We start from the raw sequence: 72,089 nt of genomic DNA, 5'->3' as shown, positions 1-72,089 counted from the left end.
AGGGACACTTAGAGTTGTTTGCTACTGCTGTCACCACCAAGTTTGGACATGAAGAACACCTGGCTGGGTCAGAGACGCACACACTCACACTACCAAGCTTTTCCTCACTGACAGAGAACTAACTGATGTGGCAATTTATATTCCTCTTTCTTCATTTTGGAAGGGGAATCCCAGGATATCTCCTGGATAACTGGGATGCTAGAGGCATTAGGTTCTGGTATATTTTCTAGAGTTTACCTCCTACCTTGCCATATATATCCTTTACCAAGATATATAGAGTACCAACCACGTCCTGCTTTTCAGTCCTATCATGAAGAAGTCATCAATATAGCATAGCAACATGGTGCCATATGGTACTGTGAGGCCAAAAACATCCCTGAAAACTAAAAAGTGGCACAGAATCTGCAAACTAATGTATCCTAGAGACAGGCTAGTAAAGGGATCTTTCTTACCAGGTCAGATGAAGCAAATGAGTCTGATTGGTTAGAATAAGGAAAAAAAAATTAACTGTATCAATAACTGCATAGCAGACATGTTTTAGAGCATCGTTACCAATTCTGGAAGAGCAGTAGTATTTAGGGTCACCACATTACTACGTTTGTGAACATCCATTGTTATTCTCCAAGATCCATTCATATTCTGCAAGTTCTGAATTGAGAAATTAAAAGGGAAAGTAATAGGAAACAACGTCCCAGTATTTTGTATTTGCTTGGTATAGTATCTGCAGTTCCTTGAGGACCATATTATTGCTTCTGATTTGCAAGCTGCATTGGTAACGGCAGAGAGATCCTTACCTCTTGACTCTCCGTTTCATAATAGACCATAATCCACTGGATCAGACACAATGTTAGCATTCTGCCAATCACTATAGATATGTATTCTACCAAACCAGAGGCAGGATAATAGAAGTGTGGCTAAGGCTCTAAGAAACTATAATGCAAGGGAAACTCAGTATGGGGCCAAGTCAGTGGAATTACAGGGTGAGAGAAATTTTAAGAATCATAAGGGTTTAAACATTTCAAGAGAATAGACCAATAGTTTAACCAGTTGCAGATTTCAACAGGTCAGCCAGCAAGAGACATCTCAAACAAGCCCAGTGAAGACCTAGAGGTCAGCGTAAGGACTAACAGGTGAAACTACCACACGTCGTGGCCATGAAGACAAAGAGTTCCTATATCCAGACACTATTTTGGAGAAAAGGATGAATAGCCCAGAGAGGAAGTTTGAAGTATGAATTTAGCTGAATATTTTTCTAAAATAGAATATGATCATCTTAAAAAGATTTGTTGAGATGAATAGAGCCTTTAATTGGCAAGTTTAAGTGTCCCCTCCCCTTTCTACCATTAAGAAAGATTTGAGAGCAAAATTCAATCAGTTCCAGAAAATAAAGAATGTTTGCTCTTTTTTTTACACATTAGTATATTGTGTAACGTTGACTGCACTACCCATTATGTATCAATCAGTGCTAAATTATAGTTCCAGTTGTATCACTCCCCTTTGCTGCTAAACAATCCCAACAGATCATTCCAGAGTTATTGCCACAATTTATTTCATTCCCTCTACATTCAACCAAAACTGGCCAATGGTCCCTTCCCTTACACACAACTTAAGCTTTTCTGTCTTTGTGTAAACCAGAAACAAGAAGCCTTCAACAAGACTGCTTAAGGAAGGGAAAGAGAAGTAGAACCTGGTGGGTCTAGAGCTAATGGACAAACAAAGCTGCCATATTAGCTCCATTGCAAGGAAGTATGCCTACCATGCATGCATGTATGTGTCCATGGAAGTTTGGCCACCCATGCAGGATATGCCAGCACCACTACTCACAGGCCCTGGGCCTGGCAGTTGGGCTGCAGTGGGTGAGCCCCTTGGCAGAAATGCATTCAGAAATCAAGTGGGAGGTGATATAGTTTGGATGTCCCCTCTAAATGTTGAGGGGAGCCCCCAGTGTTGGAGGCGGGCCTGGTAGGAGGTGTTTGGGTCATGGGGACAGATCCCTCGTGGCTTGGTGCTGTCCTCACTGTAGTAAGCGAGTTTTCACAAGATTCAGTCATTTAAACGTGTGGCACCTATCCCCCATCTTGCTTCTGCTTTTGCCATGTGAAATGCTGCTCTTACTTCGCCTTCTGCCATGAGTAAAAGCTTCCTGAGGCCTCCCCAGAAGCAGATGCTGGCACCATGCTTCCTGTATAGCCTGCAGACACATGAACCAATTAAATATATTTTCTTATAAATTACCCAGTCTCCAGTACTTTTTTTTTTTTTTTTGAGACAGGGTCTTACTTTGTCACCCAGACTGGAGTGCAGTAGTGCAAACACAGCTTACTGCAGCCTTGACCTCCTGTGCTCAAGCGTTCCTCATGCCTCAATCTCCATAAGTAGCTGGACCTACAGGCATGCACCACCACGCCCAGCTAATTTTTGCATTTTTTGCAGATACAGGGTTTCACCATGCTGCCTAGGCTGGTCTCTAACTCCTGAGCTCAAGCAATCTGCCTGCCTTGGCCTCCCAAAGTGCTAGTAAGTTATTGTATTTTTTTTAAGACGGAGTCTTGCTCTGTCGCCCAAGCTGGAGTGCAGTGGCCGGATCTCAGCTCACTGCAAGCTCTGTCTCCCAGGTTCACGCCATTCTCCTGCCTCAGCCTTCCGAGTAGCTGGGACTATAGGCGCCTGCCACCTCGCCCGGCTAGTTTTTTGTATTTTTTAGTAGAGACGGGGTTTCACCGTGTTAGCCACGATGGTCTCGATCTCCTGACCTCATGATCTGCCCGTCTTGGCCTTTTTTTTTTTTTTTTTTTTGAGACAGAGTCTTGCTCTGTTGCCCTGGCTGGAGTGCAGTGGCGCTATTTTGGCTCACTGCAACGTCTACCTCCTGGGTTCAAGCAATTCTCATGCCTCAGCCTCCTGAGTAGCTGGGATTACAGGCCTGCACCACCCCGCCTGGCTAATTTTTGTATTTTTAGTAGAGACGGGGTTTCCCCATGTTGGCCGGGCTGGTCTCAAACTCCTGACCTCAGGTGATCTGCCCACCTTGGCCTCCCAAAGTGCGGGGATTACAAGCGTAAGCCACTGCACCCGACTAGTATTGCTTTACAGCAATGCAAGAACAGCCTAACACAAGAGGAAACACAGGAGTCCCAGGGACCCATCCCATTTATCACAGAGCCCAGACAGTAACTAAGTATTTGGGGAGCACAGTCATACCCTTAGAAAAGAGGCTAGCCCCTATCCAGGGCTCAGGAGTTCTATGTGGAGCTTAGATCCAAGAGTAACTATGCACTGTAAAGAAATTGGTCTCTGCCTACTAAGTAATTGACTTCAGGTGACAAGAATTTTTCAGACCACACCTGTTGATGAGGCCAGGGCTACCAAGGCCAAGCAGAGCTAGGAAAATAAAAAATGACACCATTATTTGATGCATAGCTCACTTGTGCTTGGTAAATCCTCCCTTACTTGCATGTTACTCTTTTATGTCCTCTCTTTTTACCCCACATTGTTTTCTTTAAGAGCACCTGACCCCCACCCCCCCGCACTCTGGAATAGATAGGGTCCTCGATGCTTGTTTTTCAGCCTTGGTTATCTTTGCATCCTCAGAAGGATCTAACAATCTAACTTGCTCAGAGTGGTACTTAGCTATTTATTGAACTGCATTTTTATGGTATCAAGTCAAAGTACAAGGACTTACTTTCTAGAACCATATGCAATTGCTCTGATATAAAGTACTATTGTAAAGGTTACCCAATTTGACATGAATATAACAGCTTGAACCAGCTTGCAAAGTGTTTTATACATGGAGTGGTGTTGCAATTGCTAAGGCAGCTGCATTCTTTCTAGAGAATAGCAAAGATTCTTTGAAGCATTCAAAAACATATAGTCATTGTGGATGTTAGTGCTGCCCTTGAAATTACAAAGGATCTTTTGATAAGAGTTCTAAGCTACAAGTGCTTCCATGGATGCTTGAGGATAATGAGCACAGATTCACACTCCTGCACTTACAGTTGACTCATCTCTTTTGTGACTCTTCTTGGTGAACAAAGACAAATAAAAGTAGGCATGAAGTGAACATATACTGAGTCATGTGGGGAACATTTTTGCTTTGTTTTCAAAGAAATGTTTTAGCATGCTGAGTTCCAATACAGGGAATTCTGGGAGTCAAATGGATGCAGAAAGTATGCATGGAAGTATTCAGCACAAATGTGAGTCAAAGAATCTAACAAAACTTATATTACACTTTTGTTTTCAGTCAAAGAGAATCAAATTATAACTTTGTAAATTTCCAGGGCTTTTCAAAATAAACAGCCTTTAAGAAAAAAGTGTTGAATAACCGTCAAGGCCAAATCTTGTTTCAACAAAAAACATTTTAATAGCAAGCAAGTAAAGCAGAGTGACAGTTTCTAAGTTTCTGCTGATCATTATTTATCTAAACTGCTCACAACAGCATCAAGACTGTGGGATCTGGGCTTTGATCCGCATGCCAGTCTCACCTCAATCCCTTTCCTTCTGCCATATCAACAACCTTTCAATTTCTTGACTTTGCTGTGCTTTTTTATACCTTGGGTCTTTGCACATAGTGTTCTCTTTGCTCTAGAAAACTCTCCACTTCCCCACCCTACACACTCCTTACACAACTAGCTCCTTCCAATCGTTTAGATCTAAACCTAAATGTGATTCTGTAAGAGAGATCTTCCTAAAATTTGGATTCAGAACAATCCCAACATCAGCAGGCTTTTTATGGAAGTTGACAAGCTAACAGTAAAATGTATATGGAGATGCAAAAGACAAAAACAAACAAACAATAAAAATGTATATGGAGATGCAAAGGACCAAGAATACCTAAGAGAATCTTGAAGATGTACAAAGCTCTAATAATAAAAATAAGAGAGTGATCTATTAAAATACAATGAAATAAGAACTTCATTTCTTTCAATGATACCATTAAAATTGTGGTAAAGTAAGCCATAAATATGTACAGGTATGTGTGTGTATAGTCTTGTGTCCAGAATTTATAGTGTTTCTGCAAATCTGTAAGAAAAAGAAAGAGGCTGGGCATGGTGGCTCACACCTGTAATCCCAGCACTTTGGGAGGCCAAGGCGGGTGGATCACAAGGTCAGGAGATTGAGACCACCCTGGCTAATACAGTGAAACCCTGTCTCTACTAAAAATACAAAACAATTAGCCAGGCGTGGTGGCGGGAGCCTGTAGTCCCACCTACTCCGGAGGTGGAGGCAGGAGAATGGCATGAACCCAGGAGGTAGAGCTTGCAGTGAGCCAAGATCGTGCCACTGCACTCTAGCTTGGGTGACAGAGCAAGACTCCATCGGAAAGAAAAAAAAGAAAAAATAAAAAGAAAGAGAGCCCTATAGAGAAATGAGCACAAGACTTGAACATGCATACCACAGAATAAAATAAACAAATGGCCTCTTAACACATGAAAAGATGCTCAACCATATTAATCATCAGGGAAATGCAAATTAAAAACACAATGAATAGAGCTAGTAGCTGGTAAGATGGCTGAACAGGAACAGCTCCAGCCTGCAGCTCCCAGTGAGATCGATGCAGAAGGCAGGTGATTCCTGTATTTCCTACTGAGCCTCTGCTGGTGATACCCAGGCAAACAGGGTCTGGAGTAGACATCCTGCAAACTCCAGCAGACCTTCAGCAGAGGGGCCTCACTGTTAGAAGGAAAACTAACAAACAGAAAGGAATAGCGTCAACATCACCAACACCAAAGACCAAAGGTAAATAAATCCATGAAGACGGGGAGAAGAAACCAGTGCAGAAAGGCTAAAAATTCCAAAAACCAGAATGCCTCTTCTCCTCTAAAGGATCACAACTCCTCGCCAGGAAGGGAACAAAACTGGATGGAGAATGAGTTTCAATTGATAGAAGTAGGCTTCAGAAGATGGGTAATAACAAATTCCTCTGAGCTAAAGAAGCATGTTCTAACCCAATGCAAGGAAGCTAAGAACCTGGAAAAAAGGTTAGGCAAATTGCTAACCAGAATAACTAGCTTAGAGAAGAACATAAACGACCTGATGGAGCTGAAAAATGCAGCGTGAGAACTTCAAGAAGCATACACAAGTATCAATAGCTGAATCAATCAAGTGGAAGAAAGGATATCAGAGACTGAAGATCAACTCAATGAAATAAAGTGAGAAGACAAGATTACAGAAAAAAGAGTGAAAAGAAATGAACAAAGCCTCCAAGAAGTATGAGACTATGTGAAAAGACCAAATCTATGTTTGATTGGTGTACCAGAAAGTGACGGGGAGAATGGAACCAAGCTGGAAAACACTCTTGAGGATATTATCCAGGAGAACTTCCCCAAACTAGCAAGGCAGGCCAACATTCAAATTCAGGAAATACAGAGAACACCATACAGATACTTCTCGAGAAGAACACCCCATGACATATAATCGTCAGATTCACCAAAGTTGAAATGAAGGAAAAAATGTTAAGGGCAGCCAGAGAGAAAGGTTGGGTTACCCACAAAGGGAAGCCCATCAGACTAACAGTGGGTCTCTCTGCAGAAACTCTACAAGCCAGAAAAGAATGGGGGCTAATATTCAACATTCTTAAAGAAAATAATTTTCAACCCAGAATTTCATATCCAGCCAAACTAAGTTTCATAAGTGAAGGAGAAACAAAATCCTTTAGAGACAAGCAAATTCTGAGATTTTGTCACCACCAGGCCTGCCTTACAAGAGCTCCTGAAGGGAGCACTAAATATGGAAAGCAACAAACGGTACCAGCCACTGCAAAAACATACCAAATTGTAAAGACCAATAATGTTATGAAGAAACTGCATCAATTAATGGGCAAAATAACCAGCTAGCATCATAATGACAGGATCAAATTCACACATAACAATATTAGCCTTAAATGTAAATGGGCTAAATGCCCCCAATTAAAAGATACAGACTGGCAAATTGGATAAAGAGTCAAGACCCATCAGTGTGCTGTATTCAGGAGACCTATCTCATGTGCAAAGAAATGCACAGGCTCAAAATAAAGGAACGGAGGAAGATTTACCAAGCAAATGGAAAGCAAAAAATACCACGGGTTGCAATCCTAATATCTGATAAAACAGACTTTAAACCAGCAAAGATCAAAAGAGACAAAGAAGGGCATTACATAATGATAAAGGGATCAATGCAATAAGAAGAGCTAATTATCCTAAATATAAAAACACAATAAGTAACACGTGCATACCTTATAAAATAACTAAAATTTAAAACTCTGACAATAGCAAGTATTAGTAAATATGGGAAAACAAATGAAATTCTCATTAATTGACTGGGCGCAGTGGCTCACATCCGTAATCCCAGCACTTTGGGAGGCTGAGGTGGGCGGACCACGAAGTCAGGAGATCCTGGCTAACACGGTGAAACCCCATCTCTACTAAAAATGCAAAAAAGAAATTAGCCAAGTGTGGTGGCAGATGCCTGTAGTACCAGCTACTTGGGAGGCTGAGGCAGGAGAATGGTGTGAACCCAGGAGATGGAGCTTGCTGTGAGCCAAGATTGCACCACTGCACTACAGCCTGAGCAACAGAGCAAGACTCCATCTCAAAAAAAAAAAAAAAAAAAAACAGAAATTCTCATTAATTGCTGGTAAGAGTATAAATTAGCATCACTTTGTGAAATAATTTGGCCCATGTACTAAAGCTGATATATACATATGCTATGATCTAGTAATTTATCTTGTTATATAAACAAGAGATATGTATACATATGCTTGCCAAACAACAAAATAGAAACTCAGTTTCTACTTTGAGTTCCATTCTTCATATTGAGTTCAAGCATTGAGTTCCATCCTTCATATTCAAACATTCCCTACTCCCTTGCCCCTGAGGGTGCATCTAATTCTGGATGACTATCTAGGAGAAAGATTGGGGTATGTGAGTACCTGACTTTTGTCTATTGTCTATCCATACTGGTATCTGCTGAGATGCCAGCATACTGTTTGGGGTTTTAGCACAACACAGGTTCCTACTGAGTTATCCTATAACTGTATATAATAATTTTGATATTGCCTCCTACAATTCCTGTTGGACCTCCAGAGAGAGTGAACTCAATATTCCATTTCAAGTAAACCATAAGCACCCAAGTTCTCATTGCTCTCCCACCAGGATGACCTCACTGTTAGATATCATGTATTTCCTCAAAGCTATAGCCTATATCATGAGTCCTTTCCACTTCCCTAATTATCTAGGCTTCTTAAATTCAAAAGCTGGGACAAGAGTGGGGAGGAAGGGAGGAAGAGGCAACACCCCACATATACCAGATGACACCACTCCATTATCTAAAGGCTTGTAATTGCTTTTCCTTATACTCCAAATAAAATCTATGTATTTTTTGAGACAGGGTCTTGCTGGAGTGCAGTGGCCGAAACATGGTTCAATGTAGCATCAACCTTTTATATTCAAGTGATCCTCCCACCTCAGCCCCCTAAGTAGCTGGGACTACAGGCACATGCCACCATGCCCAGGTAATCTTTGTATTTTTTTGTAGAGACAGAGTTTCTCCATGTTGCCCAGGCTGGTCTTGAACTCCTGAGCTCAAACACTCTGCCTACCTTGGCCTCCCACAGTTCTGGGATTATAGGCATGAGCTACCATGCCCAGCCTAAAATCTATACATCTTAAGTCTAAGGGATTAAAAATGGTCATAGATGCTTTGCAGCTCCCTCCATCAGGAATTATAATCTATTTCCCCATATCTTGAATCTGAACTGGCCCTGTGACATTTTTCAGCTAATAGAATAAGGTGGAAGTAGCATTGTACAACTTCCAAGGAAGGCCTCAAGAGGCCTTGTAGCTTCTGATCTGCTCTCTTGCTGCCCTGAATTTGCCATATCAAGAAGCCCAGGCTATCCTCCTAGGGGAATGAAAGACAACATGGAGAAGGAGGCCTTGCCCATAGCTGGCACCAACTGCCAGGTGGAAGGAGGCCATCTTGGACCACTGGCTATTACAGTCACCAGCTGACTGCAACTGTTTGAGTAGGCCTAGGTGAGACCAGGAGAAAACCACCCAGCTGAACTCAGCCTGAAGTGCTGACCTATGGAATCACGGGCAAATAAAGGGTTGTTGTGGGTTTTTTTTTTTTTTTTTTTTTTTGAGACTAAAGTTCCCTCTTGTTGTCCAGGCTGGAGTGCAATGGCACAATCTTGGCTCACTGCAACCTCTGCCTCCTGGGTTCAAGCGATTCTCCTGCCTCAGCCTCCCAAGTAACTGGGATTACAGGTGCCCACCACCATACTTGGCTAATTTTGTATTTTTAGTAGAGACTGGGTTTCTCCATGTTGGTCAGGCTTGTCTTGAACACCCAACCTCAGGTGATCTGCCCACCTCAGCCTCCCAAAGTGCTGGGATTACAGGCATGAGCCACGGTGCCTGGCCAGGCTGTTCTTTTAAACCACTACGTTTTAGGATGGTTTGTTACACAGCAGTAGACCACTGATACAGTAGGGTACCCAGAGCCTTGCATGATCTGGTCCTGCCTGCATCTCCTGCCTAACTGCAGCGGGCATTCTTCTGGCTTTCTATGCCCCAGGGATGCTTTGAGTTCCTTAAATGCTCGTGAACTGTTTCTGCCTAGCATATTTGCACATTCTTTCCTTTGTCAGGAATACACTTCCCTGAATCATTTTCCTCACTAAATATTTCTCATCTTTCAAGTCTTAATTTCAATATCAGAGAGGCCTTTTCTGATGAACAAATATAAACTAGATTCCCCTGGTTTTTCCCTTTGATAGCACCCTGTTCTCTTCACTTATAGTACTTATCACAGTTTGTAACTAAAATGTACCTGTGTGTGATTATTTAATGTATAAGTCTTCCAATAGACTGTAAGATCCATGAAGATAGGGACCATATGTGATTAATTTACCACTCTAAACCCAGCACCCACTCCCAGAGACTCACATGTAGTAGGTGCCTAATCAACTTCTTGAATAAATATATTAATGCTTTTTACTATGGCTACATACTTAAAATATTTCAGATACATCCTGAATAAAATGTCCAATGAATGTCATTTCTTTGTAATCTGTCTACCAAGCAAGGCACACATTTGAGAATCAGATGTATTGGTTATGTTGGTTTTGCTTCCGTATTGAAAGAGTAGCTGATAGGTAGGACCAAAGTTACAGCCAAATGAAATGGTTCTAGCATCAGATGAAAGTGATATAGTTAGCACTTATTTTCAAAGCCCTCTAAATCTCTTCTTCCTACTTTGAATTTCAGTAGAAAATGGAAACTAATCAGACACTTTTTCTGAAAAATAAATTTATTTGTACATTTGAGAATTGTTCTAAAGTCCAGAGTATCTAACTTTTTTTCCATTGTAGAAATAAATAAAATTATGATGACCCTTCCTATGAAGCCTTGTTTTTTCTAGAACTATATGCCATTTAAGTAAAAGTGTAAGTCCAGGCAGATAGAGTTTTCCAGGTGGTAAAAGGACAGTGACGTAAAGAAGTTCAAAGTTGCATCAAAATTAAGACACAAAAGTACATTCAAGGAGATACTGGTAGAACTGGAAAGTAAAGATCATCAAATATACAGAATGGAGCAGAACCAGCTGCAGGCATTTGGAGGAGGTCCAGGTGAACACACATCATTTATTTATTGATCCATTCAAAAATTCATGAGCACCTCTTATGTAACTGACACTGTTGTATATCCTGGGGATTCAGACATGATCAGCATAGACAAAGGTTTGGCTGCTCTATAGTCGTCAGAGACCCAGGCCTCTTCCATCTTGCCATTTCTCCATCATTAGCACATCTTCCATCTTTAAGTTTCCCTAATCATCAAAAATGGCTGCTGGAGATCCAGTCACTTTCTGTAAAATAGAAGAAAACTTGAAAAATTGAGGACAGACAGGATAGTGAACCACTGAGGTCATTGAAAACTCAGTGACATAAAAGGTCTTTTCATCAAGGTGTGCTAGCATCCTAGTCTAACATCTAGCTCCCCAGCCAGAGAGAAGAAAAAGAGAAGGACAGAAATGTGTTTTTCAGATATGTTGCCTCTTAAAATGCTTCCCACAAACTCTACCCAATAAGTTACAAATACTCTCATTGGCTATCTCTAATCTCAAGGTAGACTAGTAAATGAGGTCTTCTAGTTGAACACATTGCCTCCTGGGACAGAATCGATTCTTCTCCTTAGAAAGATGAGGAAAATTGATATTGGCTTGGCAACTAGCAGGCTCTGTCACAGAGATCATGATTGGAGTCACGTTCCAGAGAAATTAAGTAAAGATGGGGTCTAGAGCAGGACTACCGAGATTAGACGAAAGAGGAACACTTTTTCCTTCCTCAAGGACAGGAACACACCCTGATGAACAGACCTTTCATGTCATTGAGTTTTCAGTAACCTCACTGGTTCACTATCCTGTCTGTCCTCAATTTTTCAAGTTTTCTTCTATTTTACAGAAAGTGACTAATGTGGATTTATTCTCAATACTCTGGATTGTTTTACAAAAACAGTTTCTGTTAATTTACTACAATTATCTCAAGATTTGAGAACTGGTAATACATTTTTTTAAAAAGTAGGGTTGCCCTTCTAATATTTTTGAGACAGAGTCTCGCTTAGTCGCCTAGGGCTGGAGTGCAGTGGCTGTGATCTCGCTTCTCACTGTAAGCTCCTCGGCCTCTCCCCGGGTTCACGCTTTATTCTCCTGCCTCAGCCTCCCAAGTAGCTGGGACTACAGGGCGCCTCGGGACGGGCCGGGGCCTCGCTAATTTTTGCATTTTTAGTAGAGATGGGGTTTCACCGTGTTAGCTGTGATGGTCTCTCGGATCCTCCTGACCTTGTGATCCTCACCAGCCTCGCCTCCCAAAGTGTTTTCTTGGACAGGCGTGAGCCACCGGCCACTGCCTTATTTCTTTAAATTTTTAACTGTTTTACAAGAAAATCTGGTTAAGTTTCTGGAATAAGTTCTTATATGCACTTTAGGTACTATCAAGGAACAAGTACAGCATCATAGTGAGACCCTCTCCACCCTTCCTACGTTTCCATTGTCCTCCAACTCCTCCATCACTGCCACATGGACACACTGCATAGGCAACGCCGCCATGCTGTTTTTGTATTCCACAAATATGTTCCCTTAAGGCCAATAAAACACATTCAGGGAGGTGGTGGCTCACACTCTATAATCCAAAGATAGGAGGCCGAGAGGGTGGGATCACGAGGTCAGAGACAGAAACCATCCTGAAAGCAACAGGGTGAAACCCTGCCTCTTACTGAAAATAAAATTAAGCGAGCGTGGTGAGCCTGTAGTCCCAGCAGTTAGGAGGCTGGAGGTCGGAGGCTTGAACCCAGGAGGCAGGGGACTCTGCAGTGAGCCAGAGATTGCACTAATGCACTCCAGTCTGGGCAACAGAGACTCTGTCTCAAAAAATACATTCAGGACAGTACCGAGCCCGGGTGTTTCCACTACTTAATTACTTACACCTAGCTCGATGGTTTAACTTGAATTTTTAAGCAGAGATTAATTTATTATTATAGTTGATTTTTTTTTTTTTCTCTGAGACAGGGTCTCATTCTGTGGCCCAGGCTGGAGTGCAGTGGCATGATCTCAGCTCTCACTGCAACTCCTGCCTCCTGGGTTCGGGGCTACCTCCCACCTCAGCCTCCCCCAAGAGCTGTGACTACAGACGGTGCCACCACACCCAGCTAATTTTCTATTTTTACAGACAAGCACAGGCTGGTTTGAAACTCCTGACCTCAGGTGATCCACCTGCCTCGGCCTCCTAAAGTGCTGGGATTACAGGTGTGAGCCAACATGCCCGGCCTACTATTATTCAATTTTATTTCAAGCCAAACACCCTGGGTTTTCCCTGGCCTTTTACTATAATCTCATTTCACATTTGCCACTGCCAGACTGGCAAAGCAGCCTCCTTTCCCAAAGGACAAGTTATTTTGAGGAGTTCCTCTAACCACTCTGACTCTTCATCCTAGTTTTCCTGCCTCCTTTATCAGAAAGTTTCTTTTTATGGAGCCATCATAACACATCTAGGTTCTGCTTATGAAATGTACCTTCCTCAGAGTTCCAGAGTGTGCTGAGGTCAGATAAAAAATTTGTGTAACATTTAAGATTACTTATATACTTTGGTTAAAAATATAGTCCATATATCTTTTTTTTTTTTTTTTTTTTTGCATCAGTAGAGAACAATTTGCTCACATTTAAGATTTTTTAATGTAGTGTCATAAAAATAAGAATTCATCTCCCCACTTGCACACTGTATCTGCACTTCTTTCGCCTCCACCTCTATGGTCTCCATCACCAGACTATTTCCAGTTCACAGCTGCCCAAGCATCTCCAAGGACAAACTCTGGGGACAAACTGAGCTCAGAATTTGGGCGAATATATTTCCCAGTAAAAACTGAACCTTCCTTTAAAGAATACAACCATTGGCCAGGCATGGTAGCTTATGCCTGCAATCCCAACACTTAGGAAGGTCGAGGTAGGAGGATCATCACTTGAGCCCAAGAGTTTGAAAGCAGCCTAGTCAACACAGAAAGTCCTCATCTCTGTAAAAGAAAAATTTAAAAAATTAGCCAGGCATGGTGGTATGCACCTACTATCTCAGCTACCAGGGAAGCTGAAGCAAGAGGAACACTCAAGCCCTGGTGTTCGAGGCTGAAGTGAGTCATGATTGCATCACTGCACTCCAGCCTGGGCAACACAGTGAGACCCTATCTGGAAAAAACAAAATCATAGATCTAAAACAAAATAAAGCAAAACAAAAACATGCATGTACACACATCCAAAAACCAATGTAGAAATCATTAAACAGACAAACATATTTGCCACTAAATTTATAGCTTATAAAAATGAAAATAAGATGGACAAATAGTGGCTGTTTATTGTATTTTGTGCCTCCAGCACACCCCTCTTTTCTGGAAGCCAGCACAGCTATTTCCCAAAAGGACTGCAATTTATGTGGTTTCAATGCAGCTGTCCCGACCCTCTCCCTATCTCCCGTGGGGGGAGGCCAGAGTGTGTGCGGATCAGCCTGGGTCTTGGCTGAGATTTCTCATGGAAAAGTTGTAAAAGAAAGGGCCTTTCTCTCTCAAAGGTGGCAAGTTCTGGGAAAAAGGAAATCTGGAGCTGCCTATAACCATTGTCCCTAACCCTAGAAATAAGTCGTCTACAATAGATAAAAATGAGGCTAATGTGCAAAAGCAGTCAGGAATAGCAAGAGGAAAAGAGGCAGAACCCTGAAAACAGTATTTGGGCTCTTGGATTCCACACATTTTCTTTTCTGCTTTAAAGAGTTTGTATTGGGTGGCCGGGCGCAGTGGCTCACGCCTGTAATCCCAGCACTTTGGGAAGCCGGAGGCAGGCGGATCACGAGGTCAGGAGATCAAGACCATCCTGGCTAACACAGTGAAACCCCATCTCTACTAAAAATACAAAAAAAAAAAAAAATAGCTGGGTGTGGTGACGTGCTCCTGTAGTCCCAGCTACTCGGGAGGCTGAGGCAGGAGAATGGTGTCCAACCCGGAGGCAGAGTTTGCAGTGAGCCAAGATCACGCCACTGCACTCCAGCCTGGGCAACAGGGCAGGGCAAGACTCCATCTCAAAAAAAAAAGAGTTTGTATTGGATTTCTGTTATTCACACTGGGTTTCCTAAGAGTGCCTGTCTACTACAGACCAGAAGACACATACACCAAACGGCATTCTGGGGAAATCTAAAGATACCTGCTGTTGTATACAGTTATGTAGGTCTTAGACAGATTTTTTAAATTTTCCAGATTGTTTTAGCAGACTTACTGTTATTCACAAATTATTTACATTGAGTTGGTTTGATGATGTCTGCCAAGTCTTTTCACACTCCATTCTTTCAGCTAAACTCAATTATACATTTAAAAAAAAAAAGTGGGCTCTTTGCATAACTACTAGAGTCCTTTTAAACATGTTGCTGATCAATGGCACCTTCACCAGTTAAAGTTTAGGGATAAAAGAGGGACAAAATTCAAACCTATCATTCCCACAGTTTTTATTAACTTCATGAAACAGTGTGTCAAGAGAGAATATTATGGGTCAAAATGAGTATTCAGAGATTTTATTTACCCGCTATATTAGAGACGGTAAGTTTTTGCATTACTTCATTAGGGTGCTTATTTTAGATTCCCAAATCAGTTTCATTTCCTGTGCATCACTAACATGTGGAAAGGTCAGATACTTTAAAACATCTTTCATTAAGTTGTCCCAAGAAAAGAATATCTATTTCTGGTCATTTTAATCGATGTTGTTAAAATTATCAGCATATTACCTTGGATGCCTTGACTTACAAGATTGGTTTCTATCATCCAATAGCCTACTGTTGGTTGGTGAAGATATCTTCTCAATGCATCTTGAGTAATAACTAAGGTAAAAGGTGATCATTGTTCTAAAGAACAAAGTCCTGAGTGGCACCACAGCTATAGCAACCTATAAACAAGTGTGTCTGGCTCCAAGTCTACGTCTCATCTCTGCTAGAAAAAATGACAGGCAATGGAATGGTGTGATATTAAATTTAGAACCTAGAAAACATGGAAATTAATTCGTATATATCTAAGGGAGAAGAGAAAATAATATTTTTTTTTTTTTTTTTTGAGACGGAGTCTCACTCTGTTGCCAGGCTGGAGTGCAGTGGCACAATCTCGGCTCACTGCAACATCCACCTCCTGGGTTCAAGTGGTTCTCCTGCCTCAGCCTCCTGAGCCCAGTAGCTGGGACTACAGGCACCCGCCACCATGCCCGGCTAATTTTTTGTATTTTTAGTAGAGACGGGGTTTCACCATGTTGGCCAGGATGGTCTTGATCTTCTGATCTTGTGATCCACCCTCCTCAGCCTCCCAAAGTGCTGGGATTATAGGCATGAGCCACCATGCCCGGCCTAAAAATGTTTTTAAGTATTGAGAACTAGCATAACCCCTGTAATCTAAGCTAAAACTCAAGAAATAAGCCAAAGGAATTTGAATTTTTAAATGTTTACATTCTTTTTTTTTTTTTTTCATGAGGTGGGCTCTTGCTATGTTGGCCAGGTTCGTCTTGAACTCTTGGTCTCAAGCAACCCTCCCACCTCAGCCTCCCAGAAGGCTAGGATTACAGGCATGAGCCATTTTTTATGCCTGGCCTAAAAAAATGCCTGCTTTTTTTTTTTTCTTTTTTTGAGACAGAGTCTCACTCTGTCACCCAGGGTGGAGTGCAGTGGCACACTCTCAGCTCACTGCAAGCTCCGCCTCCCGGGTTCACACCATTCTCCTGCCTCAGCCTCCAGAGTAGCTTGGACTACAGGCACCCGCCACCGCGCCTGGCTAATTTTTTTGTACTTTTAGTAGAGACGGGGTTTCACCGTGTTAACCAGGATGGTATCAATCTCCTGACCTCATGATCCACCCACCTCGGCCTTCCAAAGTGCTGGGATTATAGGCGTGAGCCACTGCGCCCAGCCAAAATGCTTGCATTCTTAATCTTCACAGTCACCTTGAGAATGACAAGTGGCCAAAAAAGCAAGGAGAAGTTAACCATCACTCAAACTCATCCAAACTATTGAGAAGCAACTCAGAACAACATCCTGGGGATGGCTGTTCATGTACATCAGTCGTATTTGTTGAGAAAAAAAATCTTTATTATTGATCTAGTCAAAACGAAGGACTTACTCTACTTCAAGTAAACCTTAAGAACTGCCATAACCTTAACAACTACAGCCTTTCTCTCTGCCAGAGTTAATGTATACCTACATACGATAACAATATTTCATTATTAACCATTTGTATTGCCTTTTTAATTTTTATAAACTGTAAGCAATGGTTTTCAAACATTAAGAAGAATATACAACACTTCCATAAGCCACAGCAATCCATCTTCAAACAATGTAAATCCAACAACACGAGTCACACACTGGGTGACTCAGTAAAGTCAAGGCTATGCTAATCTGATGATTCATCATTAAAATGATTTCATATTCATGTTTCCCCAGGCTTGAAGGCAAACACAAGAGATTAAATTATTTTTAAAATGCATCTTCTTGACAAACACACCAGACTGGCAAGTAAAAATGGTAACTTCATTTGATGCCAAGCTTCCCTGAAGTAAATCAGATATTTCTGCAGAGCTCAGACAGAGCCATGTGTTTCAAAAGGCCCTGAAAGGTGTTAGCCACACGAGGAAACATGAAAGAGCAACCTGAAATGCCTAGGTCCTGACCTTCTTTCATATCAGTGGTTTATCAGGAATGTTGGAAAATAAGGAAGAGAGAGCATAGAGCTTCTGTTATCTTCCTGTGCAATGCAAATCATTGTATTTTCCTTAACCTCAGCTTTATTACTATGAAATTAAAAGTGCAAGTCAACCTATTTGCCCACCAGGTTATGGTAAAGAGTAAACACTTCCTCCCTCAAAAAAGAGTAAAGAAAAGCATCTCTACTCTGGCCTTGTCCCAATACCTATAACTCCCACTTATTACTGCTTTTGAATGTATTATCAATCCTGCTGCATGATAGGCTCACCTGTGGAGCTTTTAAAACTACCATTGTGCAAACCCCATTCCAACCAATTAAATTACAGTCTCTGGAGGTGGGGCTTAGGCAGTCATAGGTAATTTTTTGAGGGTACTTAGGTGATTATGATGTGCAGCCATGGTTGAGTGTCACAAGAACATTCTCATAGTGTGGATCCCAAACCAGCATTAGCATCACCAGCTTACTGGAAATAAAATTCTTGGCCCCACCGCAGACCAACTGAATCAGACAGTTAAGGAGCAAGATCCAGCAATCTGATCTGCATTTTAACAAGCCCTCCAGGGGATACTGATGTAAGCTAAACTTAGACAACATTGCAAGAGAATAAGGTATTAAGGATCCCAGTTAAAATTCAGTGTTAACTAGCAGTGGTAACATGATGCATTACTAGATTGACACAAACTGTAGTCTGAATCACTGGCAATTTTAATATATTAATCACTTAAACTGTTCCTGAAAGAATAAGACAGAGGTTAATGAGCATAGGTGGAAAAATAAGTAGAAAAGGGATGTGGCCAGTGCTGTCCAATACAAATATAATGTGTGACTGGCTGTGGTGCCTCACACCCGTAATCTCAGCATATTGGGAGGCTGAGGCAGGTGAGTCACTTGAGTTCAGGAGTTCAAGACCAGCCTGGCAACATGGAAAAATCTTGTCTCTAGCAAAAAACAGAAAAAATTAACCAGGCATGGTGACATGTGCTTGTAGTCCCAGCTACTCAGGAGACTAAGGCAGGAGGATCACTTGAGCCCACAAGTTCAATGGTGCAGTGAGCCGAGATGGCACCACTGCACTCCAGCTTAGGCAACAGTGAGAGACTCTACCTTAAGAAAATAAAAATAAATAAAAAGTAAATAAATATATAATGTATATATAATAAATGTATGTATAATAAATAATAATATATTAATAAATAAATGTGTAATAAATATATATATAATGTGAGGCACAAATATGAGTAACAAATGCAAGCCACTATGTAATATAAAGGTTCTAATATCCTTTTTAAGAGTAAAAAAGAAACCAGTAAAATTACATCTAAAATATATTTATTGGGAGGGGTCAAGATGACTGATTAGAAGCAGCTGTGGTCAGTGGCTCCTACCGAGAAGAATGAAAACAGTGAGTGAATCCTGCACTTTCAACTGAGTTATCCAGGTTCTCTCATTGGGACTGACTAGGCAGTTGGCATGACCCACGGAGAGCAAGGAAAAGCAGGGTGGAGTGACCGCCCATCTGGACGTTGCATGGGGCAAGAGGAGCTCCCACCCCAGCCAAGGAGGTGTGAGTGATTGTGCTACCCCACCTGGGGAAACCACACTTTTTCCATGGATCTGTGCAACCCGCAGATCAGAAGATCCCCTCGTGAGCCCACACCACCAGGCCCTTGGGTCCCAAGCACAGAGCTGTGAAGACCCTCAGCAGCCGCTTGGGTTGTGGCCAGGAGCAGCAGTGGGGAGACTGCTTAAGACAAATGAGTTCCCAGGGATAGGGTCAACCAAAATCACTGCAGCTCCAGTCGACCATTTTCCCCTGCTGGTGCCAGGGAGACTGGGCAGTTTGGACTAGGAGGAATCCCCACAGCACAGCACATTGGCTATGGCAGATCATGGCCAGACTGCTTCTTTAGGTAGGACCCAGATTCATCCCTCCTCACCAAGCAGGGCCTCCCTGCAGGAATTTCAGCAACTCCAGCTAGGGGTTTACAGACAGAACTCTGATGTCTCTGGGACAGAGCCCCAGACGGGAGGGGTGGCCATGGTTCAGCAGACTTAGTCTTTGCCACCTGCGGGCTCTGAAGAGTCTGGGCAATCTGGAGGATTCCCCCCAGTGCAGTGCACCTACTCCTCCAAGGGGCAGCCAGAGTGCTTTGTTAAGCGGGTCCCTAATCCCATGCCTCCTGGGTAAGACCCCCCAACAGGGGTCACCAAGCACCTTACATAAGAGTGTTCTAGCCAGCATCAGGTTGGTACCCCTCTGGGACAGAGTTCCCAGAGGCAGGAGCAGGCAGCCATCTTTGCTGTTCTCCAGCCTCTACTGGTGACACCTCCAGGTATGGGAGCGGCCCAGGTGAATAGGGTCTGGAGTGGACCCCCAGCAAACCACAGCAGCCCAATGGAAAAGGGGCCTGTTAAAAGAAAAATAAGCAGAAAGCAACAACATCAACAAAGAAGACCCCACAAAAACCCCATCCAAAGGTCAGCAGCCTCAAAGATCAAAGGTAGTTAAGCTCACAAAGATGAGAAAGAATCAACACAAAAACACTGAAAACTCAAAAATCCAGAGTGCCTAACACCTCCCCAGCAAGGGTACAGAACTGGGCTGAGGCTGAGATGGATGAACTGACAGAAGTAGGTACCAGAAAGTCAGTAATAACGAACTTCACTGAGCTAAAGGAGTATATTCTAACTTAATGCAAAGAAGCTAAGATCCATGATAAAACATTACAGGATCTGTTAACCAAAATAACCAGTTTAAAGAGAAACATAAATGACCTGATGAAGCTGAAAAACACAACACGAGAATTTCACAATGCAACAAGTATTGATAGCAAAATAGACCAAGCAGAGGAAAGAATCTCAGAGCTTGAAGACTATCTTGCTGAAATAAGCAGGGGGATGAGATTAGAGAAAAAAGAATGAAAAGGACCAGGAAAAAAAATCACTGAGAACTATGGTAGTATGTAAAAAGACCAAACCTATGACTGACTAGAGTACCTGAAAGAGACAGGGAGATGAAACAAAGTTGGAAAACATACTTCAGGGTATCATCCAGGGAAACTTCCCAACCTAGCAAGACAGGCCAACATTCAACTTCAGAAAATCCAGAGAACCCCAGTAAGATACTCCATGAAAAGATCAACCCCAAGACACATAATCCTCAGATTCTCCAAGGTTCAAATAAAGGAAAAAATGTTAAGTGCAGCCCGAAAGAAAGGTCAGATCACCTACAAAGGGAAGTCCATCAGACCAACAGTCAACCTCTCAGTAGAAACCCTACAAGCCCAAAGAGATTGGGGGGTTGGTATTCAACATTCTTAAAGAAATTTCCAACCCAGAATTTCACATCCAGCCAAACTAAGCTTCATAAGTGAAGGAAAAATAAAATTCTTTTCTGACAAGCAACTGCTGAGGGAATTCAACACCACCAGGCCTGCCTTGTGAGAGGTCTTGAAGGAAGCACTAAATATGGAAAGGAAAAACTGTTACCAGCCACTACAAAAAACACACTGAGTATACAGATCAATGACACTATGAAGCAACTACATTAACGAGTCTGCAAAATAACCAGCTAGCATCATGATGACAGGATCAAATTCACACATAACAATATGAATCTTAAATGTAAATGGGCTAAATACCCCAATTAAAAGACACAGAATGGCAAGCTGGATAAACAGTCAATACCCACAGGTGTGCTGTATTCAAGAGACCCATCTCACATGAAAAGACACACATAGGCTCAAAATAAAGGAATGGCGGAAAATTTACCATGCAAAAGGAAAGCAGAAAAAAGCAGGGGTTGCAATCCTAGTTTCCGACAAAAGAGACTTTAAACTAACAAAGATCAAAAAAGACAAATAAGGGTATTATATAATGGTAGAGGGATCAACTCAACAAGAACAGCTAACTATCCTAAATATACATACACCCAAACAGAAGCACCCAGATTCATAAAACAAATTCTTAGAGACCTACAAAGAGACTTAGATTCTTTAACACAGCACCGTCAATATTAGACAGATCATCAAGACAGAAAATTAACAAAAATATTAAGGACTTGAACTCAGCTCTGGATCAAGTGGACCTGATAGATATCTACAGAAGTCTCCACCCAAAAAACAACAGAATATACATTCTTCTCAGCACCACATGGCATTTACTCTAAAATTGATCACATAATTGGAAGTAAAACACTCCTCAGCAAATGCAAAAGAACTGAAATCATATCAGTCTCAGACCACAGCACAATCAAATTAGAACTCAAGATAAGGAAACTCACTCAAAATCACACAACTACATGGAAATGCACCAACCTAATCCTGAATGACTCCTGGGTAAATAATGAAATTAAAGCAGAAATTAAGAAGTTCTTTGAAACTAATGAGAACAAAGAGACAGCATACCAGAATCTCTGGGATGCAGCTAAAGCAGTGTTAAGAGGGAAATTTATAGCACTAAATGCCCACATCAGAAAGCTAGAAAGATCTCATATTAACAACCTAACATCTCAACTAAAAGAACTAGAGAACCAAGAGAAAACAAACCACAAAACTAGCAGAAGAAATAACCAAGATCAGAGCAGGAAATGAAGGAGATAGAGACACAAAAACCCTTCAAAAAAAATCATCGAATCCAGGAGCTTTTTGAAAAAAATTAATAAAATAGAACACTAACTAGACTAATGAAGAAAAGAGAGCAGAATTAAATAGACACAATAAAAAAATGATAAAGGGAATATCATCACTGACCCCACAGAAATACAAACAACCATCAGAGAATACTATAAAGCATCTCTACACAAACAAACTAGAAAATCTGAAGAAATGGATAAATTCCTGGACACATACACCCCCCAAGACTAAACCAGCATGAAGTTGAATTCCTGAATAGACTGATAATGAGTTCTAAAATTGAAGCAGTAATAAATAGCCTAACAACCAAAAAAAAAAAAAAAAAAAGCCCAGGACCAGGTGAATGTACAGCTGAATTCTACCAGAGGCACAAATAGGAGTTCATATCATTTCTTATTAAACAATTCCAAACAATTGAAAAGGAGGGACTCCTCCCTAACTCATTTTATGAGGCCAGCATCATCCTGATACCAAAACATGGAAGAGATACAACAAAGAAAGAAAACTTCAGGCCAATATCCCTGATGAACATCAATGCAAAAATCCTCAATAAAATACTGGCAAACCAAATTCAGCAGCACATCAAAATCAAGCCAGCTTCATCTCCAGGATGCAAAGCTTGTTCAACCTATGAAAATGAATAAATGTAAGTCATCACATAAACAGCACTAGAGACAAAACCACATGATTATCTCAATAGATGCAGAAAAGGTCTTCAATAAATTAAGCTCTCAATAAACTAGATATTGAGGGAACATATCTCAAAATAATAGCAATTTATGACAAATTCACAGCCAATATCATACTGAATGGGCAAAAGCTGAAAGCATTCCATTTGAAAACCAGCACAAGACAAGGATGCCCTCCCTCACCACTCCTATTTAACATAGTATCGGAAAGTTCTGGCTAGGGCAATCAAGAAGAGCAAGAAATAAAGCATATTCAAATAGCAAGAGAGAAAATCAAATTGTCTTTGTTTGCAGATGACATGATCCTATATCTAGACAATCCCATCATCTCAGCCCAAAAGCTTCTTAAGCTGATAAGCAACTTTGGCAAAGTCTCAGGATACAAAATCAGTGCACAAAAATCACAAGCATTTCTATACACCAACAGAAGACAAGCAGAGAGCCAAATCATGAATGGACTCCCATTCACAATTGCTACAAAGAGAATAAAATACCTACGAATACAGCTAACAAAGGAAGTGAAGGACTTCTTCAAGGAGAACTACAAACCACTGCTCCAAGGAAATAAGAGAGAACACAAACAAATGCAAAAACATTCCAAGTTCATGGATAGGAAGAATCAATATCATGAAAATGGCCATACTGCCCACAGTAATTTATAGATTCAATGCTATTCCCCTTAAACTACCATTGACATTCTTCACAGAATTAGGAAAACCTATTTTAAAATTTATATGGAAATAAAAAAGAGCCCATATAGCCAAGACAATCCTAAGCAAAAAGAACAAAGCTGGAGGTATCATGCTACCCAACTTCAGATTATACTACAAGGCTACAGTAACCAAAACAGCATGATACTGGTACAAAAACAGACACATAGACCAAAGGAACAGAATAGTAAACTCAGAAATAATACTGAACATCTACAACTATCTGATCTTTGACAAATCTGACAGAAACAAGCACTGAGGAGAGGATTCCCTATTTAATAAATGGTCCTGGGAGAACTGACTAGCCATATGCAGAAAATTGAAACTGGATCCCTTCGTTACACCTTATACAAAAATTAACTCAAGATGGATTAAAGACTTAAATGTAAAACCCAAAACTATAAAAGCCCTCGAAGAAAATCCAGACAATACCACTCAGGACATAGTCAAAGATTTTATGATGAAAATGTTAAAAGCAATTGCAACAAAAGCAAAAAAATTGAGAAATGGGATCTAATTAAACCAAAGAGCTTCTGCACAGCAAAAGAAACTATCATCAGAGTGAATAGACAGCCTACAGAATGGGAGAAAACTTGTGCAATCTATCTGTCTTACAAAGGTCTAATATCCAGCATCTACAAGAAACTTAAACAAATTTAAAAGAAAAAACAAACAATCCTATTTTTAAAAAATGAGCAAAGGACATGAATAGATATTTCTCAAAAGACAACATTTATAGCCAGGTATGGTGGCTCATGCCTGTAATCCCAGCACTTTGGGAGGCCAAGGCAGGTGGATCATGAGGTAAAGAGATCAAGACCATCCTGGCCAACACGGTGAAACCCTGTCTCTACTAAAAATACAAAACTTAGCTGGGCATGGTGGCAGGCACCTGTAGTACCAGCTACCTGGGAGGCTGAGGCAGGAGAATTGCTTGAACCCAGGAGACAGAGGTTGCAGTGAGCCAAGATCATGCCACTGAACTCCAGCCTGGTGACAGGGCGAGATTCTGCCTCAAAAAATAAATTAAATAAATAAAGTTTCTGCTTTTGACTTTTTTAGGAGGTATTTTTCAGTAGGAGGATTGTACAGGGCTGACGGGTCACTGGCTGGAGATAGCATTTTCTTGTAAGTTCTCAGCCTGGCCAGCTGCATAATCTGTGGTGCCCAGTGCAAAATGAAAATACAGGGCCCTTTGTTTATAAAGCAGGGGGAAAAAAGTGCCTTCAAGGATAGTAAAATATAACACTTTCTCCTTTCTTCTGTAGTCTCTCTTCAACCTGTCATTGTGTTTTTTGCTATTTGAGGCAAAAGGCTCTGGGAATGGAGTGGGTGAGAGACTGGGGAAAGATACTCAAGGTTGAGCAGGGACTTCCACAGGAAAAAGAGAGGCTGCCCTGGGATTTGGCACATGCAAAGGTGTCACTTAACCCAATATACTACACTTGATCTTAGCCAAAAGGCCGAGAAGCGAACCCAATATACTTTCAGTTGTTTTTACGTTGTAAAATCTGGAACTCGGCTGGGCGCAGTGGCTCACATCTGTAATCCCCACACTTTGGGAGGCCTAGGCAGGTGGATCGTGAGGTCAAGAGATTGAGACCATCCTGGCCATCATGGTGAAACCTTGTCTCTACTAAAAATACAAAATTAGCTGGGCGTGGTGGTACGTGCCTATAATCCCAGCTACTTGGGAGGCTGAGGCAGGAGAATTGCTTGAACCCGGGAGGCAGAGGTTGCAGTGAGCCAAGATCATGCCACTGCACTCCAGCCTGGTGACACAGCAGGACTCTGTCTCAAAAAAAAAGAAAAGAAAAGAAACTGGAACTCTACCGAAGATACAAAACAATGAAAATAAATCTGACCTTATTTTCAATAAAACATACTTTTTGAATTTGGTCGCCTGTAGAAATAGGAATATGAAATAATCCTAAAACTTCCCAAGATTTTATACTACACAAGTTATGTCTTTTTGCTTCCCCTTTAGAGACAAATTGCCTCTTTCAAACACGAATCCCTTCACTTCCAAGAAAATGAGGAATGGCTCTGAGAATCTCAGCAGTTTGGCTCCGAGACAAATGAGCTGACTCTTTAAACAGTGGGAGGTGTCAAGAGAAGCCAACTTCAAGAAAATCCAACTTTTTCCACCCAGCCTCCTCCTCCTGACATACTGATCCAAAAACACATAGGACCTGACCATTTGTAAGAAACGGTGTCACTAGAAAGTCAGACACTGCATGTTCTCACTCATAAGTAGTTCTAAAAAATCTACACACATGGATGAAGAGAGTAGATTGATAGACAATGGAGGCATCAAAGTGAGAGGGAATGGGTGGGGAGAGGGTGGATGATGAGAAATTACTTAATGGGTACAATGTACATTATTCAGGTGATGGATATCTTTTCTTTTTTTGAGACAAGGTCTCGCTCTGTCACCCAAGCAGGAGTGCAGTGACACAATCTCGGCTCACTGCAACCTCCACCTCCTGGGTTCAAGCGATTCTCCTGCCTCAGCCTCCTGGGACTACAGGTGTGTGCCACCATGCCTGGCTAATTTTTATATTTTTAGTAGAGACAGGGTTTCACTATGTTGGTCAGGCTAGTCTCCAACTCCTGACCTCGTGATCCACCCTCCTTGACCTCCCAAAGTGCTGGAATTACAGGTGTGAACCACTACGTCCGGCCTAATATCTTCAAAGACCCGACTTGACCACTACACAATCTATGCATGTAACAAAATTGCACATGTACCCCATAAATAGATACATTAAAAAAAGAAATAGTGTCAGAAAATGGGACTTAGGAGAATGATTGGAAACTCCTACCCTTACTTATGGATTGATTGATAATCTTTCTTAAATCACAAAGGTTCTGAGGTGACTTTAAAAGCAATATATACATAAAAGAGTAAAATAAAAATAAACACCAAGAAAGATATAAATCAGACTATATTGTTAGAATCAGAGGGGGAAAAAAATAGGACTCCACTTCATAAGCCAAAAGGCCCAGAGATAACAAAGGTTGGTTCGCAAATTGTCTGAGTTCCTTGTGACCCAGAGTAAAAATGGAAATATTGTCAATGTCATTGTTTCGCCACATTGTTCATCAGAAGAAAAGCCCTGGTTTCCCAAAGAAAGCAAAATATTTTCAGTATTTATTCATCTGATGCTGAGGATTATGATGCATGACTACCCCCTAATATTAGTGGCGGAGGGCTCTTAATTGGCTATTTCTTGTGGCTTCTTTCAATAATAGGCAAAAGCACTACTACAAATAAAAAATAGAAATAAATAACTGGGGGCAGTGGCTGACACCTGTAATCCCACTACTTTGGGAGGCTGAGGCAGGCTGATTGCTTGAGCCCAGGAGTTCAAGACCAGTCTGGGCAACATGGCAAAACCCCAACTCTACCCAAAAAAAAAAAAATACAAAACTTAGCTGGGCATAGTGGCACCTGCCTATAGTCCCAGCTACTCAGGAGACTGAGGCAGGAGGATCACCCGGGAGGCAGAGCTGGCAGTGAGCTGAGACTGTGCCACTGCACTCCAACCTGGGCAACAGAGCCAGACACTGTCTCATAAAATAAAATAAAATAAAATAAAATAGAAACAATATATCTATATTTTCTGTCAATTCAATTCATTCCTCTGATTTAATTTCATATTTGGTGATGAGTATAGGTGTATGTATTTCCAAAGCTGGGAACTGGCGTGGGAAAGGAGTAGATGGACCCAGAATTCTAGAACCCAGGACTTGCTGGTAAGCATGTACAAACTCTTTGAGAAGAAAAGGCCTACTGTTGACAGCTTGTCTAACACTGTCAAACTGCAACAGAAACAAAATTCATAGGCGTGGTCTGTGACTAAAGAAACCGGATCCCATCTTAAGGCCAAATCCTTATAACCTGCTCTTACTTATATGATTGGAAACCACCTTTGCCTTTCATCTTTTACAAAGTAAGTCATTCCTTTCTTTATATACAGACTGGAGATTGGATAATGTGAAAGATGACAGACATTGTCAAACTTGCCCTAGTCACTAGAGTGACTGATGGCCTCCTGAGAATGTCCAGACCTTCTGGCTTAGTGTAAATGATTCGGGCTATAAATAAAACGTCAGCCTGGCCAGCATAAATCTACTAAGGCTAAGAAGTTATTAAAACAGAACCATGAGACGTTACTCAATGAGCCCAGTCTGATGTGTGTGGCTATGACTTAAGTCCTCATTTGAGCGCTAAACTAATGCCTCTTACAGACAGAAATATCTATAAAGGCTCTGTCACTGGAATAAATTACAAAATTCCTTTACTGCATTAATACTTTACAGACCTTTGAAATCAAGTTTTCAGATGAGTGCATGAAGTCCCAAAAGGGGATGGTAAACAGTGAAGAGGTGGTGGGTGTGGGGGTCTTACATCAGGAGAAAGAGAAAGTTTTAACAGTCCAAATAGGAAAACTGACATGGGGTAACAATTAATTATAAATATAGACATAACAAATTTAAATTTCTAAAATTCTATGCAAATATGATCCTAAGGGAAGTAATAGATTTTAGTCTTCAAATTAACTTTCTGGTATTTGTTTTAAGTATGAAAAATTCCAGATGGCCACTTCAATTTATAGTAAAGTTACTGTATAAAGTCTGGCACTTAACAAAATATTTCATCAATTATATATACTTACAATGTATCATTTTGCAAGGCCAGCCACGGTGGCTCACACCTGTAATCCCAGCACTTTGGGAGGCTGAGGTGAGTGGCTCACTTGAGGTCAGGAGTTCAAGATCAGCCTGGCCAACATGGGGAAACCCTGTCTCTACTAAAACTACAAAAATTAGCCAGGTGTGGTGACAGGCACCTGTAATCCCAACTACTTGGGAGGCCAGAGCAGGAGAATTGCTTGAACCCAGCTGACAGAGGTTGCAGTGAGCCGAGACCACACCATTGCACTGCAGCCTAGGCCACAGAGGGAGACTCCATCTCAAAAAATAAATAAAGTATCATTTTGCCATAAATTTGGAAATCTAATTTCCTGAGAATTTATTGAAGACATTTTTAAAAATCCCACTGAAGTGTCAAAATATGTGTTTATAGTCACTTTAATGTTAATTATATATTTTTATTTTGGCTGTGACACTAATTATCATCTTAATTAAATTTTTATCACTAGTGTTCATTTCAATGCATTAAATATTATACTTAATGAATGGAAAGCAGTTTAATATCATCTGAAATTCTGTGGAGCCTTTGTAAAGCTAATTTTTCTGCAAGGATGGATCTTAAAAATGCCTCAACCTGATAGATTTGCAGCCAAAATAATGTCAGTTTAACTTGAACACTCAGCGACCCAAGAAGAGGAATACTTCTTTATTCCAATAGCGGCTTTATTAGCCAAAAGAATATTGCCCTGAGTGTAACAAAATTCTTACTGTTCAATCAAGTCTTCAGCAATTCAGTTCATCCTCGTTCCTCTCTTTCCAACTTTGCAGCAGAAAGAGTAATCATTAGATGTAGGTCTCCTCAGAGCCCAACCTGTTCCATTCAGGGCTGGCATTACTGAAACATCAGCACCTTTTTCTGTAGGGAAGTAAATAAATGGATAGCCCTTCCCTTCATAGCTCATTCTCCCATTTGTAATCATAGACTTGTGTGATTATTTAATCAATGTCTGTCTCATCCAACAGAACATATGTGACAAAAGGGTGAGCAAAGGGTCCAGCTTGCACACTGCTGTGCCTTGTACTGTGCCAGGTCCTTACCCACATAATAAATATTTGTTGACTGAAGAAATGAAAATTTAACCTGGGGAATACAATAACAAGCTTCATGATGTCTTGATCCAAATGGTAGAAACTGAGAGAGATTTGAACCTAATTCTCATTTATATTTTAAACTCTTTTAGTTATATTCTTTATATTGGTTAGAATATTTTAGTTAGAAAGGTGTGCTTTGATTTCATAAGCAATTAGTGCATTTACCACTAACTGGTAAACAACGAATATGAACAAACCATTGTATGATGCTAAGGAATGCAGAATGCTGTCACTCCTTAGTCCATAACACTAAGAAATGACAACAAGGCAGTTACCTAGGATGCAAACTTACAGGAGCTACATTAAGGGGCATTAGGCCTCTCAGTGAAATCATATCCAATATTGGGAGAATTGCATTTTGTTCTGGGATTTTGCGCACCCTGGTGTATGGCATGGACTTTTCCCTCTGATCTTTTTTTTCTCATCTTCTTAAATCTTCTCTCTCCTCATTATCTATCCCCTTACAGTGAGAATTGTGGAGAGCTGCAGGATAACATGGGATACTCCTTTAGAAGACATCCATCATATTTTCCTGTTTTCCTGCCTTCATCTCTACACAGGGAACCTTGACATTGTTCCCCTTTGTATTCTTTTTCAAGTACAAATAAATCAGAATCCCCTTCAACTGAAGACACCTCTTCAACATTTTAAGTAGTGTTTTTTGAAAAAGATGAGGTGATCAAAGGCATAAGAACATTTTTCTCAACACAGGAGGATAAACAATGCAGCTAGGTCGTCAGACAAGCAATGTTCATTTAACCCTTCCCAATCCAAAGGAGAAGGGCCGTCCACAGGGGTGACAGCAAGGCAGAGTCATTTCCTGCTAGGCTGGCCCGCATTTCCCCACTCAGTACTCTCTGGCCAAGCTTCAGGCCACCTCTGGCACCCAGTTCTTATGCTGAGCACACCATGTGCATCCCACTCTGCACTGCACCTGTCATATGAAGAATTCCAGGGTCTCAGATCACCTTCCCCTTTCCCTTCGTCCCCACCCTTTCTCTCTGGATGCAGACCTGGGTTATCCAACATGCTCATTTATGGTGAAGATGAGTGAGATGAGCTAAAGGTGTTGGTCACTGGAAGTATTACACCAGATGTAATGCCTTAAGCACAGAGAAGCAAGCCTCTAAAGGAGACATCTCAACCAGTACAGTGGAGGGAATTGTACTGAGTCAGTGAAGGTGAGAGAATAACAATGAATACTGGGATGGGGGTGGCCACAGTCCTTGGAATACACAAATATTTGTAAGAAAATCAGTTAACTCAGCAGTACATGTAAAACTGGTGAGACAACAACGAAAAACAGAGATAGAAACAAGCATGTGGGAAACATGAGTGAAGAAAGCTAAGGAGAGCTGTTTCCTTTATGCTTTTATATCAGGGAGTGAAGGGGCACGTTGCCAAATGAAGCCACTTTGCTCATACGCAGTCAACAGCTGAGTATGCGCCACCCAACCCTCAGCCACCGCTCACTTAAATCCAGGTCACTGAATCCTAAAAGTTGCTTCTCAACTTCTACCATTTCGTAACACGTAGATCTTAGTGTAGGTGGTGTTTATTAATTGTAGCGACAGGGAAACTCCTTCATTTTCCATCCTCCGAGGGAATTTTGACTTATCTACATTTTTCCCTTTACCTTTCCTCACTGAATTTTTCCAGTAATCCATAGTGAAAGGTAGGGATTACCTTACTAGCCTGAGAATTACTTGAATTTTCATCTCTCAGTGATAGCTAGCCATGAAGTTAATCATTACTGACAATAAGAACTGACAATAAGAATTGACACTAGAACTGACTCTAAACTCTTCCAACCCAGCCAAGTTTTGCAGCCATGGGAGCCAGGTGACAAGAATGGGCAGGCCCAGGTGAGGCCAAGCAGTATGGCAAAAATAAGCAGCACTATTATTCTAGCACAGGTCCCATATGGTTTTAAGGCCAGATGGTGGTAGAGCAATAGTTTTCACTTCCGTGTGACCACAACTCTTCTATTTTACCTCTTCCTAGTCCTCACCCTTTTTATTCAGAAGAAAACAGCTGTGATGAACCATCACATATCATCTTATTTTCAGTATTTCCACTTGTCAAACATGTATGGGGAGTGCCAGGTCAGTACCCCTCGTGCCAAATATCTTCCCCTCCCCTCTGCATGGTGTCTCCCCCACAATCCAACATGGTGTCTCCCCCAGCCCCTGCCCTGCTCCTCTCTTCTCCTCTCCCCACCACTGTGACGGACTTATCCAGGTTCTTATCTCCAAACAACCAGCTCCTTCTTGGTTCCTAAGACGGGCACTCTCAGAGGAGCACATCAGATGGTCAGGTTTTTGTTTGTGTGTTTTGAGATGGAGCTTCACTCTCTTCTCCCAGGCTGGAATGCAATAATATAATCTCAGCTCACTGCAACCTCCACCTCCTGGGTTCAAGTGATTCAGCCTCCCAAGTAGTTGGGATTATAGGCACCCACAACCATGTCCAGCTAATTTTTGCATTTTTAGTAGAGATGGGGTTTCACTACATTGGCCAGGCTGTTCTCAAACTCCTGACCTCAGGTGATCCACCCGCTTCAGCCTTCCAAAGTGCTGGGATTACAGGTGTAAGCCACCATGCCTGGCCCAAATGGTCAGTTTTTAAGAAAGTTTCAGAAAACCTCCAAAACCAAGTTGTTTGATGCAAACAGGAAGGAATTTTATACAGACAGGAGCTTATAGAAACAGAGAAACCAAAAAGTTCTAGCTTTAGGTATTGATTTGGTCAGAAGAGAAATCCAGCTGTGTGAGCAAGTGACTACTACAGTATTAATCGTCTGCCTAGAGTTGTAACCTGTTAAAGAGAGAGCAAGGACAGGAGAGGGATCACCACCATGGGCCACATGTTTGTTAGGTTATTTCACGTGCGTCCATTCAACTCCATTCTACAAATAGCAAGAGCCAACAATGCCAGGAACTGCAAACACGACATACCTGTTTCCTGTCTTCACAGAGTTTAATGGGCAAGAGACATAATATAATATAGCCTGAAAGGAGCTATGACAAGAGAAAGTCAAGCTGGGTCCTGAGGAGGAGAGATTCTCAGCCAGATAGAAAGGGCTTCTGGAAGAAGTGACATTTCAGCAGGGGAAGACAGGCTGGGGAGGGGTTATCCAAGCAAAACCAGGGATTGAGAGGGAGAGGGAAGTTGACTTTTGACCACAACCATGTGAAGTATGTGTGACCAGGTCTACTTTCCACGTGAGGTAACCTAGACTCATAGGGGTTGAAAAAGTTACCCAAGGCTACAAGTCTAGCTTGTGGTAGATGCAGGCTCAGTCCTCAGGACAGCCAAAGCCCATGGCCGGGCTGGCTCTTTGCACCACTACCCCAGCTCTCCAGCTGCACCTCCCCAAGTCACCTGCTCTAGGCTCTCAGAAGCCTCTGTCAGGATGGAAATATCTAGCCAGGAAGGAGAGCAGGATAATGGGGATTTTATTACTAAGCCACAAGGCCCCCAACAAGGGTGCCCTTAGAATTCACCAAAGAGTTTTTGTACAGTCTTTTTCTTCTCAGAAGTTCTAGAGTCTAAGCAGCACACAGTAAGTAAACTTGTTTATGAAAAAGTACATGCAAATGATCTCTAAAGGCAAAAGAGAAACTTTATTTAGAACAGACCTGTCCTGAATACCTTTAAAGCAAAGATGTCTATGGGAAATGCTCTAACATCTCCTTTCTCTTCTTTTTTTTTTTTTTATTTTGAGACGGAGTCTCGCTCTGTCGCCCAGGCTGGAGTGCAGTGGCACTATCTCAGCTCACTGCAAGCTCCGCCTCTCAGGTTCACACCATTCTCCTGACTCAGCCTCCCGAGTAGCTGGGACTACAGGTGCCCACCACCACGCCAGGCTAACTTTTTGTATTTTTAGTAGAGACGGAGCTCACGCCTGCAATCCCAGCACTTTGGGAGTCCAAGGCAGGTGGATCACGAGGTTAGGATATCGAGACATCTCCTTTCTCTTAAAGTGAGGCACAGCACCCCCAGATGACTGTGAGCTGGTTTTTCATATCACAGTAAATCTCAGATCAGAGACTGTCTGAGACAATCTGAGACGAAAGACCTTGATAAACAGTTGCCTTTCATTCTGGGCCCTTTCACAGGCTTGAGATACTTGGAGGAAAATTTAAGTGACTGACGTAAATGCCCATCACTGGGTATATTTATTTAAAACCTGAATGGCAAAATGTAAACTTTGCAGATATTAATGAAGGAATAAAACAAACAGCTGACTTTTTTCTTCACTCAATGATGTGAAGCTTGTTCAGGGGCCTGCTTGTCAGATTTGAGGCCAATCTCTTGTAAGTTCCATGTAGGTCCTTCCAGGCAATGAAAATTTCCTTTTTGCAGGAATAAAGGTGAGATGCAGATATATAGAGGTTCTCTCTTGGAGGCCTGTGTATGTACAGGTAACAAAAGGTAACACAGCTGGGCCAGGTACAGTGGCTCATGCCTGTAATCCCAACACTTTGGGAGGCCAAGGCAGGAGGATGGCCTTAGCCCAGGAGTTTGAGACCAGCCTGGGTAACAAAGTGAGACCTCATTTCTACAAGACAATTAAAAAAATTAGCCAGGCATAGTGGTGCATGCCAGTAGTCCCAGCTACTCGGGAAGCTAAGGCAGGAGAATCCCTTGAGGCCAGGTGGTTGAGGCTGCAGTGAGCTGGGTTCATGCCACTGCACTCTAGCCTGGACAACAGAGAAACACCCAGTCTCAAAATAAATAAATAAATAAATAAATAGGCCAAGCATGGTGGCTCACGCCTGTAATCCGAGCATTTTGGGAGGCCAAGGTGGGCGCATCACCTGAGGTCAGGAGTTTGGGACCAGCATGACCAGCATGGTAAAACCACGTCTCTACTAAAAATACAAAATTAGCCGGCTGTGGTGGCACATGCCTGTAATCCCAGCTACTCGGGAGGCTGAGGCAGGAGAATCACTTGAACCCAGGAGGTGGAGGTTGCAGTGAGCCAAAATCATGCCATGGCACTCCAACCTGGGCAACAGAGCAAGACAAACAAACAAATAAATAAATGTAATGCAGCCAATGCTTTCATTTTCGTTCAGAGCCCTGAATGTAAACATCCACCTCTACTAACCTAGGCAAGGCAATGAAGCCTCTGAAGGCGGTGGCTTTAAAGGCATTAATGTAGCGGATGCACAGACCAGGAGCTCACAAAGCTACCAACTGGCATGGATATTTCAGAAAGCCAAGAAAAAGCCTCATTTTGGTGAGGCATTTTTCTTGGCTTTCCTCCCCTTCTTTCTATAGCAAAGCTCAAAAAGCTTTCTGCTGGGGGAGGGGTTGGGGGGAAGCATTTCCAGCTATGATCCTTTTGGCCTTTAGCAGGTTGAGAAGGCAAACCTGTCTCCAAACAAACCCCAACTGCCCGCTCTCTCTTTTTCTAGTACCAGAGACACTCCCCTGCCCAATGTTCCAACTCCTCTGAATGTGGGGGAAAAACAAAAAATCATTCTTTAGTTCTGCCATTCCACCTAGATCTTCCACATCTCTGTTCTCGAAAGTATCTGATCTGAATCCATCCAGGTATCGGTTGTCTTTCTCTTGTATCCCTCCCCCTGCCTTGACCCCCACTACCGATACCAGGGTAAAGTCTGAGGCACATTGAGGATACGTCAATGAGCTAAGAACCAGGACTGTTATTTATTAAATGTACAGGGCTCACATTTATATGATCACATTCTGGAGCTGGCATCTGGCCTGAAAAGCTTCCCATTTCTGCCTCTGCCCGGTCCCTCCTCCAACCCCTTACACACTCACACACCAGAGCCCTTGACCGAAGAACAGAACACCGGGTGTCATTTTAGTTCTCATATTTTAACTTGCTCTCATTTTCAACAAGGCAGATATAGTGACTGGAAATAAATTAAGATGCGAAGTTAGGAGGAGAATTCGCACATAATAACCACCTACTTTGCTCTTGTTGTTTCTCCTTGCCTAAAGTAGTAGATACAAGCACCCATTCTGAATCCATGCTGTACAAGTTCATACCCCAAATTTGCACTTACTATTAGCATTGTGATCTTGACCTTTTTCCCTGGCCTCTGCACCTCTATTTCCTCATCTGTAAAATAGGAAAGCAATAGTACCAATCTCAGAGGTTTATTACAAGGATTAAAAGACTTCATAGGGGCTGGACACGGTGGCTAACACCTGTAATCCCAACACTTTGGGAGGGCAAGGCAAGTGGATCACTTGCGGCCAGGAGTTTGAGACCAGCCTGGTCAACATGATGAAACTCTGTCTCAACTAAAAATATAAAAATTAGCTGGACTTGGTGGCGTGTGCCTGTAATCCCAGCTACTTGGGAGGCTGGGGCAAGAGAATCGCTTGAACCCAGGAGGTGGAGGTTGCAGTGAGCTGAGATCACGCCACTGCACTCCAGCCTGGGTGACAGAGCGAGATTCCATCTCAAAAATAAAAGCAACTTGCTACTCCCCCCTCCCCCCACCAAAAAAACTAGAACTTAAATAATTATTTATTTCTCTTTGATATAGCTCTCAAGTTTTCTTTTAGTTTAATGTTGCATTGGAGGCATGAGAAGTATTTTGAGGTTTATGCTCTAGAAAAGCTATGCATGGTTGAAAGACGTTTACAAAGTAAATATAAAGTTAGACAGATCCTCCCATTGTGAACATGAAGAGACTAGAAATCAGGCAGATTCTCCTGGGAATTTCTTTGTGAAAAGATGAATCATCCAGCCAGGGCATGAGCCCTGGTAACCTATAAATAAATCTCTTTCTTCAAATCACGTTGATGGAAGTCAGCCTTTTATGTTGTGGTTTTTCATAGAAATAATTGATGTTATTACATCTCTAGGAATCCTTCATCCTAAGAAGCAGCAGCTTCATCTGTAATGTGCCCCCATATTTACATTCTATCCCTGTCTAAATGGTACTAAATGTCCACTCACAGGACAACTATCAGTGTAAATGCAATCTGAATGGACATGAAAAGTACTGTGCGTGCTAGATAGTGAGTGCCCAGTTATTGGCTGAATGAATGAAATAGTTCCACAGTGAAGCAATTAACTGTTGCAGCAGAAAACATATTTTGCTTGGGAATAATAAGAGATGATTTTCCAGACAACATTTAATCTAAGAGTTATTATGTCCACACATAAAGCCAAGAAGTTATAGAAAGTCTCTCCCCTTCACCAGCCACCGTGCAATTTCACAGACATTCACAGGCATTTTATAGCAGACATCTGAGCAAAAGGCACCCAAGGTACCAATACGCCTTGCAGAAGAGGTGCATTTGCAGCATTCCCAGTATTTGCTCACTTCAGGTGGTAGGACAACCATGGTCTTGTTTAATCAGTAATTCCATTTTTCTGAAATCAAGAAAATTAAGCCCTGATGTTGCTAACTAAGCCAGTGAGTATCTAAAAACAAAATTCTGGGACCTGTTTCTAGACATTATTTTCTTTCTTTCCCAATCTATGCCATCAATCTTTGGAATGTAGGTAAGTGCAAGCGTCTCAGTTTCCCCATTTTCCATGTCTGAGCCTGACCGTAAAAGCTCTCTGCTTCTGCTATTCTGGCCGCTAACCAGGTCAACAGTTCAGCTCAACACCGATTTTATTGCTCTGTGATGGGTTCAGGCTCTCTCATGCTCTCTTTCTTCTCTGAGAAGCATTGACTTTGGCTGCATCTCATCTAAAGAGAGAGGTGAGGCCACCTGATCAATCAAGGAGCCCCACCCTTGACCCCAGAGGATCAAGCTCTTCAGTGATCAACCCTCTCTCCTTTGTTGGTAATACTCCAAACATTCTGGTTGAAATGCACAGATACCATATGATGATCTCAAAACTTGTCTCATATAGAGTGTTACCTCCTGGCTTGACAATTCCAGTCTTCTAGTCTTCATTGACGTCAGTAACTAATCCATGCCTTCTCCAGATTCTAAATCCCAACAACCCACTAGACTCTACCACAATAACTCTTAGATTAAGTGTTGTCTGGAAACACATCAAGAGGTGCTACTTATCTTGGCCCCAAGGGTTTAAAGAGGAAAATATTGTTTCACTTCAGAGTCTTCTTACAAAGATCATCTGCCTGAAACCAACAGGTCCCCTTCTCTTTGGTTTTATTTATTTACTTATGCATTTCCTTTACAAAACTTATCCCTTACTTGTTTTCTGCCAGTGGGAATGAAAGGCTATCATAGACTGTCTATAGATGGAGAGAAACCTGACTACACATTTAATATTCATCAACGTAGTGCTGCCACACCTGCCCCTCACCTGCCTTTTTGTTTTGTTTTGTTTTTTGTTTTTTCTGAGACAGAGTCTCGCTCTGTCACCCAGGCTGGAGTTCAGTGGCGCGATCTCGGCTCACTGCAAGCTCCGCTTCCTGGGTTCACAGAATTCTCCTGCCTCAGTCTCCCGAGTAGCTTGGGACTACAGGCGCCCGCCACCATGCCCGGCTAATTTTTTGTATTTTCAGTAGAGACGGGGTTCACCACGTTAGCCAGGATGGTCTAGATCTCCTGACCTCATGATCCACCTGTCTCAGCCTCCCAAAGTGCTGGGATTACAAGTGTGAGCCATCGCGCCCAGCCATATCTCTTATTAATGATCACACATAAGAAGATGGAGCAATAACTTCTGAAATACACACTAGAACCATTCAATAAAAATGGAAGTTTCTACAGTATTTGAGGTTTTCCCGCCAAAATATAATTAATTCATGATCAATAATAAAATAGTTTGTTAGTCCATATAGTGAGTAGGCTTCCTGTTTGCTTATGCAAAACTGTAAAATACCTCAAGAGGCAGAAAATCTTCTAAACAGAAGTTTTGGAATTGAAACAGGTGCTAACATCTGCCTTTAATGTGCATAGAAGGAAACTGAAATAAAATAGATTCTCTTAGAATTTCAGATTGGACATCCTAAAGTGTGCCTGAACTGATTTAGAAACAGAATAATAGATTCAGGAATTAAAAAGTTGATGGCTCTGTCAAGACCCAACCCATTGCAAAATAAACTTCACAATTCTCTTGTTTTCCACTATTTTCTTTCCAAGTTTGAAAAAAATGCCACACCAGTGGTATTGTTGGAGGATAAGTAACATGAAGATTCTAAAGAGGAAAAGACCAAAGCCCAGTCATTCCTTAATAGTGACTTATTAAAAGCTAGATGCTGGCCAGGTGCAGTGGCTCACGCCTGTAATCCCAGCATTTTGGGAGGCTGAGGTGGGCAGATCATGAGGTCAGGAAAACGAGACCATCCTGCCTAACACAGTGAAACCCCGTCTCTACTAAAAATACAAAAAAAAAAAAAAAAAAATTAGCCGGGCATGGTGGCACACGCCTGTAGTCCCAGCTACTCAGGAGGCTGAGGCAGGAGAATCACTTGTAGCCAGGAGACAGAGGTTGCAGTGAGCCGAGATCATGTCACTGCACTTCAGCCTGGGTGACAGAGCGAGAATCCGTCTCCAAAAAAAAAAAAAAAAAAGCTAGATGCTTACTTAAACCATTCCACAGGTATGCTTTGGGGACCGCTGCTGGACCCTGCTCAAAGTTTAATGCTTAACCACACTATGGTCCAGTGCTTTCAGTTCTGACCTGCCCTGCAGCATGTACCCAAGCCTCTTCTAAGTTAATGGGTCATTCATCACACTGGATTTTCCTTAGCTCACTCACCTCTTTAGAATTCAGGATTTGCTGCCAACATTTTCACTTTTCCATAACATTAATATAGCACTATTAGGACCTGGTGTACTCTGAAAATATCCAGCAATCAAAATTCCTCATTTCAACCTTTCAATCTAAGATTTTATCCTTTTAGATTAGTATGTTGTGTGTAGTTCTATTAATCAATTTTAACTGTCCCCCACTACCAAAAATTTAGAGATAGTGACTCAAAATAAATCAAAGTGTTAGATGAGTAAGGGGGAAAAAAATGATCTTTTAATGAAGACTTGTTGAGTTCCAGTGATTTTTCATAAATTATCCAATTTAATTCTCTCAACAGCCCTGCGAGGTAGGCATTATTGTCCTCACTTTACAGATAATGAAACTGAGTATCAGAGAAGTTACTTGCCCCAATTTACATTTATTAAATGAATATAGAAGCATTATATATCATATATCACATCAGGATTCAAATCTAGAAACACCTAAACTGGAACTTTCACACTAAATGGATATTGCCTTTCTAAAACAAATTGATGACACCATTATTGAAACCACTAATCAATATTTTTCCTATCATGTGAGTAATCTAGTTAAGTAGACATTACTGACAGGGCTCACTCTTAAGAAATTGTCCAAGACCAGTAATTCCAAACCTGGCTAATCACCAGAATGATCTGGAGAACATTTAAAAAGAGATTCCCTAGGCTCTATTTCAAACCTGCTGAATCAGAATCTCTGGGGAGGGGCCCAGGAGTCTCTATAAATACAGAGCTCTCAAGGCAATTTTCATAATCAACCACTTAGGTAACCATTGACACTTATGAAAATAGTGATGAAAAATCGACAATACCAATGCAGTACATTTTTTCAGTGTATTGAGACATCCTTTATTTCATTTCAACTAGATATACACCTGCAGGGCAGAATATGGGGTAGGTATGTTTTATCCCCCTTAGATGAAAGTAGAAACCAAGTTCAATGGGGAAAGGAAACTTGAAATGTCCTCTTTCACCTTCTTAGGTGAGAATGAACTACCCAGGGAAAAACAAACTGGGTTTAGATATACAGCACTGAGAATGTAAATGTCACTTGTTAGATTTCCCTCCCTCCTGTTCCTTCTCTGGGAACACTGGATGGACAGTGTTAGGGGCTGAACTGTATCCCCACAAAATTCATGTGTTGACATCCTTGCCTCCAGTATCTCAAAATGTGACCTTATCTGGAAGTAGGGTTGTTGCAGATATACTTACTTAACATGAGATCATACTGGAACAGGGTGGGCCCCTAACCAAATATGACTGGTGTTCTTATAAAAAGAGGAGATTTGGACACAGATACACACAGGGAGAACACCATGTGAAGATGAAGACAGAGATGGGGGTGGATCTCTGTCTACAAGTCAATTAATGCCAAGATTACCAGCAAACCACCAGAAACTAGGAGAGAGATATGGAAAAGGTTCTTCCTCACAGCCCTCAGAAGGAGCCAAACCTGTTGACACCATGAGCTCAGACTTCTAACCTCCAGAAATGAGAGATAATATATTTCCATTCTTTAAATGACCCAGCTCAAGGTACTTTGTTACACCAACCCCAGAAAATGGACACAGATAGGAAACACCTCCCCACAGATGATCAGATTACTAGTTACCATTTATGTTAGAAGAAAAAAAAATGAACAAATAAGTTCATTTATCAACAGATTTCTGAAAGGCAATTGTGATAGTCATAGGTTTTAGGAGTTGCAAGCATCTCTACAGAAAATTAACTCAGAGAAACAGCTTGCTCAATGCAAATTTTTTTTGGTGTTCTGAAGAAATACTAGCAAAAGAAAGAAAAACATGGAAAAGAATCCTCACACATCCTACCCTTAGCTTTTTTCTACCTACTATTTAGTATAAATACATCATTTGTATGTCTCCAATTGTGATCAAGGGAGTTGCATAATATAGAAAACCAGAATCAAACTTTATTCCACCTACTCCAATGTTATGTCCTGGAATTCCTAGGCTTCTGAGATGAGGGTGCTTCCTACTTGTTCACATCTCCTAATCTGAGGTATAGAAGTAGCTACGTCTCAACTATATGGTAAACATCATATGATGGATCCCAAAGTCATGGAGATGCTTCCAAAAGAACATTGCCTAGAGGTGCAAATTATTTAATTAGCAAATTGACCCTAACATGGCTTGGTCTTTCAAACAAAAATACTTCTGGGTAAGAGCATGAGGGGTTTGTGAGGCATTTGCCAAGTTCTGTCTTTCAGATAGCTCTGTATGGCCTCCTTGCAAACACATGCCCACTGTTTTGCTTGACAAGGTCTTTGGACTGATTTCTCTCCAAATGATAAGCATACTTTCCAATGTTTAATAAAAGGCTTTGTAAAGACAACATTTTCTGTGTATTTTGATCATTGACATTATATAACCTGTTTTGGGGACACATCTCAGGGGTGATTTTTATGATGGAACGATAAGCTATGTGACCAACAAAAAATACCTGCAGGCCAGGCATGGTGGTAATCCTACACTTTGGGTGGCCAAGGCAAGAGGATTGCTTGAGCCCAGCCTAGGCAACATGACGAGACCCCATCTCTACAAAAAAATTTAAAAATTAGCCAGTTGTGTTGGTGTTTGCCTGTGGTCCCAGCTACTCAGGAGGCTGAGTCAGGAGGATTGCTTAAGCCTGGGAAGTCGAGACTGCAGTGAGCTATGTTCATATCATGACATTCCAGTCTGGGCAACAGAGTGGGCCCCTGTCTCAAAAACAAAAAACAACAACAACAACAACAAATCTTCAAGTACACAAAGATTATGTCAACATATACATGTGTGTCTTCTCTCAGTTTGATATATAATAGTCAAGCTATATTTTAAAAGAAACTAACATGTATTTCTAAATCAAAAACACAGTCCATGCAATTCAGCGTTTGATCTCAAATGTACTGGAGAAGGTTGTATTGGAGCCTGAGAGCTTGGCTTGAAGTCTGACGTTATCTCCATTACACTATGCTATGGTTAAGTTTGTCTCTACCCAAACTGATGTTGAAATTTGATCCCCAACGTGGCAGAGATGGGAGGTGGGGCCTAGTAGGAAGTGTTTGGGTCATGGGGGCAGATCCCTCATGAATGGCTTGGTGCTGTTCTCATGGTAGCAAGTGAGTTCTCAGTCTCACAAGACTGGATTAGTTCTCATGGGAATGTTCCTACAAGAGAGGGTTGCTATAAAGCCAGGATGCCCCTCTGGTTCTGCCTCTTCACTGATATCTGCTTCTCCTTTGACCTCCCACCATGTTATGATGAAGCACAAAAGCCCTCACCAGAAGCCCAGGAGATGCCAGCTCCATGCTTCTTGAATTTCCTAGCCTACAGAAACACAAACCAAATAATCTTCTTTTCTTTATAAAATACCCAGGTTTGAGTATTCTATTATAGCAATACTAAATGGACTAAGACATACAACTGGAACCCAAAGTGCATTGATAGTATTTCATGCTTGATACTTACTTCTTTAATAACAGCACAACCCTAAATTAGGAGAACATGAAGAGGAAAAAGCCAAAGAAATAATTTGGAATTATGCCACAGATTTAACATACAGTTCACTGAACATAGTAAAACTTTCCCATGGAGGAACATAGGCCATGTGTATACAAGTGCAGTTAAATCAAACAGAATTACATTTTTTGGTCCTGGCTGATCCACTGCTGCTTATCTACAAAGCCACAGGATGGCAATAGAGAAATTCCTGTTGTGTAACTATTGTCCAGATGGTTTTATGGAAAAAAAAATGTGGCCAAATGCTTTGGTTCTAGTCCAATTTGCCTGTGATCTGGGCATATTTACGCATTAGGATAGCCCATATTCATGATGGCTGCAAGTACACACATCTTTCACTACCTGACTCTATCTTTTCAGCCTCAGCTCCCATACTACTATAACTCCTCCCCTCCTCCAGACTAGGAACTTTAAAAAAAAATAAAAATAGAAGCAAATAATCACTGGATACCTACTATGCACTAGAAGCTGTTCTATGCCCTAGAGTTGTAAGAGGGATGGAAACAGATCACTTCTCCATAGAATTTACATTCTAACGAAGGAACACTGTTACTAGACAAGTAAAGGCATAGTGTGTATGGCAGGGATGACCTTCTGTGCAACAAATTTCCAGAATGGAGTTGTCCCTGGGAGGCAGTGGCCCAGACAGGGACTTCATTTTCCAGCTTCCACTGCAACCAGTTGTGTCCATATGACAAATTCTTACCAATGCCATGTGGGTAGAAGTGATATGTATCACTTACAGGACAGGGTTTTTTAAGAGTTTGATGTGCCTCCTCCACTTACTATTCTTTCCTTGGTTTCTGCTAGACACAGAGGACTCTGAAGCCCTGAAGGCAGAGCCTCAAGATGGAAGGATCCGAGTGTCTGAATCCCAGGCGAAGGAATACCAACCCCAAATAGGAACATTAGCATTGAACTGTAAGGAAGCATGTAAAATACCTACAATATATTCAACTGCAGAAATGTTGGAGCTGATGTTTGCGGGTTCTACCACTAACCCAACTAATATAGTATGTCACATACCCATAGGCACTATGGAGAAAAATAACGCATAGATGAGTAATAACAAATCTGATGGATGGGGAGAGCTGCTAATCTAAACAAAGTGGTCAAAGAAGACCTCACTGATCCATTGATATGAGCAGAGACTGGAAGGAAGTGAGGAAGCAGGCCAGCTGAAAACTCTTGGGTAAAACTGCAGAAAGAAGGAACAGTAAGCCTATGGGTTCTGAGAAGGAAACATGCCTGCTATGTCTAAAGAACATCAAAGAGGCCAGGATGCCTGGAATGCAGTGAACAATGAGGTGGCTGGTAGGAGATGAGGTCAGAGAGAAAACAGGGGTCTCATCTCCCAGTGCCTTCTAGGCCAACGTAAGATCTTTGGATGTTATTCTGAATGAGATGGAATGTTCGTAGGGGATTTTGAGCAGAAGAATGACAACATATTCCTATTTACATCATAAGAAGATTACTGTTGATAGGCTGTGCACGGTGGCTCACGCCTGTAATCCCAGCACTTTGGGAGGTCAAGGTGGGAAGATCATGAGGTCAGCAAATCGAGACCATCCTGGCCAACATGGTGAAACTCCGTCTCTACTGAAAATGCAAAAAGATTAGTTGGGCATGGTGGCGTGCACCTGTAGTCCCAGCTACTTGGGAGCCTGAGGCAGGAGAATCATTTGAACCTGGGAGGCGGAGGTTGCAGTGAGCTGATATCGCGCCACTGCACTCCAGCCTGGTGACAGAGTAAGACTCTGTCTCAAAAAAAAAAAAAAAAAAAAAAAAAAAGATTACTGTTGATATTGAGTTGACACTATGCTGTGCAGAGGTGGAGATGCAAGAGTGGAAGTAGTTAAGAAACTGATATAATAATCCAGGAAGTGGAACTAGTGGCTTGGAGTAGGGTGTTGGCAATAGAGATAACAAAAATGGTCAGATTTGGGGCATTTATTGAGTATGAAGATGACAGGATTTGGTGATGGATTACATGTGAGGGTGAGAAAATTTGAGGAACAGGCTTGAAGGTAATGATAAACAGTTCTAAGTTTGAGGTACCTTTCAGAGATCCAAAAGGAAACATCAGATAGTCAGATTTTTGAGCCTAGACTTCAGTGAAGAGATCCAGGCTAGAAAAGAAAGGAGGGAAAAGGAAGTAATCAGTGTATTATGATATTCAAATCCATGAGACTACGTAAGATTATCTAAGAAATAAATACACATACAGAAAGGACAGGTCCAGGGACTAAACCATGAGGTCCTCTGTCATCATTTGGAGGTTGGTGAGAAGAGGATGGAGCAAAGGAGACTGAGGAAGAGCAGCCCATGAAAAAGAAGAAACATTCAGAGAATTTTGGTCTCTGAAGGAAATGAAGTGTTTCAAGGAAGGAGAATGATCAATTATATCAAATATTGTTAATAGGTAAGTAAAATGAAGATTGGATTTCCTATGGGACTTAACAACGTACAGGTCTTGGTTAGTGACAAGAAAAATTTCAGGGAAGTGATTAGGGGAAATAACTGATTTGAATAGGTTTGAGAAAGAATGGAAATAAGCTCAACTAAAACTGACAAAGACACATCTTTAGTGAAGTTTTGCTATAACTGGGAGTAAGGTAACAAGGACATCTCTAGGTATGTGGGGTCAAGAGAGAGTTGACTTTTTTTAAGATAGGAGATATTGCAATATATTTCAGGTTGATGGAAATGATTTCATAGGGGGGAAATTAACGATGGAGGAAAGGACCAGAAAAAAACTACTGGAACCATGTCCTTGAAGATGGGAAAGACAATAGGCACAGGTAAAGGAGATGGTTTTTGATAGGAGCAGGGAGAGCTCATGCATAGCAGTGGGAGGGAACGTAGAGTCTATGGGCTCAGATGCAGGCTTGTGGAAAGATGCAGTGTGAGAGAGTGCAGAGTCTCTGGCGGCTGCTTCTATTTTCCCATTGACCTCAGAGGCTAAGTTGTCATCTGAGAGTGAGGATGCAGATCTTGGTGTTTGAGGAGAGAGCAGAAGGTGTAGAATGGTTTGGGAGCATGGGGGAGTGAATGCACTAGGAAAGTGTTGTAGGATGGCCTGGCTGCCCTGAGAGCTCCCTTGCATCTAGTGGTCCCAAATAAGACCAGAGCATGTGGATATGTCCCCCTGTCCAATCAAAGGCAGCTGCTCAAGCATAAGGCAGAGTAGACAGGGCTGCAGCAAATCAGAGTTGAAGGTTATTGAGTCTTTAAGATAAAGTTAGAGAAGGGCGGGGACATTGAGGGTCTTTACCAGAAAATGATATTAATGATGACTCATGAGATTTAATTTGGGCAACTAAGGTTACAAAGGAAGTGAGACACAGTGAGAGGATGGAGAGTTTGAGGAGTTCCTGGCCCTGATATGATAAAATAATTATTCAAGTCAAGGTACTAGAGGCCATAATCTGGAAGCATGTGATCTGGGCTGGAGGGAGGGTGGACCGGCAGTGAGGCAGCCACATCAGATGACTGACCATTCCCTGAAGCTCAAGGCATTTCAAAGTTACTTTGAAATTTACTCTTGCTATTCCTTTCATTGGGATAATTTTTAATCTCTTCTTTGGTTCTTACTCATTCCTAAAGGCCTAGGTCAGATGATACCTTCTCACGCAGCCTCCTCTGATCCTCCAAATCAAAATTAATTGCCTTCTCTACTGTGCTCACAACATAATGTGTCTTACTCACTTTTAATATGAAGCTCATCACATTGTATCATCATCTGTTTACTAGTCCTGCTCTTCACAGCTCACGATCTTGAAGAGGCCAAGAGAACATTCCACTCACCTCCTGGCACATTCCCAGTGCACGGCCGAGGGGCTGGTTCATAGCTGACTCATCACCACCCCTTCCCCAGGGCTGTAGCCTCTCCTGCCCTCCATTTTCCAGACTGCAGTGAAAGTGATTTCCTGAAAAGTGTAAATTAGATCACATTATCCCTCTAAATTGAACTCTTAATAGACTTTCCAATTGCTCTTCCGATGAAGACCAAATTCTTTCCATGGGATACGTTGCCCTGCAGGACTTGGCTTGCATTTGCCTCTCTGGCTTCACTGCGCACCAGTCTCCCTCCGTGCTTTCCTCTCCAGCTACCCTGGCCTCCTAGGACTTCCAAAGTGCAGTGTTTTCCCTGAAACCAGGTCTTGTCGAGTGTCCTCCCTGCAATCAGAATCTTCTCAAGTGCATTTACCTCAGTCTGGTGCTCTTCTTCCTCTTCAGATAGCAAATCAGATACCACGTCCTCAGGGATGCTTTCACTGAGGCCCACGCTGGTTGCAGACACTTTATTACACACGTGAAGGACCCTAGCCTTTGTCATACCGCTTAGTAGCATGCATAATTACACCAGTCACGTGTGTGGTTATTTAGATTCATGCTTGCTCCTATGCTAGTCTGGGAGCCCCGTGAGGACAATGACCACAGGGCTTTTGGTCTTTACTGAATTCGCAGCACCCAACGCAGTGCCTGACTCATGAAAGCACTTCATAAATATTTCCTCACTGAACGTATTAAATTAATAAATAGATGGGTCTAATGTTTTACTTAATATTCATAAAATATAACAAATTTGGTTCCCCAAGTACTTATAGTTCCTGTACCAAAAAAGAATGCAATCAAATACACACATCACACGTCACACACACACACATACACACACACACACACACACACACACACACCAGGTTTAATGAGTTTTCAAACAAGTCTTTCAAAAACATAACCAGACATGTCAGACAGTGATTTATAACTTACAAGCTAGGCCTCATTATTAAAATGAAGATGACGTCTATGTGGCTAAACCAAGAGCCATCCCCACATGAATGTGAGTTATCAGGAAACCTAGTAGCTCCACATATTTCAGAGCACACCTCAGGGCCCGAATCAATGCTCATTTGGCTGGGTATGGTGGCTCATGCCTGAAATCCCAGTACTTTGGGAGGCGGAGGCAGGCAGATCACCTGAGGTCAGGAGGTCAAGACCAGCCTGGCCAATATGGTGAAACCTCGTCTCTACTAAAAATACAAAAATTAGTTGGGCATAGTGGCAGGCGCCTATAATCCCAGCTACTTGGGAGCCTGAGGGAGGAGAACTTCTTGAGCCCAGGAGGTGGAGGTTGTAGTGAGCTGAGATCACACCATTGCAGCACTTCAGCCTGGGCGACAGAGCGAGACTCTGTCTCAAAAAAAAAAAAAAAATGCTCATTAGAGTTCCTCAACATAAAAGATGGCCAATATAATCAAAGGCAAGTCTGTTTTGGGAGTGGATTCAATGAACAGTCATTCCCTAAGCCTCTCCCATAAAATGGAAAGTGGGCTCTACTTGTCACTTTCCACATCTTAACAGAATTTCACAGACTATAAACACTACCGTGGTAAGAAAAAATATACCGTCTCATTAGGGAAAATACCCATTTGCTCACTTTCTCTCTCCTATACACCAGAAGTATAAATAATAGGCATATGTAAGTGTACAAAATAGGCAAAATAATAGTCATATATAACAATATATTTATATTTCAATTTTTAGGGTTTTTTTAATCAAGAAAGGCAATAAGAATACAGAAATCCCATAAATTGTTTTGCTATTTAAAAAAACATTTCTGGCCGGGCGCAGTGGCTCATATCTGTAATCCCGGCACTTTGGGAGGCTGAGGCAGGTGGATCATGAGGTCAGCAGTTCGAGACCAGCCTGGCCAAGATGGTGAAATCCCATCTCTACTAAAAATGCAAACAATTAGCCAGGCGTGGTGGCACACGTCTGTAATCCCAGCTACTCGGGAGGCTGAGGCAGAGAATTGCTTGAACTCGGGAGGTGGAGGTTGTAGTGAGCCAAGATCGCACCACTGCCCTCCAGCCTGGGTGACAGAGTGAGACTCCATCTCAAAAAAAAAAAAAAAAAAATTTCCTACCAACTACTTTGAAGAAATGTTTTAATTTTCATAATAGAAATTGTTAAACAAAAGTAAAGATAGTCTAAGGAACCTCCTTTACCTGCCACCAGGCTTCAGTAACTGTCGACATTCTGCCAGTATTCTTTTCTCGGAAGAAATGTTAGAAGGGTGGAACACAGGTCAAATTCAAGGAGTTGCTCAGCAGAGTTGCCTAAGACAATCTCCTCCCCATTCTTCATCTCCTCCGCCAGACCTTCTCTGATCCAACCAGAGATCAACTGCTTTTTGTGAACCAGATGAACTGTGCTTTGAACCATCACATTGGCAAATAGAAGAGGGTTTCTCATAACCCTGGTTAGGACATCTCCAAAGTCATCTTACTCTTCAGCACAAGACTCATATCAGAAGCATCTTGGGATGACTCTGACATAAATATATTTGAGATCAATTTTAGAAATTGACGTACTACTCTGAGTCTGATACAGACATCCCAGTGACTCATAATTTCTTTTTGTGCCCAAGCTGCTTTATCAATACATGTAAAATGTAGTTCAGTTGCAGCTGTTAAAATTTACAAATATACTTCTATTTTGTGATGCTGTGTTTGAACTGATGTTGGTAATGTTACTGTTTTTATGTTCATGGGCAGTCTAATAATTTTTATATTTTGACTCATGTTAGAAATTACTCAACTCCAGCTAGTATCTTGATTTTTCCATCATTTTTGTCAAGCATATTAAAAATTTGGCTTGACTAAAGGAAGACAGAAATGAATATAAGAAACACCAAGCCTTAGAGTAACTCAAGAAGTACATAAAACTTTCTGCATTGTTCCCAGGGAAAAGAGGAGACATTGGAACTTGTGTTGAACTTAGTCTAGTAACCACAATAAAAGTGGTTACTCTGCTCTGACCTTGGAGTCCACAGCACCCAAGGCTGGACTTTCCACCCTGAATTCAGTCCCTTAATGACTGAACTTGCTGGCAGGCACCCAGTCTCTCAGCTGAAGGTTATACCTCAGACCCTATACTCTCCTAGCTCCCTAATTTCTCATTTTGGTTAAGTATGCCGACAGAGACGACTTGCACTGATTCCCACTTAGACATATCCAGATTTGAGACTACATTCACTTTTCTTTACACATGTCCTTACCCCTTAAAAAATGCTGACCCAGTTTAAGTTGCCATCCAAAATTTTGCTTATGTAAATCCCTACCACTACACACAACGGAGCCTTAATCATCTCTTAAAGTCCTCCAGGACTTTGCAGATAGAGTCCATCTCATAAACTCCTTAGTCTCAGATAACCTAAGGCTCAGAGCATCCTAGGTCCTAATGAGGGTATCTCCAACTTCTGCTCATTTGTTCATTCAACCAGTGGTAACATGTTGAAGGCACTAGAAGCTCTATCAATCCACATACTTACAGCCCTGCAGAGGGAGAGAGACTTTGACACAGAAGGATGATGCCTTGACAGGTGTTAGCTCTTTTCCACCTGACTTTCCACTAATGACATGCCACAAACCTCCTCTTGACACCTAGCTCCGGCATGCTTCTTGCGGCTTTCTGAGTGAGTCTTGGATAACATTGCTTTTCCCAGGAAGGTAACCTCACAATAGGCTGTTCCTATTTCCATACACCTCAAATTCATCAAGTATGAAGCTTCAGAAATGATGCCTGGCATGGCAGATGTTCCTCTAAGCATCCCCATGGATGTCATAAACCTTCACCCCCAACCCTTCAATCTCTCAGAGGTTCTAACACCTGCTTCGTGCTAGTGAATTCAGGCATGTTCTTCATCTCTCTGAACCTCAAGCAGCAAATACGTTTTCCGATGCACATGGGAGAGGCAGGGGATGATGAATGAAGCAGCCAGTGCAGAGCCCCTCACTGAGTGGCAGAGACACCGTAAGGCTGCCTTCCTGACAATGACCCAGGTCTAGTGGGACTGGAGCCCCCAACAAAAACCAAGGGCAGATCCTAGAGGAGCACTATTCTTTATCCTTTTCTCAAGATTGGGAGGGACACGCTATTCATACTAAATTCTGCATCTGGAATTTGGGCCTAGACATGCCACAAAGCCTTCTCCTCTTTCATGACTCTGCTTCTCTCCAGACCACAGCAGCAATTGTCTCAGAAACTCTGGCCGTCCCTGTTGAGGGAGGGAACCAGGCAACAAGGCAAGTTTATGGTTTTCTGGAGCTTCCAAACTCTTGCTGAAACCATCTCTACCACCTTAAAAGCTTTAGCTGGCATGCTTAGGAAAGCCTTACCAAGTATATAGAGATGTCTTGGATCATTTTCAATTACTGAGGGAAGGTACCAACTGTTAAAGAAAACAAAAAATTACCCACAATGACTGTGAAGTCTTTTCATTCCCCACTCTAGGTAATTTGTTCTGATTACCACTATTCCAAAAGACAAGATTACACACCAGTGAAGCAAAAAGATAAAGGGGAAATCTGTTCCCTGCTGAGGCTGTATCAGAGCTCAACCCGTGTTTGGAAGCAAAGGTAATTTTTTTTTCAGCCCTAATGAAGCCTTGTTAACTATGAACCCTGGGGCTGAACTGATCTAGTGAGAGGAGTTATTTGGGGGGTGGTGGAGGGGTTTTAATAGGGGATTGGTACATTCAGAGATTATTATCATTCTTGTCTTTCTTCTTAAAGCAAGAGAACTTAAATATTTACTAAAAACTGTTCTCACTGGGGTATAGAAAGGAATTGAAGTCCATCATCTCTTTCAGATAGAAATATCTATGACCCACATTTGTAAGATACAGACTACGCCTTGCTTCTTTTTCCCCCTATGTTGCCAGTTCTCTTTGTCAGCAACTCTCTTGTCCTATCGGGATAACGTTTTAACTGTGGTATGTAGGTTAGAAGCGCACTATTTGTTTACAAGGGATAAATGGTTGTTACAATTACTGTAAAACACAGCAAACAAATGACCTTCAGGACTTGCCAGGAAAAGCAGTGAGTCTTTCTGTGTGTTGAAACAATCTGGGCTCCACTGATGGTAAACACAAGGTAGTGACATGGATCTGGATGTGTCCTCTGGGCTGGGGGCAGGGATTGACACAGTTACAGAATTTGATCCACCCCATATTCTTGCCTTGGAGTTTAATTTCCATATAACTGAAAACATCTGAAGCAAACAGAGAGAAGCACTGCTGGACAGACCCGTATTACAAGAGTAGGCAAAAAAAAAAAAAAAAAAGTAGCTCAAACACAACAGCTAGGTGTTTGATGTCATTCAATGATTCAGTTATGACTTAAGCGAGCTTCAGAACTCGTGTGTCCAATAGGACAACCTGCATGAGAGAATGCAGTGGAGAGCTGGCCTCAAGCATGAGGACATGGTTCTAGAACTACAGACCCTAAAAAAATTCATCATGGAAAAAAATAATAGAATTTTTCCCCTGGAGAAGCTTATGTTTAGATATTAGATATGTAAAAGACCGAACTATTTGTATAACCGCTAAGATTCTTTCCAGCTCTACAATTCACTGCGTACATAAATGGGAAATGTTTAGGCCCAGGAGGCATACCAATGTATACAGGTATACTGCAATTCATTTGATTCTTGCCCCATAAGCTTTACGGAGTCTAATTATCTAAACGAGATTTGGTTAAATAAAAATTGACATTTCTGTATGAGTATATATTTACATAGAAGGCAATCCATATCTCTAAAGGTTTCATTAAAATGGAAAAATAAAACTTATTAAAAAAGTAATTGGAGAGGTTTTAGAAAGCACTTGGTGCAGGATTTCTTTGTTTTACAAATGAGGGATCTCAGGGAATCTCAGAGGTCTGTTCCTTCCAGGCCTCTTTCCATGGAGGGGCAGATCTGGAACTAGAGCCCAGGCCTCCAGGCTCTCACGCCTCTGTGGTCCGCGGCTTGCGCTGGGGGGTAGGGGTAGGGTAATAAATCTCATTTGCCAAATGAGGAAACAGCGTCATCTAGTGGCAATTTATCGGAGCATTCTAGACATGCTGTTATTCCATAGACGTGGGAATGAGAAACATCTCACTCTCCTAGCTCTGCTGTCCCTAATTTCTCAAGACAACATTTCTGGACATTTTCTCTCCCCCATGTTTACAAAGCCCAAGAATCTCCCAGTGGGGTCCCCTCCTACAACCTACTCACCCAACAGCATAGTTCAGTCTCTTCTCTGCCAAACTTTCCAACATAGCCCCAGGAATCAATCATCTGCCTCGGGGGCCATCGGGACTCTTGTCCTTTCAGTGTTTCTTGATTCAAGTTTTCAGCAAAATAACCCTGTTAACCATGGCTTCAGGCCTTTACCAATTGGTGTGGCAAATCAATTCCATCATTTATGAAGATCCAGATACTGCTTTTCATTCAGTCACACTGAGATGATCCTTCATTTTCCCCTGCTACCATCATGTTAGGACACTTTGGTTGCTTTTGAAATAATTCATCAGGGTATTTCCCAGGACAGTTCTGTGACCAAGCACGTGGACAAGCTTCAGGCAAAACTTAGGAGGTATTAAACAGAAAATAAAACATGTAACAAGTAATTATCCCATGTGATAAACGTTCCACTATGAGAAAGCACAAAGGGAAGGGGGAAATTCATTCTGCTGAGGTTAGAAAAAGCTGCACGCAAGAGGAAGCACTAGATTTGAGTTTTGAAGGAGATAGATGGGCCTTTGATTTCTAAAGAAATGGGTGTGGTGTGTTAGGCAGGGGGAACAGCAGAGGCGAAGGTCAGGAGTCCCGAGAGTACAGCATGTGATAAAGGATCAGGGCCCAAGAAGAAGATGGGTGGGAAGTGATGTGAAAGGCAGTTCAGGACTGGAACAGAAAGATGCTTAGATGCCATCCCAGAAAACTTGGATTTTAGATGCAGTTAGACACCATCAAATTATGGGCCACAGCAAAAAGACTCTGTTTGAAGTCTCCAGGTAATAAAGTACTTTATTCATCCCAGCTGTTTTGAAGCTACTCTCTACATAAAATGGTTCCCTCATTTCACGGCTTATGAAACAGAGGCCTTGAAAATGAATTATCTGTCAATGCAGGGACAGGAACTCAGATCTGTTGGCTCCCAGTCCATTTCTTCATAGTAAAGAGTTAGCTAAGAGCATGAAATGCTTATTAGAAGAATTAAAAATTTTTAAATTAGAACACCTTGTAGGTCTTCCTCTGATTTTTGTTCCTGTATAAATCCTCTGAAAGTATTAAATATATGTATTGTCTTTTAATCATATTCCCCTCATCCAATCTGGGCCTGCTGTGTAAATGAGAAAAGAATCCAATAGGCAATCAAGGACTAACATGAGAAATAGAAATTTTTCAGACTACAAGAGATGATAAAAGAGGCAAATGTAAACCACCATGGGCTAAAGAATAAAACATCAGAAACGCAAAAGCTTTGTAAAGATTTCTAGGAAATTCTGATTCCACTGGTTTCATGAGGACATCAGTCACACTGATGTTGTCACTGAAACACCAAGGGTTCAGTCTAGGTCCTGCTGCTGGCTGCACAGAAAGCCAATCACTGAAACGATGATACTGCCAAGGAAAAAGGCTTTAATTGGGTGCTACATTCTAGAAGATGGGGGCTCAGTCTCAAATCCATTTCCCTGGCCAGGCATGGTGGCTCACGCCTGTAATCTGAACACTTTAAGAGGCTGAGGCAGGCAGATCGCCTGAGGTCAGGAGTTTGAGACCAAGATTGGCCAATACAGTAAACCCCGTCTCTACTAAAAATACAAAAATTAGCCAGGCATGGTAGCACACACCTGTAGTCCCAGCTACTTGGAAGGCTGAGGCAGGAGAATAGCTTGAACCTGGGAGGCGGAAGTTGCAGTGAGCTGAGATTGCACCACTGCACTCCAGCCTGGGTGACAGAAAAAGACTCCATCTCAAAAAAAAAAAAAAAAAAAAAATTCCATTTCCCTGATCAACTGAAACGTGGGTTTACATAGCAGGGAAAAAATGTAACAATGTGTAAGAAAACAGGAACTAGGGAAGGGCAAAGAAGAAATCATGACGAATGAGGGGTCAGGCATCTCATTGTCTGAACCTGGTGACCTGGTGAATTTCAGTCCTTTGATATTTTTTTTTGAGAGGTCTGAAAGTCCTTTCCTAAGGAAGAAACTCAGATAAAACAAATACTAGTTTTAAGCTTTAAGACTAGAAGGGTCAATTTCTATGTTTATCAAAAAGAACTGTCTGTGGGACCATTGGGTCAGTTTGTGTGTGTGTGTGTGTGTGTGTGTGTGTTTGAGACAGAGTCTCGCTCTGTCGCCTAGGCTGGAGTGCAGAGGCGCGATCTCGGCTCACTGCAAGCTCCGCCTCCCGGGTTCACGCCATTCTCCTGCCTCGGCCTCCGGAGTAGCTGGGACTACAGGCGCCCGCCACCATGCCCGGCTAATTTTTCTTTTCTTTCTTTTTTTTTTTTTTTTTTTTTTTTTTTGTATTTTTAGTAGAGACGGGGTTCCGCCATGTTAGCCAGGACAGTCTCAATCTCCTGACCTTGTGATCTGCCCACCTCGGCCTCCCAAAGTGCTGGGATTACAGGCGTGAGCCACCGCGCCCCGCCAGAGTCAGTTTGGATGTCAGAAAAAGATAGTAAGTAGATGTCATTAGAAGACAATCATGGCAACCAACTCCAACTTGGTCATTTAGAGGCCAGCATTTCTCCCTTCTCTCCCCTCCTCTCCCCTCCCCTCCCCTTCCTTCCCTTTCCTTTCCGTTCTCTCCTTTCTTTCTTTCTTTTTGAGATGGAGTCTGGCTCTGTCTCCAGGCTGGAATGCAGTGCCGATCTTGGCTCACCGCAACCCCTGCCTCCAGGTTCAAGCAATTCTCCTATCTGAGCCTCCCGAGTAGCTGGGACTACAGGTGCGCCACTACACCCAGCTAATTGTTGTATTTTTAGTAGAGACAGGGTTTCACCATGTTGGCCAGGATGGTCTCAATCTCTTGACCTCATGATCCACCTGCCTCGGCCTCCTGAAGTGCTGGGATTACAGGCGTGAGCCACCGTGCCTGGCCAGCATTTCTTTATGAGCTTTCCAAGTCAGGTGCAGTCGTTCATGCCTGTAATCTCAACACTTTGGGAAGCCAAGGCAGGAGAGATTGCTTGAAGCTAGAGTTCAAGACCAACCTGGGCAACAAAATGAGATCCCATCTCCACAAAAATAAAAAGACAAAAAACCGGGTGTGGTGGCACATGCCTGTATCCCTAGCTACTTGGGAGGCTGAGGTAGGAGGATGGCCTGAGCCCAGGAGTTCAAGGCTACAGTGAGCTATGATCACACCACTACACTCTAGCCTAGGTGACAGAACCAGATCCAGTCTCTAAGAAATGAAAGAAAGAAAAGAAGGAGAGGGAAGAGGGAAAGAGGAGGGGAGGGAAGAATTTTGTTTCTGAAATTGGTCAGTTTCCTATTCCTGCTTTGCTTATACAAGCAGAGTGTCTACTTGCTAAAATCTTGACTCAAAAGGCAACCCAGCCACTCCTGCTCTTGTTTCTCTTATTAGCTATATTTATTCAAGTGTCAGGTCTTGCAAAGCTCTACTCCATTTTCCAGGCCTTGGCAATAGGTAATATATGTGTCTGGACTGACATTTTTTTCCAAATGAATGCCAGATATTTCGCATAGAGCTAAAAGTTAAAATCATATGATGTGGTGCACTGGCCAATGTGGTTACTGTAGTATTATATGTCAAGGCTAGCATTCCATTCATCATTAATCAAGTGAACACCCAGTGGGATAAGGAACAAAATGGACTGTCATGCTTCTGAAGCTGCCAGACCGCAAAGGACAATGAAACTTACACAGCTTCTCCTTGGCACAGTTCAAGAGTCAACTCGTAGATATGGGTGTGTCCTTTCCAAATTCTCCCAGAAAAGTAGTAGCCGAGGCTGACTGCAGGGAGGTGGGAATGACCTGAGGTTGGGCTGCCTCCCCAGCTTTCTGTTCCCATGCAGCCAGCTCCCCTGGCACCCTGCCCTTCTCTGAGTCACCTTTGCAGGCTCTACTGCTCTTGGAAGCCCGGATTATATCTCCAACATCCACAGTGGACTTCTGTCTGTTGTCAACAGAGCCAGATGACCAGGGAACCCACAAGCTGGAGAACTTGGTCTCCATACTTGGCCTTCTGAGAGAGTGTTGGCTCTGTGGTTTTAACTGCTTAACAAATAAGAAGTGAAAACTACACATTCAGCAAAGAGGGTGGGTTTGAGTGAACTGAGATTCTGGGTCTGCTGAGAGCCCTAGCTCAGATGCAAGTACACTACATGGCAGAGCTGTTGGACCTCAGGTGGCTGTGACAAGGTAGGAGCCGTTACCAGGGAAGATTGTTCACATTCATCAGAGCAACCTTCCGGGAGAAACATGCATGGGAAACAAGTTCAACTGAACAATTGTAAAAAATCAGAACATAAATGGACACCTACCATGAGCCTGGCATTGTGCTAGGCAATGATCATGGTCCTGATCTCATAAAACTTACAGGTAACAGAGCAAAAATTAATGATAATAATCTAGTCTAGAGTCCAAATCAGAAAGTGCCTCTTAGAGGAAGTAGTATGTTAATAGAGACTAAGAAAAAAAGAGGTAGAAGGAACCACAATTGTTAAGGCACAAGAATAAAGAGATGAATCCCAGAAAACATTGAACTTTGATGGACCTAGGCAGGGCTGCTGTTCTGAAGAGCTGAGATTCTGTCTGCCACTATGGCATTATACAGGCTGCTGAACTGCACAAAATATGGTCCCAAAACCCCATTTGAGTTTGGCTAGTACATGTCTCAGGAGCATCTTAGAAGGGGTATTATGATATCTCAGGTATCTGCAAACTATGACTCACCACCTGAATTTGTAAATAAATTTTATGAAAACACAGCCATGGCCATTCATTTACGTATTCATGGCTGCTTTTGTACTATAATGTCAGAATTGAGTAGCTGCCAGAGAGAAAGTGTGGCCCATAACGCCTATATTTACTATCTGGCTCTGTATAGAAAAAGTTTACCATCTGTATTAGTCCATTTTTACACTGCTATAAAGATAATACCCAAGCCTGGGTAATTTATAAACAATGGAGTTTTAATTGACTCACAGTTCCACGTGACTTGGAGAGGCCTCAGGAAACTTACAGTCATGGCAGAAAGGGAAGCAGGCTCCTTCCTCACAAGGTGTCAGGAGAGAGAGACAATGTGTGAAGGAGGAACTGTCAAACACTTATAAAACCATCAGATCTCGTGAGAATCCATGCACGATTATGAGAACAGCATGGGGGAAACCATTCTCATCATCCAATCACCTCCCACCTGGTCCTCCTTCGCCAATCCCTTATAAGGATTACAATCTAAAATGAGATTTGGATGGGGACACAGAGCCAAACCATATCACCATCCCCTGCCGCAGCTGATAGAGACTGCAGGAACCGAGTTCATGACATGTTAGGGTAGGGTTCTTGAGTAGACTGCAGACACGCCAACTAGAAGGCCTTATGCCAAACATTAGATACTTAAGACAGTCAAAGATAAGCAACTTCACAGGGTCACACGCTAGCTCTGAGAGATGGAGAGCCTGATGAACCCTTCCATGAGGTGGCATCCACATATTTGTGGAGGGCACCAATATCAGGCTCAGAAAATTATATCCGCCTATCAGTGAACAGCCCACCACTCCAGCATGATTTCACAATAACACTCCAATCAATGAGTCCATTTTTCTTTCTCTACAACTGCAAATGCCTTCCTACAATGGACAAGCTGGACTGGCATCCCTGGCATGATGGCTACAGTGAAGGTGGAAGCTGATGGAGACAGAGCTATCACTTCTGACAGAGGCTGAGGGACTGCCTCTCTGAAAGACAACTGCATGGTAGGATAGTTCAGACTACAGCAGGGGCAGCTCAAGAAAAGACATAATGACATGGTTTTCCCACAGACCACTGGTTTCCTCAAACGGGAGGCAATGGGGTCCATGCCTCCCAGGAAGTAGAAGTGGAGGCTGACTGACCACACCTTGGTCCATGAAGCACCCCAACATCGCCAAGTCTGGCACTTCAGTGCAATGATAACCACCTCTTCCTGAGACTGAGAGCTGGGGCACAATGCAGGGAGGAGCAGTGAGGCAGGAGAACCTCCCAGGACTAGGCACTGAAAACAGGAACTTTACCCAGCAAAGGCTGGCCACCCAACATGTCAATGGGCCCATATTGTGGGTGTCAGAAGGTTGTGGGCACTTACAAGCAAAAAGAAAATCCCCCTGTGAGAGGAGGAAAAGAAGGGAATCATCATGTTTGGAGGGGGCAGGAATGAATGGTCAAGAAGAGTTTTATTCTCAAAATATGAGCTTTAGGAGACTGGGACATTCAGGGCATTGGGGCACTCTCAGGAGACCTTTCCAGGGCTTTCCCTGTAGTGCCAGTTTGCATTGTATTTCTATGTCAAGGTTTCATGCCTTGGCAGTGCATCCATCCTCCCCAACCCACCTTGTAACCATGGAGCCTCTGGCTGATATTGTTGGCCATCTCTTGCCAGGGGGAGCTATGGTGTTCTGTGATGCTAGGAAGTGGCTGGCTGCCCTGTAACTAGAAAGTTCCTGTAAGCCACAGGCAGAATCTCTTTCCTCCTCATCTCCAGTCAGCAGCGGCCACCATCCAGCAGAGGAGGGTGGGAAGCACACCCCTCATGTTCCCTTGAACTTAGAACACTCGGCTCTGTGGAACCAGCCAGGATTGATGGTGGACCCCCCAGCAAGGATCATGTTCCAGCCACAGCCACGGCCACAGACAATAAGTTAATGATAAATTCACGCAACTGGCAATGAAGGGATTGAATGTCTGAACTTCTCTCCTAGACAAACAAGAACCTGGGTTGTCAGACACAGGCCAGGTAGGACCAGGAGTGATTTGGTGCTGGCCCACGGATCATGGAGCTGAGGATGAGCAAGGCCAGACTGAACACCAAGCAGGCAGTCCACATGAAACAGCCATTGCCAAGGACAAGGCAGAAACACGATCCATAAATATTGCAGGCAGGAAGTTAGAAATCAGAAATGCTAGATGAATGCTAGAAGCTAGAGCTAAGAAAGAACACCCAGAGCTGCTGGTGCATAGCTGTGGCCTTCTCTGTAGGTCAGTGGGCAGGCTGTCAGGGCAGGGCAGAGCAGGCCAGGCACCTGGTGAATCATGGCCTGTTAACACTACCAGACATCCTGGGTGTTAATGAGAAGCAAAAACTGTAGTTTCCAGTTGAGTATGTTATGCAAGGTTGGACAGAATTCTGGCTTGTGAATTGGGCCACTTGAGGCCATTTCTTACTTACCAGGGACAAGCAATTTCCAACCCCAATCTTCATGATCTCTGACATAGAGATTCAGCCTCAAGGGGAAGGTAAGAAGATGAAGTCAAGAGTGTCTGGAGGTCACCTGTAGTGAGCTGCTTGGAGAAATATTTTATATTATTGAGCTGTCAGATGTTTAAAATCTGCAGCCAACATTTCAGGTTGCTGATGAAAGAGTCCACATATATTTAGTGTAAAAGGCTTTGCAATAGGAGTCAGAAAATCTGACTTTGGCTCTGCCACTGATTAAATCCTCTAATTTCCAGTCTGTGGTGTCTTCCAGAACTAATAACCTACAATTATTCATAAATCAAGCTGCATATTGTGATGAAGCATGCTGGCAAAAGACAGGCCCATATGGGCCCGTCTAATCCCCCTAAAATCAATTATTAATGAAGTCTTCAGCTGGCAGATGCTGTATGCAAGGACTGATCTGGTGCCAACAATGTGATCTTCTGTTCCCATTTACAAATCAAGGCTATTGTAATCAATAAAGCCTTGTTAAACATTACTAAGGGAGTGGGCAAATGGTGCAGAGTTAATAACCTCTTACACATGCTATTGTGTTTTTTCTTGATCCAAAACGTCCTCTTCTCTCTCTGCTGAATCTTTTTTCTGCCGCAATAGATGCTTGCACTAAACATACTCTAATTTACTTACCTCTAATATTTGGCATTATTTATTTATTTATCATTTATGCTACAATTCAGAGACAGTCATTTCACATTGATGCCTGGAACTGGCCCTAGTTTTGTTACTAGAATAATAATTAGGGGTTTAGCCAGCATAAGTGAATTGGAAAGCTTTTGATATTTTAGAGAAGACCAAGAAGTGTTAACTGAATTATTTATTGGCTCATGGTGAAAGCTACTAATTCAACAACTATATGATACATTTTGGTATTTGAGTTAGAAAAATCATTGCCCACGGCCGGGCGCAATGGCTCACACCTGTAATCCCAGCACTTTGGGAGGTCAAGGCAGGCCAATCACCTGAGGTCAGGAGTTCAAGACCAGCCTAGCCAACATGGTGAAACCCCGTCTAAAAATACAAAAAGTAGGCAGGTGTGGTGGCATGCGACTGTAATCCCAGCTACTTGGGAGGCTGAGGGAGGAGAAATGCTTGAACCTAGGAGACAGAGGTTGCAGTAAGCGAGATCGTGCCACCGCACTCCAGCCTGGCAACAAAGCGAGACTCTGCCTCAAAACAAAACAAAAAAGAAAATCTCTAGATTGATGTTCTATATTCAGTTGAAAAAGCGGAGGATGAACTTGGACCAGACTACCCAGTGGAATCGCACTCATCGGGACTCCACTATCTGAATGTGTGATTACTTATTTTTGAAGATGCAACATTAACTTAGTACTTTCATGCAGAAAGTGCCCCGGTAATGCTAGAAACAGCTAACCCATACAAAGAGCTTATTTGTGCCTTCCCGCATCTAACATCTTTACATACACTAACCTGCTTAATCCTTACAACAACCTTAAGAGACACATTCTACTAACACTTCCAGTTTACACATGGGAAAATTGAGAATGTAACAATATTGTCTCATAAACGGTAAACCCAGGCCACCTCCTTCCAGGATCCCAGAACTTAGCCCACTTGTCCCTAATGTACATTTGCATAGGCTGAATGCATAGGCTGAAACTTCACTGGTATAGCTGTGAAGACTGAAACTTCACTTATTTAGAAACAGATAATTCATGTTTTCTAACAGGACCAGAGGGTTTTGGCGTTGATAGGATCCACAGAGACGTTCAGTCCAATCCCTGCCACATCCTCTCAAGGGGAGCAGCCATATTCTCTGGCCTCAACCTAGGAACAGGGACTCACTGCATCCTGTAGCACTCTTCTCCCATCTCAGAGATGCAAGTACACTACATGGTACACTAACTTAGGACCTTATCAATTCTTCATGTACATCCCAGGGTGATCATTCTAAAAGCCAGAAAAAAAAAAAAGGGATCGCTTCATTTGCATGCTTGAACTCCTCCACTGGTGCTCCTGTGTTTACAATCAAGGAAATAGCTTTCCTTCCTTAGGCTGAAATAGGCTTTTTCTTTTTCATTTTTCTTAGAGACAGGATCTTACTGTCGTCCAGGCTGGAGTGCAGTGGCCAATCTTGGCTCACTGCACCCTTGAACTCTTGGGATCAAGCAATCCTCTTACCCCAGCCTCCCAAGTAGCTGGGACTACTACACCAGCTAATTTTTAAGATTTTTGTAAAGATGGGGATCTCATGATGGCTGGTCTCAAATGTCTAAACTCAAGGGATCCTCCCATCTCAGCCTTGCCAAATGATGGGATTACAGACATAAGCCAGGGCCCCCAGCCAGAAATACTATTTTCTATAATTTTACCTGCTGGCCAGAATTTTGCTCTTTGAAGCCACATGAAGACATGGACTCTGTCTTCCTCTTAACGCACTTCAAACATCTGGAAGAGTAATTATGCACCATCCTGAATCATATTTTTCATGGCTCCTGGGTCATCACTCAAATGCCCATGTTTCAAGATCCAATGATTCTAATTACTCCTCACTAGGTGAACTTTGGGGAAAATTTCCTTTGAAATGCAGGACCTGGAGACAAAGATAGTGTCAGAGGCTTCAAGGATTGCTCCACAACTCTGGACCCTTCTCTGGTGCTGACCTAGACCTAAAAGCCTTCTGCAGGACTCTTGGCCGTGCCACACTGCTCACTCACAGCCAACTAGTCACCCACCCTTGCTCCAGGGGACTCTTTTTTTCATATTAAATGTTTATTAAATCAAATCTACCCCATTATATGTATATTTTTAGTTGTCCTTTTTTTTTTTTTTTTTTTTTTTTTGAGATGGAGTTTCACTCTTGTTGCCCAGGCTGGAGTGCAGTTGGTGCCATCTCAGCTCAACCTCTGCAACCTCTCCCTCCCGGGTTCAAGTGATTCTCTGGCTTCAGCCTCCTGAGTAGATGGGATTATGGGTGACTGCCACCACACATGGCTAATTTTTGTGTTTTTAGTAGAGACAGGGGTTTCACCATGTGGTCAGGCTGGTCTCGAGCTCCTGACCTCAGGTGATCCACCCACCTTGGCCTCCCAAAGTGCTGGGATTACAGGCATGAGCCACTGCACCCAGCCTAGTTATCCTTTTAAACACAGTGTAGGATTTAATATGTATCACTGATGGAGGGATCCCTCCTCAAGCCCAGAGAGAAAGAGGGAGGGAAGAAGGGAAAAACAGAGATTACTCTGCACTCATTTCACCCCAGGAGACTTTTCTCAGTACAGTAAAGAAATTCAAAGGACCTTTAATTAGCTCACAGATATAGTGAGTTATTTCATAAGGGAAAAACAAAAACATAAGATAATATTTGCAGAGAGCTAAGCTGGACTCTAAAATAAAGGTAACCAAAGCTAAAGCTCTAACAACTTTCAGAGCCTGGGGGTATTTTCCTAGACTGTTTCCCTTGTGGAAAAGCAATCAAATAGATGCTATAATTTTAGACAGTTTTTGAAACAGGAGTCAGCCTGAACGTCATAGATGCCAACCTGAAGTTTGTGGTATGTGGGTTATTGTTTAGTCACATGTGACACGGTTTCCACGCGGAACAGGTTGAATTCAGAAAAACTTGTTAATAGACCGGCAGTCAAAGCCAGAAGCAAGTCTGAAAGCTAGGCCGGTAGAGAATAAAATATCCCTTGATGACATCAGCAGAACCAATAAACACACGACCTCAAAAATAAGGAAATGATTATTCATAGTTTTAGACAATAGTTCTCTATGTTGCATAAGCTGTGTTTAAATAATTCATAGCTACACAATCAAGATCCCACATGCAAACTACAATAGATTCTGTGTGTACGTACCAAAGGGGTTTAAAATATTAGTGTGTTTGGAGATGTTTTTCATTTTCCTCCCAAACATTTTCATAGTCTTTAATAAAATCACACAACAGGTTTTGAGTTTAAAAAGCAACAGGGAAAAATGGAACACTGATTTAAAATAATAAGAAAAAATGGCCTAACATTTAGAACAACAGCTTCTCTCCCCCTCTTTGTTGCAAGGTGGAACTAATTGGCTTGTTACAAAGCAGAGAGCTGACTTTAAATTATAATGTAAGGAAATGGTCGTTCTTAGATGTTTTGAAACTTAGTGAGACAATGTAAAATGCAAAAGGAATATCACAGAAAAGACCTTACTATTGTGTTGACTGCAGTAAGTATCAAAAGCAATAGACCTAGGATGCCTGTGACACCCACTATCCCCAAGTGAGAGGGAAACTGAGTCAAATAACACTTTCCAAGTGGAGGAAGTATAATGAGAACCTATTCTTTTCTGAGACTTCCTTATCTTTCTTCAAGGGCATTTTGTACAGGGAGTTACTAAAGCTTGACATTCTCTCACTATAATAATGGAAGGAACAAGAGCAGGACCCCTGGTGAGCTGAAAATCAGAAGGAGTTCTAGGGAGAAGAGAGGCCAGTTTTTCCAGGTGTCCCACGATGATATTGACTAAGACATCAATCTCCTTGGCAAAGATGGATAACCTCTGTTTTCTGTCTTCCTAGGGCACAAAGGCATCCATATCGACACTATAACATTGGCCATGGGAATAAAAGAAAGAAAATGAGATTAGTACTTAACACACATGATTTATTTTAATCGATTTTAATACAGTTCCCATAAACATAGGTAGAAAAAAGGAAAACTGTCTTGTTATTATTTAGAGAATTTAATGATGGTTGCAGGGGAAAAGTCATACTGAAAATTCAAAGTATCTAACAAAAAAGATATAAGCAGAAGATTTTTTCCAAGAATAGTCTGTCCATGGGCAGTAAAATACATATATCAGAAAAAGAAAAATATGGATATGCTTGTGCTTTGTAGTTAAGTCACTCAGCTTTCTGTCTTTTCTTGTTCTACCTATCGTTTCTTCAATTTCTATGCCTGCTAACTCCACGACGGTGTGATTTTCATTTTAAATACATTTTAAGTATTTCTTCAGTTGAAACCATACCCCAAATACAAATCAAACATAGATTTTATAAATTCAGTTTGCAAAGGTCTTAATTTTAAAAAAATGAATTTGTGGATCCAAAGGTAACAAAAATATGTATTCTAGTCATCTCCTCATTTTTAACACATATAAATACATCCATGACATTAATGACCTATGAGGAGTTTGTTTGCTCTCCACATGACTTCGGAATCCAGGAAGGGATGCTGTTGGAGGAGGTTTGGGCAAGGGTTTTGAGTGCAAAACACAAAAACACACAATGGGAGTCGGAAAATATTTGGAAAACTCAAAAAACAACAGCTTGTGCTAATTCTCAGCTGATTCGTGGCTAGCTTTCACTTTTCACCTCAGTAAGACTGATGGGAAAAAACACCAAGGGCCCCGTGGACTGCTCTGGTGACAGATGTTTTATTCTAATGCCATTGTTAAGAGAAACATGGACCGTTGTGGCCTGAGATGGCTGTGTGTTTATTAGGAAACAGAAAATGTGGCAAGTAAGACAACCTTTCTCTGCCATTAAAGAGAATCGGACACAACATACCAGATTTGTGAATATAGCTCCCCTGAAGGGAGCCCCATTTTCCAAGATAGAAACAAACAATAAACACAAACAAAACAAAGAAACACTCCATAACACAGAACTACAACCAAACACTTTAACAAAACATATTACGTGAGTAACTGATAATTAGACTAGTGATTTTGAAGATTTTACAGCTCCAGAGCCATTTCTGAAATTCCACATGTAAGCTCAGGGTGACAACAAATAAGGGTGGTGCTGTGGTTGCTGCAGCCTGGAAGCGGCCCTGAGCTCTGCCTGCCCAGGTCCTTCTTGTTCCCAGGGGCCTAAAGAACCCAAGTTGAAGAGCCACTAATTCAGAGAGATTAACTACCAACGGATTTTTGGAACATATCCCTGACACAAAAGTACTTAAATATTTAAAGGCACCATATGGCCCTCCATCCAAAAAAAAAAAAAAAAGTTTTTAAGGGAATATTTGTATTCAATTAAATGAGTATTTAAAAAATCCTTTAGCTTCCTATTGTATCTGGATCATTTTTTCTCTTAAAGAGATAGAACCATATATCCCAAGTTCACTTAGAGACACTAATTTTCACTCCCCCACTTCTTCCACATTTCTCTTTAGGGCTTACCCACATTTCTTCAGTTGTCAAGTTCTGTTTGTTCTAGATCTCAAACATCTCTCAATTCCATCCCTCCTTCTTCATTCCCACAGCAACTGTCCTAACTTAGGACCTTATCAATTCTTCATGTACATCCCAGGGTGATCATTCTAAAAGCCAAAAAAAAAAAAAAGGGATCGCTTCATTTGCATGCTTGAACTCCTCCACTGGTGCTCCTGTGTTTACAATCAAGTGTGCACTCCTTCCCGGGGCACCCAAAATCTGTGTGGACCTGGATCCCAGCTAACTCTCAATTTCACATTCCCATACAGGGAGACCACCCTCATCATCCCATGAACCCATATGCCTCTATGTCTTTGTACTTTTCTTGCTGCTTCCAATGCCCTTCATTTTAAGCCTTTCCAAAACCCTGAAATCGTTTTGCTTCCTACCTTTTCCACTTGACCTCTACACATCATTTAAGACTCAGCTGCTAGGCTGGGCACTGTGACTAATGCCTGTAATCCCAGCACTCAGGGAGGCCAAGGCGGGTGGATCATTTGTGGTCAGGAGTTCGAGACCAGCCTGGCCAACATGGTGAGACCCCTGTCTCTACTAAAAATACAAAAATTAACCGGGTATAGTGGCACATACCTGTAATCCCAGCTAGCCAGGAGGCTGAGGCAGGAGAATCGCTTGAACACAAGATTGTGCCACTGAACTCCAGCCTGGGCAACAGAGCAAGATTCTGTCTCAAAAAAAAAAAAGAATCAGCTCCTATGTCCTATGTCATCTCGTAAATCCCTCCTTCTTTCCTTACATGAAGTAGAGACTTTCTTCTTTATGCAAGCTCACTATATTACACAATACTTCTTTTAAGTGTGTATCATTGTATTATAATCATCTACTGACTAGTTTCCATTTTTTACATTGTGAGCTCTTTGAGGACAGAGATTCTTGCTATTCATCTTCGCATCATAGAGTTTAGCTGGGACTTAGTAGCACTCAATACATGCTTAAGGAATGAATGAATGAGGGAATAAACGCATGTGTGTTCAACTTAGACTACAGATGCTGGGAAATCCAGGGAGGGAGTTTAACAGATAAGAGGTAAAGACTTCCATCAACTCGCTTTAGTAAAGAGGATGGTTAAGCTCAGCCTTGATCCTGTTCCCAGACTTAATTATTCATTCATATACTCATTCATTTATTTAACAAATATTTGTTGAGTACCTGCCATGTTTTTGTTAACTTTTAAGTTCAGGGATACATGTGCAGGCTTGTTACATAGGTAAACACGTGTCATGGGGGTTTGTTGTACAGATTATTTCATCACCCAGGTATTAAGCCTAGTACCCATTAGTTATTTCTCCTGATCCTCTCCTCCCACACTCCACTCTCTGGTAAGTCCCAGTGTGTGTTGTTCCCCTCTATGTGTCCATGTGTTCTCATCATTTAGCTCCCACTTATAAGTGAGAACATGTGGTATTCGGTTTTCTGTTCCTATGTTAGTTTGCTAAGGATGATGGCCTCCAGCTCCATCCATGTCCCTGCAAAGGACATGATCTCATTCTTTTTTATGGCTGCATAGTATTCCATGGTGTATATATATATATATATATATATATATACACCACATTTTCTTTATCTAGTCTATCACTGATGGGCATTTAGCCTGCCATGTTTCAGGTACTGTACTAGGCACTAGAGTTCTACAAATAATAAAATACTCTTTCTGCTCTCAAGGAATATATAGCCCAGAGGTGGGGGTCAGAACTTGTATTAGTCTGTTCTCATGCCGCTATGAAGAAATACCTGAGACTGGGTAATTTATAAAGAAAAGAGGTTTAATAGACCCACAGTTCCACATCCCTGGGGAGGCCTCAGGAAACTTACAATCAAGGCAGAAGGCATGTCTTCCCAGGGCAGTAGGGGAGAGAATGAGTGCAAGCAGGGTAAATGCCAGACACTTATAAAACCGTCAGATCTTGTGAGAACTCAGTTACTATCACAAGAACAGTATGGGGAGAAACTGTCCCCATGATTCAATTACATCCCACCTGGTCCCTCTCACAACATGTGGGGATTATGGAGATTACAATTCAAGATGAGATTTAGGTGGGGACACAGCCAAACCATACTAGACATGCAAAACATAAGTGCAGTACAGAACTGTGGGAGTCACAAGAGAGGAGGGGGTGTGATAGAAAGTGCCGTACAGAACTGTGGAAGCCACAAGAGAGGAGGGGGTGTGATAGAAGTTGAAGGAGGGTGTGGTGTATCCCGCTGCCCTATGGAAGTACTGTTTAAAGAATGTCCTCGAAGTGTGTGGCAGAAGGCATGTTGACCAAGGGCGATGGTAAGTGCAAATGCCATGGAGCTAAAGAAGTGTGCCACAAGTCAGAGATATGGACATAATGTAAGGCAAAATTGTCACAAGCCCAGACTTGAGAAAGCAGACCTGTACTGAAAATTCATTCTCCAGGTGTGTAACCTTGGGAATGTTATACCTGCTGTAAAATGGAGGTAAGAATAGTACCTACCTGATAAGAGTGTTGTGAAAATTAATTGCAAAGTAAGTGAAATCCTACCCGGGAGGCTCTTGGCACAATATGTGTGGCATGATGATCATAAGGATGGTTGCTGGAGCTACAGCAACATGGAACAGAACAAGATGAGTCTAAACGAGGTTGGCATGACCCCAGTGAAGGAGGGTCTTCTGCACCATGCCAAGGAGTTTTAATCTGTAATCACTGACTGAAAACCTAGGAGGAATTTAAGTAACACAGTGCTAAATAATCAGATTTGTGTCTTAAGATCTCTCAGTTAACTGTGTGAAGGATGAAGTTACAACTAGCACAAGAGGATAATTGAGGGCTGAACTGAGACAACAGTTGGGGTATGGTGAGGAGAGGATGGATTTTTTTTTTTTTTTTTTGAGACAGAGTCTTGCTGTCGCCCAGGCTGGACTGCAGTGGCGCAATCTCTGCTCACTGCAACCTCCACCTCCTGGGTTCAAGTGATTCTCCTGTCTCAGCCTCCCAAGTTGCTGGGACTACAGGTGCCCACCACCACACCTGGCTAATGTGTGTGTGTGTGTGTGTGTGTGTGTGTGTGTGTGTGTTTAGTAGAGACAGGGTTTTACCATATTGGTCAGGCTGGTCTCGAACTCCTGACTTCAGGTGATCCACCCACCTTGGGCTCCCAAAGTGCTGAGATTACAGGCATGAACCACTGTGCCCGACCAAGAGGCCAGATCTTGTAGACGTCAAGGAGTAGAAACAATGGGACTCACCCACCAGCAGTTGGTGAGAGGGGTGTGTAAAAGAAAAACAATGACCTTTAGATTTCTGGCTGAAGTGACTGAAGTAGGAAATCATTAACCAAGAGAAGAAACACAGGAGGTAGAACCAATTGGAAGGGAAATAAGAGTTCCATTAAGTTTCTCAGCCTATGGGATATGTAGGCAGAGCTGCCCGTAAGTTATTGATAAGTGAATGTGGTGCAGCCTGGACTTACAGAAAGGAAAGCAATAACATATTATTTATCATCACTTCATGCTATAGAAATAGAAGGGTTTACCTGGAAAAGCAGTTAAAGTCTGAGGAGAGCAGATTACTACGTTTTTAGGTAACTAAATAATGGGGACAAAATATCTTAAGAATGAACTCTCTAAACAAGAGACTTTGACCCAATTTCAAAATGGCTGGAAGGAATCCATCCTGAAGTTCTCCAGCCAGAACCATTGAAAAAAGACCTCATAAGGCTTTCTGTGTCTGGGATCATTTACAAATTGTTTAAACACTGTCCCAGTAACAGAGAGTAGATCTGAAAAAGCCAACCTTAAGCCTTCACTTTGGGAGAGTAAGGGTAGTCATATTGGGCCGTGTAAAGATCTCAAGATTATTCTAGAAATAACCAGAGTGCCTTAAACTACAATATTAAGCATACTGCATTTAGCTAGAGATGTCAGCACATGGTGGATATGCTGAGATGGTTCAAGTAAGTGAAGTGTATGAAGAATGTTAGCCTCTCCTTTAAAATACTCAAGTCCTGGGGGACCATAAAGAAGGAAAACTCAGGTCCATCAATAGGGAGATGGACTTTTAAAAAAGTGTGGGGGGATGTATACAATATCCTAGCAATTTTTTTCATACTCCCATACATAGAAATTAATTGTGGCCAAATTCTTATTAACATATTCTGATGTATTAAAGATGTTCTAGGACCACAGATACACATATTACATGTTAAAAAAAAGTTACAATTTTTTATGAGACAGGGTCTAGCTCTGTCATCCAGACTGGAGTGCAGTGGCACAATCTCGACTCACTGCAACCTCTACCTCCTGGGCTCAGGTGATCTTTCAACCTCAGCCTCCCAAGTAGCTGGGACTACAAGCGTGCACCACCATGCCTGGCTAATTTTTGTGTTTTTTGTAGAGACGGGTTTCACCATGTTCCCCAGGCCAGTCTTGAACTGAGCTCAAGCTGTCTGCACCTCAGCCTCTCAAAATGCTAGGATTACAGGCATGAGCTGCCATGCCCAGTCTAAATTATAATTTTTATCACGTATTTGTTAAAGTCCTCTAGAGATGTTAATTCTTTTTTATAGTTCTTTTTACTTTTTGAATAAAGACAAGGTCTCCCTATGTTGCTCAGGCTGGTCTCAAACTCCTGAGCTCAGGGCATGAGCCACTGCACCCAGCCTAGAGTTGTTAATTCTGCCTTACAACTGCTCACCCATTTCTCCTATCCCTGCCCCCACCTCCAAAGAACAATTCTATCATATTCCCCCATGTTATCATCTATTGCCTTTACACATTTATACCGTATGAAGTTATTTATTTGTTTATACATTTATTTCTCCTCCTCTCCATAAGAATGAAAGCTCCATGAAAGGGAAGGAATTTGTGACTCTTCTCCATGACTGTTACCGTCTCTTAGCACAGAACCTAGCACATAATTGGTACTCCAAATGGGTGTGTTCAGTAAGTTGAACAAATGAAGAGTGTTTTTGTTTTTTAATAAGTTTTACCATATTAGAGAGGACTCTGATCACCCTATCTAAAATACCATCCCTCAACACTTCCTATATCTTTACCCTCTTTTTTCTTCTTCTTAACATTCATCACTACCTGATAGATTCTATATTTATTGGTTTCTTTCTGTCTCCCCCATAAGCATGTGAGCTCCGTGACCACAGGCTGTTATTCTTATCACTGTATCCCCTGGCGCTTAGAACAGTACCTAGCAAGCTCGATACTGGGCAGTCAAAGCAGATTGCATAAATCAGTGAATCTACATAAAATTTAGATTACATGTTACAGTTCTTTTCCATATATGCAGTATATTATTTTTTTCCTACCTTGTGATTGATGTATTGACATCATTATCGTTCTATTAATTCTAGTTCACATACGTCACCCAGGTGCTGTGATAAGTCTGAAGCTTAAAGTCGGTGATATTTGTGCTGGCATCCTTCTCCCTTTGCCAGATGCTCCCTATGTTGCTCCCTTTGCCAGGTCTCCCTATGTTGCTCAGGCTGGTCTCAAACTCCTGAGCTCTTTTCCCTCCCCTCTTCTTCCCTAGGCCTCTTCGCCATACACTCACAAACCCATGGCCTCATGCTCTCTCCTGTCTTCTGGATCAGCAGATCCAGGCAGGGCCTCTAATCTGAACTTCAGTCTTTCTCTATCATAATTTGCCACTCCACTTCTCAGGGTAATGACAACTATTTTGAGTAACTGTGTACTCCTGCATTACAGCCATCACATAATTCAATCTTTGTAGCAGCCCTAATGAGTAGTCTATTAATACCACCCCTCATTATAAGCAAGAAAACAAACCCTAAACTTGAAGAACTTGTAAAGATAATACAATTTTGTGGCCAGGCGCGGTGGCTCACACCAGCAATCCCAGCACTTTGGGAGGCCGAGGTGGGCAGATCACCTGAAGTCAGGGGTTCGAGACCAGCCTGGCCAACATGGTAAAACCCCATCTCTACTAAAGATACAAAAAAAAAAAAAAAAAAACTTAGCCTGGTGTGGTGGTGGGCACCTGTAACCCCAGGTACTCGGGAGACTGAGGCAGGAGAATCTCTTGAACCTGGGAGGTGGTGGTTGCAGTGAGCTCAGATCGAGTCATTGCACTCCAGCCTGGGTGACAAGAGCAAGACTTCATCTCAAAAAAAAAAAAAAAAAATTCGTTTATAAAGGTCCAGTTTTAAGCTTTGATGTTTGTGTTATATATTGCTTTTCATCAACAGTTCCTGGTTCATAACTCCCATAGACCTTGTTACCATCTTTTGTTATCATGGTGGGGGTGTTGGGCCTCATGGGCAGGCCTCAGGATGTAGAATCTCTCTCCTGTCCTCCTTCCACTGGCCC

At 42.1% G+C, this 72,089-nt stretch overlaps 1 long non-coding RNA gene across 1 annotated transcript; it reads right to left on the bottom strand.

Annotated features, from left to right (window-relative positions):
* Positions 1-34,066: 34,066 nt before the first annotated feature.
* Positions 34,067-53,898, bottom strand: LOC103884019. Its single transcript, XR_002521766.2, has 3 exons — positions 48,337-53,898; positions 46,133-46,254; positions 34,067-35,193 (listed from the first exon to the last, which is right to left on the bottom strand). It is a non-coding gene; the product is annotated as an uncharacterized LOC103884019 (long non-coding RNA).
* Between the last annotated feature and the right edge of the window lie 18,191 nt (positions 53,899-72,089).

This window comes from Papio anubis, chromosome 6 (genome assembly GCF_008728515.1).
Source record: "Papio anubis isolate 15944 chromosome 6, Panubis1.0, whole genome shotgun sequence".
NCBI classification, from domain to species: domain Eukaryota; kingdom Metazoa; phylum Chordata; class Mammalia; order Primates; family Cercopithecidae; genus Papio; species Papio anubis.
This window is presented reverse-complemented; position numbering and strand designations above follow the sequence as displayed.